The sequence below is a fragment of the Schistocerca americana genome, chromosome 2 (assembly GCF_021461395.2).
Source record: "Schistocerca americana isolate TAMUIC-IGC-003095 chromosome 2, iqSchAmer2.1, whole genome shotgun sequence".
NCBI lineage: Eukaryota > Metazoa > Arthropoda > Insecta > Orthoptera > Acrididae > Schistocerca > Schistocerca americana.
This window is the reverse complement of record NC_060120.1, coordinates 603,109,816-603,181,904: the sequence shown is the minus strand read 5'-3', so window position 1 is coordinate 603,181,904 and position 72,089 is coordinate 603,109,816. Positions and strand designations below refer to the sequence as shown.

Here is a 72,089-nt window from a genome sequence, read left to right as displayed (position 1 = left end):
TTATTTCGAAAATGTTGATTTCAAATAGCAGGACTTCAACTAGTTCAATTTGTTGCTGGAATAATAGTCTCACATAAAATTATGAACGCCAAATTACTTGTCTCCATGACTTGGCTACCAACTTTAATATGCCCACCCATTCATACGAAATTTAAAAAAGTAGTTAATTTACTTCTCGAAATGTAACAGAAGTAAAAAGTAACTTCCAATATTCGAATCATATCTTATACAAATGAAACTGATATGTAGACAATAAAAAAAAATGTTTAGAATTGGCAGACAGTTTCACATTACAGGCAAATCAAATCTTTTTTTTTTCTTTTGATGCTATTATTGCTCGGGAGAAAAGACAGCCTTCTCTATTTTTCTTTCGTTTACCATGCAAAAATTATGCAAAGTCTTGTTCATAATGAATTCTTTATCCCGTCAGCATTTTTAGATGAATTATTAAGTTGTTGTTACTCATGAATTCACGAGAACAGAAAGATAATGAACGATCGGCTGTAGCGGTTAAGACACTGGACTTGCATTCTACATTCGTCAGTCGATCGTGCCCTGGGCTTTATTGGATTCCCTCAATCAGTTCAGGTGAATACCAAAAGAGATACTTCAACATGTCCAAGGCGTATTGTATCCAACATTTGTAGCATTGGTATAAATCTCTAGTCGCTTCGACGTCAATGGGGTATTAAAACTATCGTTGTTTTTTGTTTTGTGCATAGTGAGGAATAAAAAATGAGATACAATATTATGCGTTAGCAATTCCATCTTCAGCCGCGCGGGGTAGCCGCGCAGTCGGAGGCGCCTTGCGGCTTCCCCCGTCGGAGGTTCGAGTCCTTCCTCAGGCATGGGTGTGTGTGTGTGTGTGTGTGTGTTGTCCTTAGCGTAAGTTAGTTTAAGTTAGATTAAGTAGTGTGTAGGCTTAGGGACCGATGGCCTAAATAGATTGGTCCCATAGGACATTACCAGAAAAAAAATCATCTTCATTCAAATTGTCATTCAGCACATTGTGCACAATTTATGTTGATACCTATGGCTTGTTCTGCTAAAGTATATGTTGTTTACCTCATTATGTAAATTAATTAATCTAATTACTTTCCCACAGTAAACACTTGTTATGATATTAAAAATTTGATTTTAGTAGACCGTCCATATAATTTAATATATTATGTGTCCCAGGTTATGTTTCTTAAGACAGTCACTGTGTTTATTCAGTATACAACAGACAATACAGCAGTTTTAACACATTGTTAGCTTGGATCATGGCATTGGGCAGGAAGATGTAACTGGACTAGGCGGAAATATGAAAAACATACTCTTAGCTATAAAAAACGACGTACCATGAAAGAATCATCCGAATAGGACCGAAATCGGTGGATGTAATGAACATGTACGAAGAAACAAATGATTAAAATTTCAGAAAAATTCGATAGCTTATACCACAGAAAGAGTTTCAAAAACTGACCAAGTCAATAATTCTTTAGTCCACCTCTGGCAATTATGCAAGCAGTTATTTGGCTTGGCATTGGTTTGTAGACTTTTTGGGTGTCCTCCTGAGGAATAAAGTGACAAATTCTATCCAACTGATGCGTTAGATCGCCAAAATCCCGAGCTGCTTGCAGGATCCTACCCATAACGCCCCGAACGTTCTCAGTTGGGGAGAGATTCGACGACCTTGCTGGCGAAGGCAGGGCTTAGCAAACACGAAGAAAAGCAGGAGAAACTCTCGTCGTGTGGGGGCGGGCATTATCTAGCTGAAATGTAGGTCCAGGATGGCTTAGGATGAAGGGCAACAAACCGGGACGTGGAATATCGTCGACGTCCGCGAAAGTCAGATTGGTATCCCACCACTATCTGGGGATTCTCCAGACACGTCTTTGCTGGTCATCGGAGTTCAGTAGGAAGCGGGACACATCACTGAAGATAATTCTACTGCAGTCAATGAGATTCCAGGCCGAAGACGTGTCTGAAGACCCCAGACAGACTGACTTGTGCCCGCCATACAGCCCGACAGCCAACAGTGACGGTCTGGAGTCCAACTTCATTCCATAGCAGGGCCTCTGTGGTCGTCATCCGAGCCACCCTCATAGCACAGCAGCAAGTCGACGTTAGTTCACGCCCCGTTTTGCTGCCCTTCATGCCAAATCATCCTGGACCTACGTTTAAATCATATAACGCTCTTCCGCACACGACGAGAGTTTTGCTGCTTGTCTTCGTGCATTCCAAACCCTACCATCACCAGAGAGGTTACTGGAACTCTTCCCAATTGAGAATGTTTGGAGCATTATGGGCAGGACCCTCCATCCAGCTCGGGATTTTGACGATCTGGAGCGCCAATTGGACAGAATTTGACACTTTATCCCTCAGGAGGACATCCAAATACTCCATCAGTCAATGCCAAGTCAAATAACTGCTTGCGTAAGGGTCAGAAGTGACCATACATTATTCACTTGTTCAATTTGTGACGATCTTTCTCTTGATTAAACCGTCAATTTTTTTTCTGACATTGTGATCATTTGTTTGTACATTTACATCACATGTGCCGATTTCCGAACAGTTCGGATAATTCCCTCGTGGTGCAGCGTTTCTATTTGTCTTAGAATGTACACGTATAACGCAAATCATGTGGCGCAGAATATGTCGGACAGATAGAGAGATCAATTGCTACGAGACAGATGAAACACTTATACGTTTTTAGACTTGGCGGATATGTCAAATGAGCATTAGTAAAGCAGATATGTCAGACAAACTACCCCCAAAAGGAACTGATTTAGAAATGCTGTACTTACAGAGAAGGAAATGAAACTTAATACTACTGAAGAAATCGAAATAGCAATTCACCAGAACACAAAAATTTTGTTTCAAATGGCTCTGAGCACTATGAGACTTAACTTCTGAGGTCATCAGTCCCCTATAACTTAGAACTACTTAAACCTAACTAACCTAAGGACATCACACACATCCATGCCCGAGGCAGGATACGAACCTGCGATCGTAGCGGTCGCGCGGTTCCAGACTGCAGCGCCTAGAACAGCTCGGCCACCTAGGCCGGCCCACCAGAACACATTTCAATATGTACTTATTGCGATTACATAGACCATTCCATATTCTCGAGATATTGTCGGATGGAACAGCTACTAGTAAATTTTGAAAGGGAAATACATAGTTTAAAGTTAGATATAATGGGCATCAGTGAAGTTCGGCGGTAGGAGGATAAAGGCTTCCGGTCAGGTAAATACGGAGTTATAAATACAAAATCAAAACGGAGTAACGCAGGAGCAGACTTAATAATGAATAAAATAAATAAATGGGAAAGCGGATAATCTACTATGAACAGCATAGTGAAGGCGTTATTATAGCCAAGATAGAGACGAGGCTCACAACCACCTCAATAGTACAAGTTTATATGCCATCTAGCTCCGCAGATGATGAAGGGATTGAAGAAATATATGAAGAGATAAAAGAAATTCTTCAGATAGTTAAGGAAGACGAAAATTTTGTAGCCATGACGGACTGAAATCCGATAGTAGGAAAAGGAAGAGAAGGAAAAATAGTAGGTGAATATAGATCGGGGGAAAGGAATGAAACAGGAAGCCGCCTAGTAGAATTTTGCACAGTGCATAAATTAATCGTAGCTAATAGCTCTTGGTTTAAGAGTCATGAAAGAAGGTTGTAGGCCCTATACGTGGAGGAGACTGGAGAAACCAGAAGGTTTCAGATTTATTATATAATGGTAAGACAGAGACGTCGGAACCAGATTGTAAATTATAAGATATTTTCAGGGGCATATATTGACTCTGCCCACAATTTATTGGTTATGAACTGAAGATTAAAACTGTAGAAATCGAAAAAGGTGGGAATGCGAGGTGATCAGGCCTGGAGAAGAACCAGAGGTTGCAGAGAGTTTCAGTGGGATGATAGGGAACGATTGACTAGAACAGGGGAAAGAAATACAGTAGAAGAAGTATGGGTAGCTTTGAGAGACGAAACAGTGAAGGCAACAGAGGATCAAGTAGGCAAAAAGACGAGGGCTAGTAGAAATCCTTGGGTAACATAAGAGATATTGAATTTATTTGATGAAGTGAGAAAATATAAAAATGTATTAAATGAACCAGGCGAAAGGGAATACAAACGTCTAAAAAATGAGACTGACAGGAAACGCAAAATGGCTAATCAGGAATGGTGAGAGGACAAATGTAAGGACTTCTAAGCATATATCACTAGGGAAAAAATAGATGCTGCCTACAGGAAAATTAAAGAGATCATTCGGGAAAAGAGAAACACCTGTATTAATATCAAGAGCTCAGATGGAAAATCAGTGCTATACAAAGGAAGGAAAGCAGGTGGAAGAAGTATATAGAGGGTCTGTACAAGGGAGATGTACTTGAGAGCAATATTATGGAAATGGAAGAGGACATAGATGAAGATGAGATGGGAGATATGATACTGCGTGAAGAATTTGAAAAATCACTTAAAGGCCTAAGTCGAAACAAAGCCCCAGGAGTAGACAACTTTCCTTTAAAACTACTGATAGCCTTGGGAGAACCAGCCACGACAAAACACTTCCAACTGGTGAGCGGGAGGTATGAGACAGGCGAAATACCATCATACTTCAGGAAGAATATAATAATTCCAATTACAAAGGAAATAGGTGCTGACAGGTGTGAAAATTACCTAATTATCAATTTGTTGCGTCACACTTGAAAAATACTAACACGAATTCTTTATAGAACCACGGAAAAACAGGTGGAAGCCGACCTCGGGTAACATCAGTTTGGATTCCAGAGAAATGAAGGGACACACGAGGCAATACTGACCCTGTTATTTCTCATAGAAGATAGGTTAAGGAAAAGCAAACCTACGTGTACAGCATTTGTAGTCTTAGAGAATTTGACAACGCCGACTGGAATACTCTCTTTCAATTCTGGGAGCGAAAGCTATTTACAATTTGTCCAGAAACCAGATAGCAGTTATAAGAGACGAGGGGCACGAAAGGCAAGCAGCGGTTTGAAAGGGAGTGAGACAGGGTTGTGGCCTATCCCCGATGTTATTAATCTGTACATTGACCGAGCAATAAAGGTAACAAAAGAAAAATTTAGAATAGGAATTAAAGTCCAAGGAGAAGAAATAAATACTATGAGGTTTGCCGATGACACTGTAACCCACCAGAGACAGAGAAGGACCTAGAAGAGCAGTCGAACGGAATGGACAGTGTCTTGAAAGGAGGATATAAGACGTACATCAACAAAAGCAAAACGAGAGTAATGGAATGCAGTCGAATTAACCACACTGTGATCTTCCGCTGTGACACAGTTTTGGAGAAAGACGTTTATTATTTCGCCCTTTTTGTGTCACTCTCTGTTTCAACGCCATTATTGCCACAGAGTGTTTGGACAGATGGCTCCGATCCGCTTACTGATTTAACGTATGACCAGAACTTATTAGGATTTTCTGTCAAGTTGGTAGATCGAATTTTACTTTCGCTTTTCATTGAACGCTTCACTATAGCCCTCCTTACGCTACTTTTGGCTTCGTTAAGCTTTTGTTTGTCTGTGAGGCTTTGGCTACGTTTAAATTTGCAGTGAAGCTCTGTTTGAATCCGTAGAAGGTTCATAACACGTTTGTCGAAACTCCATGCGTCTTTTCTATTCCTAACAATTTTGCTCGGGACGTACTTGTGAAAAGCGTATTGTACGATCCTCTTGAACTTTGTCCATTGGTGCACAACATTGTCAGTGCTGGACGTGAAATTTTCTTGATGACCTGTCAGTGATCCGAAATCTGTCTCTTGTCACTCTTGCTAAACAGAAAGATATTCCTGTCTTTCTTTGTGCTCCTGTTTACAGCCGTATTCAGTGATGCTGCAACGGTCTTCTGATCACTGGTTCCCTATTCTATGCTGAGTCGAAAAGTTTGTGTCTGTCGCCAGCATGCCTAGGATGTTATCTTCACGAGTCGGTTCTCCGATTAACTGATCAAGGCAATTTTCAGGTAAGGCACTTAGAACAATTTCACCCACACTAATCACTTAAAACTATAACGCGAACAGGAAATATATGTGAAATATACTCTGAGTTTCCTCTCAACTATTCCATCACTACTGCTACTGAGGTAGCGGGTGTATAAAAATATCTGATGGCCAGGTTTGATCTACTTTCAACACTTATCTTCACTCGAATTATTTCATATTATGACTCTATACTAATCTTACTCGGTATTATCGTACTTTTTATTGCTAGAACACGTATCCACCTGTCTTTGCGATAAACCTTCCAGTCTGAGTTTATAATTTCATTGCTATTAACCTCTTGTTTTAGCCAGCTTTCGGTCCCTAGTACTGTTCATAAGTGATATTAGTTGTGGTACATTAGCATAAATACAACTACATTTAACTAATACTGCATTAACACTTTCTTTCTCCGATCTCTTACGATGAATGCTACTCTGTCTGAACTCAGAGGGCATCTTATTGAGATCTTGAAGTGGTTTCTCTATCCTGAAGATTCACATATGCACGTCATTTTTTTTGTCATCAGTCTACTGACTGGTTTGATGCGGCCCGCCACGAATTCCTTCCCTGTGCTAAGCTCTTCATCTCAGAGTAGTACTTGCAACCTACGTCCTCAATTATTTGCTTGACGTATTCCAATCTCTGTCTTCCTCTACAGTTTTTGCACTCTACAGCTGCCTCTAGTACCATGGAAGTCATTCCCTCATGTCTTAGCAGATGTCTTATCATTCTGACCCTTCTCCTTATCAGTGTTTTCCACATATTCCTTTCCTCTCCAATTCTGCGTAGAACCTCCTCATTCCTTACCTTATCAGTCCACCTAACTTTCAACATTCGTCTATAGCACCACATCTCAAATGCTTCGATTCTCTTCTGTTCCGGTTTTCCCACAGTCCATGTCTCACTACCATACAATGCTGTACTCCAGACGTACATCCTCAGTAATTTCTTCCTCAAATTAAGGCCGGTATTTGATATTAGTAGACTTCTCTTGGCCAGAAATGCCTTTTTTGCCATAGCGAGTCTGCTTTTGATGTCCTCCTTGCTCCGTCCGTCATTGGTAATTTTACTGCCTAGGTAGCAGAATTCCTTAACTTCATTGACTTCGTGACCATCAATCCTGATGTTAAGTTTCTCGCTGTTCTCATTTCTACTACTTCTCATTACCTTCGTCTTTCTCCAATTTACTCTCAAACCATACTGTGTACTCATTAGACTGTTCATTCCGTTTAGCAGATCATTTAATTCTTCTTCACTTTCACTCAGGATAGCAATGTCATCAGCGAATCGTATCACTGATATCCTTTCACCTTGTATTTTAATTCCACTCCTGAACCTTTCTTTTATTTCCATCATTGCTTCCTCGATGTACAGATTGAAGAATAGAGGCGAAAGGCTACAGCCTTGTCTTACACCCTTCTTAATACGAGTACTTCGCTCTTGATCGTCCACTCTTATTATTCCCTCTTGGTTGTTGTACATATTGTATATGACCCGTCTCTCCCTATAGCTTACCCCTACTTTTTTCAGAATCTCGAACAGCTTGCACCATTTTATATTGTGGAACGCTTTTTCCAGGTCGACAAATCCTATGAAAGTGTCTTGATTTTTCTTTAGCCTTGCTTCCATTATTAGCCGTAACGTCAGAATTGCCTCTCTCGTCCCTTTAGTTTTCCTAAAGCCAAACTGATCGTCACCTAGCGCATTCTCAATATTCGTTTCCATTCTTCTCTATATTATTCTTGTAAGCAGCTTCGATGCATGAGCTGTTAAGCTGATTGTGCGATAATTCTCGCACTTGTCAGCTCTTGCCGTCTTCGGAATTGTGTGGATGATGCTTTTCCGAAAGTCAGATGGTATATCGCCAGACTCATATATTCTACACACCAACGTGAATAGTCGTTTTGTTGCCACTTCCCCCAGTGATTTTAGAAATTCTGATGGAATGTTATCTATCCCTTCTGCCTTATTTGACCGTAAGTCCTGCAAAGCTCTTTTAAATTCCGATTCTAATACTGGATCCCCTATCTCTTCTAAATCGACTCCTGTTTCTTCTTCTATCACATCAGACAAATTTTCACCCTCATAGAGGCTTTCAATGTATTCTTTCCACCTATCTGCTCTCTCCTCTGCATTTAACAGTGGAATTCCCGTTGCACTCTTAATGTTACCACCGTTGCTTTTAATGTCACCAAAGGTTGTTTTGACTTTCCTGTATGCTGAGTCTGTCCTTCCGACAATCATATCTTTTTCGATGTCTTCACATTTTTCCTGCAGCCATTTCGTCTTAGCTTCCCTGCACTTCCTATTTATTTCATTCCTCAGCGACTTGTACTTCTGTATTCCTGATTTTCCCGGAACATGTTTGTACTTTCTACTTTCATCAATCAACTGAAGTATTCCTTCTGTTACCCATGGTTTCTTCGCAGCTACCTTCTTTGTACCTATGTTTTCCTTCCCAACTTCTGTGATGGCCCTTTTTATAGATGTCCATTCCTCTTCAACTGTACTGCCTACTGCGCTATTCCTTATTGCTGTATCTATAGCGTTAGAGAACTTCAAACGTATCTCGTCATTCCTTAGTACTTCCGTATCCCACTTCTTTGCGTATTGATTCTTCCTGACTAATGTCTTCTAATACTCTTCATCACTACTATACTGCTCCTGGGTACGCCTTACAATCCATTATCTGATTTCGGAATCTCTGTCTGACCATGATGTAATCTAATTGAAATCTTCCCGTATCTCCCGGCCTTTTCCAAGTATACCTCCTCCTCTTGTGATTCTTGAACAGGGTATTCGCTATTACTAGCTGAAACTTGTTACAGAACTCAATTAGTCTTTTTCATTCCTTGTCCCAAGCCCATATTCTCCTGTAACCTTTTCTTCTACACCTTCCTCTACAACTGCTTTCCAGTCGCCCATGACTATCAGATTTTCGTCCCCCTTTACATTCTGCATCACCCTTTCAATATCCTCATACACTTTCTCTATCTGTTCATCTTCAGCTTGCGACGTCGGCATGTATACCTGAACTATCGTTGTCGGTGTTGGTCTGCTGTCGATTCTGATTAGAACAACCCGATCACTGAACTGTTCACAGTAACACACCCTCTGCCCTACCTTCCTATTCATAACGAATCCTACACCTATTATACCATTTTCTGCTGCTGTTGATATTACCCGATACTCATCTGACCAGAATTCCTTGTCTTCCTTCAACTTCAATTCATTGACCCCTACTATATCTAGATTGAGCCTTTGCATTTCCCTTTTCAGATTTTCTAGTTTCCCTATCACGTTCAAGCTTCTGACATTCCACGCCCCGACTCGTAGAACGTTATCCTTTCGTTGATTATTCAATCTTTTTCTCATGGTAACCTCCCCCTTGGCAGTCGCCTCCCGGAGATCCGAATGGGGGACTATTCCGGAATCTTTTGCCAATGGAGAGATCATCATGACACTTCTTCAATTACAGGCCACATGTCCTGTGGATACACGTTACGTGTCTTTAATGCAGTGGTTTCCATTGCCTTCTGCATTCTCATGTCGTTGATCATTGCTGATTCTTCCGCCTTTAGGGGCAATTTCCCACCCCTAGGACAAGAGAGTGCCCTGAACCTCTATCCGCTCCTCCGCCCTCTTTGACAAGGCCGTTGGCAGAATGAGGCTGACTCCTTATGCCGGAAGTCTTCGGCCGCCAATGCTGATTATTTATCAAAATTTGGGCAGTGGCGGGGATCGAACCCGGGACCGAAGACGTTTTGATTATGAATCAAAGACGCTACCCCTAGACCACGGGTACTCCCTTTGCATGAACCGAGAATGACCTCTGAGCCCACGCAGCAGGCATCGTTGGTTCCCACAGGCTTTAATTTGCAGCCTGTTGTTACCACTACGCCCAGTCACAGTGAGCAAGACCACCACCACATCTCGGACGAAACCCCAAGCAGGCAACCTGTGTGGACACTGACTGGCCTTCCCGATCAGCCCGCTATTTCCCTGACGGGCTCCACCACCCACCTAACACTGGAGCTCCCAACTACAAGCGAGCCCACCCCCTGTGCTCGTGCGGATCTTACGGGTAGGTCGGCCAAAGTCCCAACAGGTAAGGCAATCCACGCTAGCCTTGATATACTTTCAGTAGCGGGAAATGTCTCAATCCTGTTTTTGATGCCTAAGGGGCAATATTGTGACCGGTACCCACTTTCTCCTTCCGCCCAGAGACTGGCGGTCCTCCTACTGTTCGCCAATCACTGTCAGGTTACTGTCGACTGGTCTAAACATGCGGATGGGGAGGCGCAGCGGCACCAGAAATCCTGGACGACGTGACACTTACAGGCACCAGAGGTGAAGTGCCCCAACGCTACCGCAGCCCACGGCAGCAACTTTAAGCCTGTCGACCGCGGCCAATACAGCTTCCAGCCGTTTACGGTTACTGGCCAATTCCTCCTGTATCGGTACACAACAGGCACATTCCCTTCACCAGGTTACCTTCCCTTAGGAACGTGGGTGCACTCAGCGACTGTGATATGATTTACACTACTGGCCATTAAAATTACTACACCAAGAAGAAATGCAGATGATAAACACCCGTTCATTCATTGGACAAATATATTATACTAGAGCTGACATATGATTACATTTTCGCGCAATTTGGGTGCATAGATCCTGAGAAATCAGTACCCAGAACAACCACCTCTGGCCGTAATAACGGCTTGATACGCCTGGGCATTGAGGCAAACACAGCTTGGATTGCGTGTACAGGTACAACTGCCCATGCAGCTTCAACACGATACCACAGTTCATCAAGAGTTGTGACAGGCGTATTGTGACGAGCCATGTGCTCGGCCACCATTGACCAGACGTTTTCAGTTGGTGAGAGATCTGGAGAATGTGCTGGCCAGGGTAGCAGTCGAACGTTTTCTGTATCCAGAAAGGCCCTGCAACATGCGGTCGTGCGTTATCCTGCTGAAATGTAGGGTTTCGCAGGGATCGAATGAAGGGTAGACCCACGGGTCGTAACACATATGAAATGTAACGTCCACTGTTCAAAGTGACGTCAATGTGAACAAGAGGTGGCCGAGACTTGTAACTATTGGCACTCCATACCATCACGCCGGGTGATACGCCAGTATGGCGATGACGAATACACGCTTCCAATGTGCGTTCACCACGATGTCGCCAAACACGGATGCGACCATAATGATGCTGTAAACAGAACCTGTATTCATCCGAAAAAATGACGTGTTGCTATTCGTGCACCCAGGTTCGTCGTTGAGTACACCATCGCAGGCACTCCTGTCTGTGATGCAGCGTCAAGGGTAACCGCAGCCATGGTCTCCGAGCTGTTACTCCATGCTGCTGAAAACGTTGTCGAACTGTTCGTGCAGATGGTTTTTGTCTTGCAAACGTCCCCATCTGTGGACTCAGAGGTCGAGACGTGACTGCACGATTCTTTACAGCCATGCGGATAAGATGCCTGTCTTCTCGATTGCTAGTGACACGAGGCCGTTGGGATCCAGCACGGCGTTCCGTATTACCTTCCTGAACCCACCGATTCCATATTCTGATAACAGTCATTGGATCTCGACCAACGCGAGTAGAAATGTCGCGATACGATAAACCGCAATCGCGATAGGCTACAATCCGACCTTTGCCAAAGTCGGAAACGTGATGGTATGCTTTTCTCCTCCTTACACGAGACATCACAACAACGTTTCACCAGGCAACGTTGGTCAACTGCTGTTTGTGTGTGAGAAATCGGTTGGAAACTTTCATCACGTCAGCACGTTGTATGTGTCGCCACCGGCGCCAGCCTTGTGTGAATGCTCTGAAAAGCTAATCATTTGCATATCACAGCATCTTTTTCTTGTTGGTTAATTTTCGCGTCTGTAGCACGTCATCTTCGTGGTGTAGCAATTTTCATGGCCAGTAGTGTACAAATGATAGAGCACAGCAATCGGTCGTCCTTTAAGGCAGGTTTTATTTGGAAAAATCTATATTACGGCTAGTGCCTAGCCATTATCAATGCACTGTAGCGCTGCAGGCGGGGTAAATCTACAGTAGTAAAATCACAATGCACACAAAAACGTAAACGAGAAAAGTAAAACTAGGTCTGATGTCTTTTAGATGGCGCTGAAGACCCTAATAATAATCCGTGTCACCAAATTATACATTATATCACTGAATACACTACATCACTGATTACAACTGCGCAGCATACAGGCAGACAATGAGTGTGTAAACGACACGTTGACGCAGTGAGAAGTAGGAAGTTCTTCCTGTTCTAAAGGAGAAAAATTAATTTCATCTTCGTTAAGCTGTGCTCTGATGAAGAAGAAATTAAACAAAGGTTCCAGGAATTATAGTAGTTGTACGCAAATAGACTTTGGGTTTCCAGTGCGCCCTGATGTTTTATTTCAGTAAATCTTATTGGATAAGCTAGGAGTGTGATCAGGCACATCTTAATAATTAATAGTCAATGTCATATAGCTGCACATTACGACAGTAAAGCATTTATTAGATTTATAACATTACAACAAATATAGTACTAAAATGTAAACTTTCACGGCCGAAAATATCATGTCCATTATAATTATCCGGGCTGTTATGCCGTGGTCGGTTGATGAATTCTGTGGTGATTCCCAACGTTTCGTCTCCGACTGCGGGAGACATCTTCAAGGGGGTCCGTAGCTTGATGGAAGGTCCAACACACACACGGGCTCGCTACTGACTGCCGCTAAATTCCGTGTCCGCGCGCCCCCGCGCCGCGGCGTGACGTCACGTGTTTTGAAAACGTCAGTGCAATTGGCAGCTGTCCGTCGCCGTCGATCGCCGTTGCCATCACCCAGTAGTGGACGAGTGGTACACATCTTCTTTAACACCGGCATCCATATACCGTTTAATTTGACGCCCTCCTCCTTTCGGTTGAAATTATTTGGGTGTTTAGCGATTTCGATTGCCTCCCTGTAGAGCCTTCCGTAGTATCCGCTCGTGGCCGCTAGTACTTGCGTCTCCTCGAAACGAATATTGTGGTTCCCTGGCTGGAAAGCATGCTCCGCAACAGCTGATCGTTCCGTTTCTCCTCTTCTACAGTTTCCCTTGTGCTCTTCCAAACGTCTAGAAACAGTTCTTTTGGTGGTACCCACATAAACATCACCACAGCTGCATGGGATCCTATACACTCCAGATTTTTCCAATGGTTTGCGAGCGTCCTTGGCAGGCCTAAGGTATTCCTGTATCTTCCTGGTGGGCTTGTAAATTACGGTAATATTCCGCTTCGTCAAGATCCTCCCTGTTCTTTCCGTTACATTTTTAACAAACGGCAGGAAAACCTTAGATTTTGCAGTAGCCTGTACGTCAGTATGATTTCTGCGTGGCTGCCTCAACGCACGTTTTATTTCGGCGGACGAATATCCGTTCTTCGTTAGTGCATTGTGGAGATGCTCCATCTCAGCGTCGAGCAACTCAGGTTCACAAATTTTTCTAGCTCTGTCCGCTAACGTCTTGATAACACCCCGCTTCTGTTGTGGGTGGTGGTTCGAATCCCGGTGCAAATAACGGTCCGTGTGCGTGGGTTTGCGGTACACTGAGTGGCCCAAACTACCATTTTCGTTTCTAAACACAAGCACATCGAGGAAATGTAGTTTGCCGTCTACCTCCTCCTCCATTGTAAACTGAATTCTTGAGTTTATACTGTTCAGATGTTCGTGGAACCGGCTTAGTTCCTCCCTACCATGTCTCCACAACATAAACGTGTCGTCCACGTATCGGAACCATACATTTGGTTTCTTGCTGGCAGTACCTAAGGCCTGTTCTTCGAATTTCTCCATAAAGAAGTTTGCAATCACGGGACTTAGGGGGCTTCCCATAGCCACGCCATCCGTTTGCTCATAAAACTGTTCATTCCACTTGAAGTATGTGGTCGTCAAACAACACTTAAACAGCTCTAAAATATCGGCAGGAAAAATTCGATCCAGCTGTTCCAATACATCATGAAGTGGAACCATGGTAAACAGCGATACCACATCGAAGCTGACCAATATGTCCTCCGGCTGGACCACTATGCCATTCAATCTGCTGATGAAATATGTCGAATTCTTTATATAAGAGTCCGAACGGCCCACATGTGGTTTTAACAGCGTAGTTAAAAACTTGGCTAACGAGTAGGTGGGCGAACCAATGGCACTTAGTATCGGTCTTAACGGAACATTTTCTTTATGAATTTTGGGCAATCCATAAAGCATCGGTGGTAGCGCAACCGAACTGCAGAGACCTTTCTGTACACTCTCTTCAATGGAGAACTTCTTTATTAACCGCGACACAGTTCTGAGAACGTTGTTAGTGGGGTTCTTATTCAGCCTCCTATATGCTTGCGGATCCAGTAGATCCGTAATTTTTCTCTGATAGTCGGCCACATCCATTATCAAACTTCTTCTTCTGTCTACTAGACGTCGTCAACATACGCTTCCCCATGGTATCATGCAGTAGTCTATCAATTTTATCCCAGTCACCGCTGCACAGTTTATTACTGATCGTAATATGGAGAGACATTAACTTACAGTTTGTGCTTGCCAAGTCCCGTTGGGTCTGCTGAATGCGCTCTCGTAGTAAGGCCTCCTCAGTCCGTTTGAAAATGCGCTGTGCCTTTCCCGAATAGAACAGTCGCTTTATCTTCAGAAACTTCGGTATAACGCCGACAGCACTGCAACGAGACAGGAATGTGAAGGAACACAAAAGCTGCACTCTCTTCTTCTGGAGTCCTTCCAGGCGTCGCATTTCTATTGACATCTCCTCCCCGTAGAGGCGTCTGATACTAAAATTTAATGGTCGTGAAAGGCACAGCGCATTTTCAAACGGACTGAGGAGGCCTTACTACGAGAGCGCATTCAGCAGACCCGACGGGACTTGGCAAGCACAAACTGTAAGTTAATGTCTCTCCATATTACGATCAGTAGTAAACTGTGCAGGGGTGACTGGGATAAAATTGATAGACTACTGCATGATACCATGGGGAAGCGTATGTTGACGACGTCTAGTAGACAGAAGAAGAAGTTTGATAATTTGCTACCTAATAAGACTGTTCGGCATTTAGACGTTTCCCGGAAGCAGGAATTCGCAGTGTAGATTCTGTAACCGCTGAAGAAATCCGTATAGCAACAGTGAGAATATTAGCCAATGCAAAAGCGCCGAAAAGTAATATAACTGTGGGTGAGAGAAGAGCTTTAAAACTCCTGAATGACGACGATAGTATTTTGGTTCTCCCAGCTGACAAAGGAAGCGCAACGGTGGTTATGGATGTGGTCGACTATCAGAGAAAAATTACGGATCTACTGGATCCGCAAGCATATAGGAGGCTGAATAAGAACCCCACTAACAACGTTCTCAGAACTGTGTCGCGGTTAATAAAGAAGTTCTCCATTGAAGAGAGTGTACAGAAAGGTCTCTGCAGTTCGGTTGCGCTACCACCGATGCTTTATGGATTGCCCAAAATTCATAAAGAAAATGTTCCGTTAAGACCGATACTAAGTGCCATTGGTTCGCCCACCTACTCATTAGCCAAGTTTTTAACTACGCTGTTAAAACCACATGTGGGCCGTTCGGACTCTTATATAAAGAATTCGACACATTTCATCAGCAGATTGAATGGCATAGTGGTCCAGCCGGAGGACGTATTGGTCAGCTTCGATGTGGTATCGCTGTTTACCATGGTTCCACTTAATGATGCATTGGAACAGCTGGATCGAATTTTTCCTGCCGATATTTTAGAGCTGTTTAAGTGTTGTTTGACGACCACATACTTCAAGTGGAATGAACAGTTTTATGAGCAAACGGATGGCGTGGCTATGGGAAGCCCCCTAAGTCCCGTGATTGCAAACTTCTTTATGGAGAAATTCGAAGAACAGGCCTTAGGTACTGCCAGCAAGAAACCAAATGTATGGTTCCGATACGTGGATGACACGTTTGTGTTGTGGAGACATGGTAGGGAGGAACTAAGCCGGTTCCACGAACATCTGAACAGTATAAACTCAAGAATTCAGTTTACAATGGAGGAGGAGGTAGACGGCAAACTACATTTCCTCGATGTGCTTGTGTTTAGAAACGAAAATGGTAGTTTGGGCCACTCAGTGTACCGCAAACCCACGCACACGGACCGTTATTTGCACCGGGATTCGAACCACCACCCACAACAGAAGCGGGGTGTTATCAAGACGCTAGCGGACAGAGCTAGAAAAATTTGTGAACCTGAGTTGCTCGACGCTGAGATGGAGCATCTCCACAATGCACTAACGAAGAACGGATATTCGTCCGCCGAAATAAAACGTGCGTTGAGGCAGCCACGCAGAAATCATACTGACGTACAGGCTACTGCAAAATCTAAGGTTTTCCTGCCGTTTGTTAAAAATGTAACGGAAAGAATAGGGAGGATCTTGACGAAGCGGAATATTACCGTAATTTACAAGCCCACCAGGAAGATACAGGAATACCTTAGGCCTGCCAAGGACGCTCGCAAACCATTGGAAAAATCTGGAGTGTATAGGATCCCATGCAGCTGTGGTGATGTTTATGTAGGTACCACCAAAAGAACTGTTTCTAGACGTTTGGAAGAGCACAAGGGAAACTGTAGAAGAGGAGAAACGGAACGATCAGCTGTTGCGGAGCATGCTTTCCAGCCAGGGAACCACAATATTCGTTTCGAGGAGACGCAAGTACTAGCGGCCAAGAGCGGATACTACGAAAGGCTCTACAGGGAGGCAATCGAAATCGCTAAACACCCAAATAATTTCAACCGAAAGGAGGAGGGCGTCAAATTAAACGGTATATGGATGCCGGTGTTAAAGAAGGTGTGTACCACTCGTCCACTACTGGGTGATGGCAACGGCGATCGACGGCGACGGACAGCTGCCAATTGCACTGACGTTTTCAAAACACGTGACGTCACGCCGCGGCGCGGGGGCGCGCGGACACGGAATTTAGCGGCAGTCAGTAGCGAGCCCGTGTGTGTGTTGGACCTTCCATCAAGCTACGGACCCCCTTGAAGATGTCTCCCGCAGTCGGAGACGAAACGTTGGGAATCACCACAGAATTCATCAACCGACCACGGCATAACAGCCCGGATAATTATAATGGACATAACAAATATAGTGTAATATCGTAAAGCACAAGATCCGAAGATGGCAACATAGTCTTGCCGAAACCATTTATCTAAATGTAATAAGGGGTTCACTACCGATCTTTGCTCTTGGAAGTTTCTTTAGAGTTCTTGCTATTAGTCTTCTGATTTCTCCTATTTTATCACGATGGTCATGTTTCCCTTTGTAGGACACCAACCAGCGCCAACAAAATGTTGCGACTTCGGGAGGAGGAAGCTACTGATTAAAATCTCAAGGAAACATCTAGCGGCAATAAAAAATACGCTTTAATGACTGCCATCCTCCCTCGCTTGTTATTTCAGTGACACTCTCTCCCATCCTTCGTGATTGTAAAAAGTTGTGTGCCTTTCTTTGAATTTTTCCGATGTCCTCTGACAACCCTGTCTAGGAATGATCCCATACCGAGCAGCAGAGGACGAACAAGGCTAGTGTGGGCAGTCTCTTTAGTAGATTTGTTGCGTCTTCTGTGTGTTCTGACACTGCAACGCAGCCTTTGTTTCGCCTTTTCCACAACATTTTCTGCGCTACGGTTCCAGTTTAAGAAGCTGGTAATTGTCCTTAGATTTTTATTTGAACAGACAACCCCCGAAGTTTATATAATTTATCGTATAATCGAGATTTAGTGGAATTTTCTACGTTGGCTGAGTCTTCTTTACCCATGAGTCTTAAAAGTGATTCCTGTGTTAGTATTTTGTAATGGAATTAAGAGTCTAACGCATCAGTGAACAAACAGTTTACTGTAGAAAAAACGTCGTCTACGGGATCCGACATGAAAAGAACAACAGATATGTTGCAAATTGGGGTACTTAGGAAATGCGCTTAATTAACGGCGCTAAGCTTCAGAAGAACTTTCTGTCCATTCACGTCTTCGCTTCTTCCTCTGTTCTAAACAGTTCTGCATGTCGTTTTCCGTGAGGTTGCTTTGGTGCTCCGTTATGTCTGCTTCCCAGTCGAACGCAACACCACACCTGCAGTATCTGCTCGTCCACTACAACTGAGTCGGTGGTTCTCGATGGAACTTGTCACAGGGAAAGGACAGACTCCGAGGTAGGAAAACAGTCGAATACAAATATCCCGCTACAAATATTGGATCATTGGTGACTGAAGCACTCGACTGTACTCCTAAGCTCTCGAAAGGAACTCAAAATGCGTGTATTCAACAAAATATTATCACTGGGGTCTAGCGCGGTCGCTAAACAGTTTTTCGCTTGCATTCTGCAGAGAGATTGCATTCTGTTTTCAAATATTACAAAAAAGAACATTACAGGCTAATTAAACATAAATAAACAACAATTCATGAATATCAATTAAGGAGTTCAGAACTTGTAGTTTAGTGACATTTTCTCCCCGTTCTCTCTTTTACTGCATACAACTTTTAGTTACAATTATAATTTAATTTGTGTAGTAATTCCATCAAAGAAAACAGAGTTGCTGGTTCTCATCTGTATCCACATATGCTTTTATGCAATGTAAACGAACTTCCGTAGATCACTATACAGCAACTCCGTCAGGGAAGAAGATCATATTTCCCAACTAATGACGTAGACTGTGACACCAATACCTACAGTTGCGTCACTGAGACCTTGAGACCACAACAGCTATTTGGTCCTTTGCGTCAACTTGCGTACAATCCACCTGTATAAACACACCCACACTCGTTTGAACGTATAGCAGCCGTGTGCACCAGTTGGTACTAACCTTGGAAGGACAACATGTAAATGTCGGCTCGCAGAGAATTCGCCCGGAATGGCTTCTAACTGCTCATCGTTTTGACAGTGGGCGTAACGGTGCAAGTAAATGATGCCTCATTTACTTTAGCTCAGTCACTGAACATTAGATTAAATTTAGTAGTAGCTGAGTTACTAGAACTCCATTATACATTCTCGACTCTTCGGGTTTGTTTTCTATTGATTTTGTGCTAACCACTATGTATTTAGTGAATAGTTTTAGATTGTAAACAGACTTCACAATTCCTTTCTCATTGTTCACTACCGTTCTATTCAGCCATCTAGAGTTTGAAGATGGTCAACCAAGGTTTCAGAACTTTGTCATCTGCTGCTACGTTGTCCTTCGAAAGATCTTGTTACACGATTTTCACTCTCCCAAAAGTATCCAACCTCCAGTTCGTTAGTACAGCAGTATTATCGTCTTTGGAACTTAGATTTTTTTCCTTGAGGACCTCCGTTTCATGAACAACATAGCCTCCGTATGGCCCAGTACACAGTGTATTATTCGAGATTTAGTATTGTTATCCACCTGGGAGTCCACACTATTGCAGATCGCCCCCCACGCTGGTATAATTTCAGGAATATATCGCATGGAAATATTTATGTCTTCAATTTTCCCTCGTGTTAATCAAGCCTGGAATGGTAGAAAAATGATCTGCACCAAATGTCAAGTACTTAAGTGTGAATTCCAGAGTCACCATGTTGATGCAGATGTCAGCTATGATGAAACACTGAGCGAGAAGACACAATGTTTACCATAGTGAACTTGCTTCAGGGTCAGTGGAGTTCACATTCACGAGTGGGCATTCATATTTATATTTTCTATTGCTTCCCTAAATCGAGAATGGCGAAATTCATGATGGTTCCTCTGACACCGTTGTTCCTCCCCCATCCTTGTTTAGTCAGAACTTGTGCTGCTTCTTTGATCACGTTGACGAGACTCAACAGCCCTCCTGAAATTAATTTCTCGAAAAGCAAAGAGGTTAGAGTGCGAAAAAAGAATCATTATTTAGCAGTGTACAAATATTAACTTATTAAATCTAAAAGTCTGTAAACATAACCAACCCAGTGCATTCCTCGGGTTTTAAGTTCACTGTCTAATAACATTATCTTTGGTTATGACTAACCCACAGATCCAAGTTCCGAAATACTGCTTTGTCAAATGTGTTGTGTTTTTGGGGTTATTATATTTTTGTCGACTACCTATAGATATTAAGAACTTACAGGAGTACTGTCTGAATGTGGAAACAGTATTAAATGAATAAGAACTGGAATTGTAAAAGCCACTTTCTCTTCTTCTTGTACACATTCCGTATTAGTCAATGTGGCTTCTTACCGTTCCCATCTTTTTCTCGGTCTGCCACTATCTCTTTTCCCATTTAGTTTAAAGTTCTTTATCTGACGTGGTAGTGTCTCTGGGGCCATTCATTCTACATATTCATTCCATTCTTTTTTGTTTTCATCCAGCTTTTGATCCACATTCCAAATTTCTTATCTCTTGTCGAATTACTTCATTTCGTAATCTATTCATTCCTTCACATCCGCTCGCCACTCTTAAAAATTTTATTTCCATTAATTTTATTTGTTTTTACTATCTTTTACTCGACACTCGCGATTCACTTCCATATAATATGGTTGGAAAAGTGATTTTCTTATAAAATTTCAGTCGTGTTTCTTTCAACTTTTTTGCTTTGAAGTTCTGTTAATCGTGCCACAAATTGAAATTTTATTTGTTTATATTATCTTTTATTCAATACTCGCGATTCACTTCCATACAACATGGTTGGAAAAGTGATTTTCTTACAACATTTCAGTCGTCTTTCATTCAACTTTTTATGCTTTGAAGTTCTGTTGATTTTGCCAGAAATTGAAAATTTATTCAGTTTAATCTGCATACCTTCTCCCCATTCAGGCGACATCTAAGATAGTTAAAATATTCGACATGTGAAATTGGGTTTTCATCAACTGGTGTCTTAGTTCTTACTGAATTTCATTGACTTAGATTTACTAACAGGTATTTTTATATTATACTCCGTACATATTTTATTTAGTTCAAAATTCCTTTTTTGTAAATTATCTTCAAAAAATTAATGTAAGATCGTCAACATATAGGAGTGATTTTAGCTTTACCTAATTGTTTAGTTGTTCCACAGTGTTTATCCTGGAATTCCGTCTGTAAACTTCATTGTCAATGTCAATATTGAACAGTGTAGTGGATAAACTACAGTCTTGTCCACCACCATTATTTGTACCTGACACACACAGCGGTTACGGTTACTACAAGCCACACCACAAGTTGGGAAATAGGGCCCAATTTCTAGTAGTTTACTGTCGAGTTGAGATTTTCACAAATGTTTTATATGTATCTTACAGAAACTAGCAGCACGGCAATAGACAACCTTTTAAACACGCCGCTAACGCCAATCAAAGTAATTTATAGCAATACAACAATTTAAAAACATTTAAGAACATTAGTAAACAGGTTACTAAAGTAAATACAGAACTTTGTTAATAAGGTACGGTGAGGTAGTGAAGCTATTAACACTGCCATTAAAAAAGAAAATTAAACAGGTCGCAGCAAACACACGATTAATGACAATTTTAGGAATTTACAAACTTGGAGGAATTTTAAAAAAATTTTAACAAAAGTGTCCTGGAATATCATTAGAACATAACAGATATGCCCGCATCTCGTGGTCGTGTGGTAGCGTTCTCGCTTCCCACGCCCGGGTTCCCGGGTTCGATTCCCGGCGGGGTCAGGGATTTTCTCTGCCTCGTGATGGCTGGGTGTTGTGTGCTGTCCTTAGGTTAGCTAGGTTTAAGTAGTTCTAAGTTCTAGGGGACTGATGACCATAGATGTTAAGTCCCATAGTGCTCAGAGCCATTTGCCATACCAGATATGACGGACCCGTGTAAGGTCGCCACAAATCACCCACTCAGGGATGCTCAGGCTAGACAAAATACTGACAAATTTAAATACGCCCGTAAACACAATTGCCACTCTCAGGCTGGTCAATGCACCGACTTTTAGCCAGCGAAAACTTGTTATAAGATGGCTTAACTTGCTGACAGAATTAGAGCTAACCTCGTGCAAGGAAACATTACACCACACAGTCCTGAATGAGCGACCACATGATCAACCAACAAGAAGCATGAATTTACTCATAACACACGACAAAATAGCGAAACAATGAAACTGCCAAAACTACACCTCCCATCGGACAGTAACGAGAGGAGGAGGAAAGATCACTGTCTTGAATTACACCGGTACCAGGGACAGGGAACCCGGTCGCCGGAGGCCACAAGGCAGAAGAGACGCTGGTTACACAAAATTATTACTTAATGATTAAACCTTCCCACGACCTCCGATGGCAAGGATCCACACATCCGACCGCGCACGCGTCGCCAGCGTACCCAACACGCCACGGTCGCGCGACAACACGCTCTGACAGCGGAGTTCACGTCTTCTCTGCAACGTTGACGGGTAATGATCGCTCCTTCATGTTAGGTGTCTCCTTTTAAACTCTAGTGTTGAAACGGATGATTTGAAGAAGCTTGTTAACGTCCCACCAAGGCGAAATGAACGGCAACTACTCGTGGGGCGATTCTGTATACAACCAACACGTGGGGAGCTCTTCTGCCAACTCGACCCGCTCGTTACACACAACCGACGTACGTCACGTGGCGACTGCGTACAACCGACCACGTCTGCTTCGCGCTGGAGAGTCACACTGCCCTCCCGTGTCCACCACACTCTCTCTGCGCGCCACGCCCCTACTTCCGCGCCACCACACGAGTTTACAACCGGTCAAAGATCTCACTTCCTCCATAGCTGTTTTCCGGAAGCAAAAACGCAGATATCGATAGCAGAGGGAAAAGACAACCAAGCAGCCACTTAATGACAGACAACATATCAAACAAACATGTCAGGGGAAGAAAAGGAAAACCAATGCAATCCAAACGCAAGGTGTAGCACGAGTCGATACACGGCTCAGTACCGGCTCTGTGTGTATGCCTTCTATATCTAAGATTACCGTTGTTTCTTCATGCAGACTTTTCACAGCTGCTGATACAGCCTGTTCTATTTTCCTCTATAATTTTTCTCGAACCACGTTGTCGAAAGCCTTCTTAAAATCTATAAAAAGCAGTATGTTCCAGTTTGCTAAACTCTCACTGCTTTTCAGTAAGTTATCGTAAAATTTATATTGTTTAATCCACTATTCTCTCGTAACATTATTCAAAGGAATTGTAGATTATTTTGTTTTGTTTCATATTTTCAAAGCCTTGTAGGCTATCTGCTAATGGCTATGAGCACCATGTTCTGTATTACTAGTGTATCTGTCCCAGGTTCTATGGTGGGGTCGTTTTGTGTGATTCTTTTTCCTTTTATAGACTATTTTATTTTCCAGGTTAGGCTTTGAAAGATATTGTTGCATCCCAGAGAACTGTGGTCGCTTTGTGTGCAGTGGGCCGAGTATGGAGTGTGGGAGACTCGTCCGGAGAAGCGCCTGGAGGGATTAGAAACACAACCGTATCTGTAACGACATTTATTTACTAGAATGAGTATACACTCAAATAAAGCTGCCCCAGTACAGCGGCTGGGCCACAGCACATGTTGTGAAGAAGTACTGACGCACCTAGTCAGTGAGTCATGACGTCAGTGCCGCAGGTCGGGGTCCCGGTGTGTTGTTATGCAGGCGGCAGCGTTTCCCGCTCCAGTTGTTCTACGGTATAGTGCGGCCCTACACCTCAGCGCTCTCATAGAAAGCCTGTTGCGCGCTTACGTGAGGATAGTCGACTATATGGTCCAATATGTCGGTTAACGTGAAGGTTAGGCCTTGATCACCCACAGTGGATCAATCAAGACTGCAGCTGACGTTCACGAGTACACAAGGTGCTGCGCGAATGCACCGCGCTTAGATAGAGATGACAGCTAGCAGATCATCCATGAATAATAATGGTGGATCGCTGGCAGTACACTGGTCTACTCCTCACCAGCGACGTCCCAACGGCAGACCATATCTGTGGTTTAAATCACGTTGGCTCTGATCCACCGCTGTAGTTAGCAAGCGAGTAACAGTCAGACTGTCATCTATAAGTTTCCCATAGTTTAACTGAAACTCAGTAGACCATCATTGTCTCTTGTCCTGGAGACACAGACAGAATGGCAGCGTGACTGAACGTGTACATGGACTCCGAAAGTTCCGTTATTTAAAGAGCCGAGCCTGCGCCTAGGACATAATGGTCCTGGGTCCTTTTCGCAGTGTTTCACTGTTGCAGTGGTGCTCTGGTGCTTGAAGTTACTGTTACTGCATGTCAACCTGTGATGATATATTACATTCTTTGCTCTTTTGCTTCTCTCATTCCACGGTTATGTGGCAATACTCGTGTTGTGCTTCGCTTTCTGCTACATCAACGATATGCCGTGTTTACATTCTGATTAGCACACGGGTCCTGATCTGGCCTCCTCGGCTCTAAGCTCACAGGGTAAAACTTTCAAAATTTTGAGCTTTCATACCAAACTCATTCTGGGGCACAACAGTATTTTTTATATGGTGTTTGTTTTCCTTTTATTGCTTCTGCAACGTCTGAGTGTCAAAATCTCATAAAGTGATATGATTAAATATCACTTCACCTCAATTACATAATGATTTCATCAGTGATATACATGGTATTTCAAGCAGTAAATATTTTTGGAGGTCGCAGTATAGAGTAATTCGAATAATGCGTTACATATCACATTTCTACAATTTTTATTGGTGACAGGCATATAACTGGTTCAGAGATTAAGTTTTCATTTTGCGTGTTGGTACTCAATTTGCTATGAACTTCTTTATCGATTGTCATTTTCGTTTTGAAGTTCAATTTGTGAAGTTGTTGTTGGTTGGTTTTGCCGTTTTGCCGTTAATCATGCCACATGTATTTACAAATGCTGAGTATATTGATATGGTATTTGCATTCGGATTTTGAAATGGAAACGGTTTTGAAATTGAAACGCTGTTGTTGCTTATAGAGAACTACTATACTGCTCTGTAGTCATACACATTGAAGAGCCAAAACATTATCATCAACTGCTCAACAAACTTGTTGGTCCATCTTTGGATGGCAACATATCACTGATACTGCATATCATGGATCCGACAGTTCGTTGGTAAGTTGTGGAGGTATGTGGCATCAGATATCTTCTCGTAAACTTTGTAATTTCCGTAAATAACGAGCCACTGATTTGTGTATGCGGTAGTGACGCCTGACAGCGACTCAGTTGGGTTCTATAGAATTCGCATGTGGCTCATTTGGTGGCCAACTCATCAGCGTGAGTTCACTACCACGTACCTCAAACGCTGTAGCGCGGTTGTGGCTTTGACACACGAACAATTATCCTTCTGAAAGATGACATCTCCGTCTGGGATGACAGCAAGCTTGAAGGGATGCAGGTGGTCTGCAGCTGTCAGCGTGTCTTTGATTACTATCACAGGTCCCATGCAAGCACTGGACAATATCTCCCGTAGCATAATATTGCTCCAATCAGCCTGTGACCATGGAGCGGGTCATGTTTGGAGCCGCCGTTTGGCTCGATGACTGCATTTGTGGAGACGACCATCGACCTGGTAAACCAAGAATCATGATTCATCCGAAGAGTCGACGCGTTTCCAATAATTCACGGTCGAATTCTGCTGGTCCCGTGCCCACAACAGTCGTAATTGTCTACGTCGTTGGGTCAACATGGGAACACAAAGGGGTCTTCTGCTTCGGAGTTCCATGTTCAACAATATACCATGAACAGTGAGCTCCGAAACACTTGTGCATGCCCAAGTATTGTGCTCTTTCGGCAGAGATACCGCAAATCACCATCCATCCTACTTTACAGAACGGGCAAGCTTCCGAAACCCACGTTCTGTAATGAGTTCTGCACGTCGTAGTTTCACTGTCCTACCACTTTCCGTAGATGCTCAAGACAGTAGCACAACAGTCGAGCAGCTTCGCTCTTTTCGAAATACTCGTTCACAGGATCTGGGTAATAATAATCTGCCTTGAGTCAAAGTCACTTGCCTCAATGGATTTTCCCGTTAGTAGCCCATAGCTACGGTGATCCCCCATCCGTCTCTGCTTCGCTCACATGCTTTCCTTACCGCGTCTCGTGCCCGCAGCGACACCAGGCGTCATCGATCGTCGGGGTGAGCAGTGGTCATAATTATTCAGTTAGTTCAATATGGTCCTTCAACAAGCGTACACAGCATTTCTACAGGTATTGGTGTATCACATTCAGGAATAGGAAAGATATTACGATGTTAGGCCTCTTCCCTGATTATTTACTGCGATTTCAACACTTCGACAAGCTGATGCGGGTAGACGATATGATACTGTCGTTGTCTGATTGCAAATCGCCGAGTAATCCCACTAATGCTGAAATCACTTTCACTCATAACGCTATCAAGAACACTCTCAACTCTCATTGGTGGTCCGACGAATACCTACATATATTTGTGGAGACATATTTTTAAGACTGGGGCTCTGTAAATGTGGGGTGGTCTAATAGGAAATCTGTTGATTGGACGTAGTGCGTTAATGCCTCATCTTACAGGTCTTCATTATCTTGAAAATGATCTTATAGAATTGATAGAAATGGTAACACTGGCAACAAGGATGTCTATATTGTTCTGACATGGCTAGGCCCCTGCACGTTCTACTCGTCAGGTGACACAGAAAATGTTACTTTTATTGGCCAACAAGATCCCCAGATATTACCCCTTTAGATCATTCCCTGTGGTAATGGTTGAAAACAAAATCTACAAAGAAAAACTAAACACAAGAGACGACACGACCGCATTGTGAACAGTGCTACCTTCGTTGTTGTTGTTGTGGTCTTCAGAAATGAGACTGGTTTGATGCAGCTATCCATGCTACTCTATCCTGTGCAAGCTTCTTCATCTCCCAGTACTTACTGCAACCTACGTCCTTCTGAATCTGCTTAGTGTACTCATCTCTTGGTCTCCCTCTATGATTTTTACCCTCCACACCGCCCTCTAATGCTAAATTTGTGACCCCTTGATGCCTCAGAACATGTCCTACCAACCGGTCCCTTCTTCTAGTCAAGTTGTGACACAAACTCCTCTTCTCCGCAATTCTGTTCAATACCTCCTCATTAGTTAGGTGATCTACCCATCTAATCTTCAGCATTCTTCTGTAGCACCACATTTCGAGAGCTTCTATTCTCTTCTTGTCTAAACTATTTATCGTCCATGTTTCACTTCCATACATGGCTACACTCCATACAAATACTTCCAGAAACGACTTCCTGACACCTAAATCTATACTCGATGTTAACAAATTTCTCTTCTTCAGAAACGCTTTCCTTGCCATTGCCAGTCTACATTTTATATCCTCTCTGCTTCGACCATCATCAGTTATTTTGCTCCCCAAATAGCGAAACTCCTTTACTAGTTTAAGTGTCTCATTTCCTAATCTAATTCCCTCAGCATCACCCGAATTAATTTGACTACATTCCATTATCCTCGTTTTGCTTTTGTTGATGTTCATCTTATATCCTCCTTTCAAGACACTGTCCATTCCATTCAACTGCTCTTCCAAGTCCTTAGCTGCCTCTGACAGAATTACAATGTCATCGGCGAACCTCAAAGTTTTTAATTTCTTCTCCATGGACTTTAATACCTACTCCGAATATTTCTTTTGTTTCCTTTACTGCTTGCTCAATATACAGATTGAATAACATCGGGGAGAGGCTACAACCCTGTCTCACTCCCTTCCCAACCACTTCTTCCCTTTCATGTCCCTCCACTCTAATAACTGCCATCTGGTTTCTGTACAAATTGTAAATTGCCTTGCGCTCCCTGTATTTTACCCCTGCCACCTTGAGAATTTGAAAGAGAGTATTCCAGTCAACATTGTCAAAAGCTTTCCCTAAGTCTACAAACGCTAGAAACGTAGGTTTGCCTTTCCTTAATCTTTCTTCTAAGATACGTCGTAAGCTCAGTATTGCCTCACGTGTTCCAATATTTCTACGGAATCCAAACTGATCTTCCCCAAGGTTGGCTTCTACTAGTTTTTCCATTGGTCTGTAAAGAATTCGCGTTAGTTTTTGCAGCTGTGGCTAATTAAACTGACTGTTCGGTAATCTTCACATATGTCAACACCTGCTTTCTTTGGGATTAGAATTATTATATTCTTCTTAAAGTCTGAGGGTATTTCGCCTGTCTCATACATCTTGCTCACCAGATGGTAGAGTTTTGTCAGGACTGGCTCTCCCGAGGTCGTCAGTAGTTCTAATGGAATGTTATCTACTCCCGGGGCCTTGTTTCGACTCAGGTCTTTCAGTGCTCTGTCAAACTCTTCACGAAGTATTGTATCTCCCATTTCGTCTTCATCTACATTCTCTTCCATTTCCAGAATATTGTCCTCAAGTACGACGTCCTTGTATAGACTCTCTATATACTCCTTCCACCCTTCTGCTTTCCCTTCTTTGCTTAGAACTGGGTTTCCATCTGAGCTCTTGATATTCATACAAGTGGTTCTCGTTTCTCCAAAGGTCTCTTTAATTTTCCTGTAGGCAGTATCTATCTTACCCCTAGTGAGATAAGCCTCTACATCCTTACATTTGTCCTCTAGCCATCCCTGCTTAGCCATTTTGCACTTCCTGTCGATCTCATTTTTGAGACGTTTGTATTCCTTTTTGCCTGCTTCATTTACTGCATTTTTATATTTTCTCCTTTCATCAATTAAATTCAATATTTCTTCTGTTACCCAAGGATTTCTACTAGCCCTCGTCTTTTTACCTACTTAATCCTCTGCTGCCCTCACTACTTCATCCCTCAGAGCTACCCATTCTTCTTCTACTGTATTTCTTTCCCCCATTTGTGACAATTGTTCCCTTATGCTTTCGCTGGAACTCTGTACAAACCCTGGTTTAATCAGTTTGTCCAGATCCCATATACTCAAATTCCCACCTTTTTGCAGTTTGTTCAGTTTTAATCTACAGCTCATAACCAATAGATTGTGGTCGGAGATCACATCTGCCCCTGGAAATGTCATACAATTTAATACCTGGTTCCTAAATCTCTGTCTTACCATTATATAATCTGATACCTTCTAGTATTTCCAGGATTCTTCCATGTGTACAACCTTCTTTTATGATTCTTGAACCAAGTGTTAACTATGATTAAGTTATGCTCTGTGCAAAATTATACCAGACGGCTTCCTCTTTCATTTCTTTCCCCCAATCCATATTCACCTACTATGTTTCCTTCTCTCCCTTTTCCTACTCTCGAATTCCAGTCACCCATTACTATTAAATTGTCGTCTCCCTTCACTACCTGAATAATTTCTTTTATCTCATCATACATTTCATCAATTTCTTCATCATCTGCAGAGATAATTGGCATATAAACTTGTACTATTGTGGTAGGTGTGGGTTTCGTGTCTATCTTGGCCACAATAATGCGTTCACTATGCTGTTTATAGTAGCTTACCCGCACTCCTATTTTTTATTCATTATTAAACCTACTCCTTCATTACCCCTATTTGATTTTGTATTTATAACCCTGTATTCACCTGACCAAAAGTCTTGTTCCTCCTGCCACCGAACTTCACTAATTCCCACTATATCTAACTTTAACCTATCCATTTCCATTTTTAAGTTTTCTAACCTACCTGCCCGATTAAGGGACCTGCCATTCCACGCTCCGATCCGCAGAACGCCAGTTTTCTGTCTCCTGATAACGAGGTCCTCTTGAGTAGTCCCCGCCCGGAGATCCGAATGGGGGACTATTTTACCTCCGGAATAGTTTACCCAAGAGGACGCCAACATCATTTAACCATACAGTAAAGCTGCATGCCCTCGAGAAAAATTACGGCTGTAGTTTCCCCTTGCTTTCAGCCATTCGCAGTACCAGAACAGCAAGGCCATTTTGGTTAGTGTTACAAGGCCAGATCAGTCAATCATCCAGACTGTTGCCCCTGCAACTACTGAAAAGGCTGCTGCCCCTCTTCAGGAACCACACGTTTGTCTGGCCTCTCAACAGATACCCCTCTGTTGTGGTTGCGCCTATGGTACGGGCATCTGTATCGCTGAGGCACGCAAGCCTCCCCACCAACGGCAAGGTCCATGGTTCGTGGGGGCGGGAGGGGGGGGGGGCTACTTTCGTAAAGAATGCCAAAGACGCAAAGACGACCTCTAAGAAGCCGAACTTGTCGCTGCCGAGAAAATTCGAAAGTGCATTGACGACAGAGATGGAATTTACGACGTTAATCATTTGCCTTCGCTTAATATCTTATGTGAGCAGCCTACATTCTAATCGGTGTATACCTGTAACCAAAAACTGTGATATGGAATGCTTTATTCCAGTTGCTCTATATTATGACCTCCTAATAAAAATAATAAAAATACCATTGCCTAGTGAACTGTCATGTTCCATCAGAAGATCCTGATGAGGAAACAAAGAATGATTCATACCTTGAACTAAACAATGTAGCAGATAGACTACCAAGACATTCAATTCACTTGATAATGGGAGACTTCAACGCCCAAGTAAGAAGAGAAGTACAGTATCGTCCAACGATTGGTGCTGACAGTATCCACGAAACAAGCAACGAGAACGGTATCAAACTAATAAACCTCGCCGAGACAAGGAGAATGGCCATTAGAAGCACATACTTTCCCCGTAAAGTAGTACATAAAGTTACCTGGATACCCGCAGATGGAAGTGCGATGAATGAGATCGACCATGTTCTTGTTGACCGAGGACACCATTCTAGTGTCGTACATGTGCGATTCTTCCGCAGGGCAGATATGAATTCCGATCATTTCTTGGTGGTAGTCAAACTAAGTCTGAAACTTTCTACCAAGTGGCGAAGAAATCCTGAAAAGTTGGCCCGCTTTGACAAGGATAAGTTCGAAGATGTAGAAGTTAGACGACGCTATCGAGATAAAATTGCAGAAAACCTCAAAATATTGGAGAACCCTACCAACGTGGAACACACATGGTTGATGTTAAGGAATGCAGTGTTACAGAGTTCAAGAGAACTTGCTTGCTATCCAAAACGCAGCAGTAAATCTAGCTTCGATGGAGAAAACTCGAGAATCTATTGGGATGAGATCAGCGAAAAGGATACAATGGTTAGAAAAACTCACAGAAGAAGCAAGGGAAGCCTACTGTAAAGCGAGGCGTAACACGGACAAACTCATGAGAAAGAAGAAAAGAGAACACCAAAACAGACTGTTGAAAGCAGTAGAAGAAGCAAAGTCATCACGCTCGTTTTTCCAGGCCTCAAGATTTGCCAGAGGTGGCTTACGGCAAGGTACATTGGTTCTAACGAATGAGACGGGTGAAATGGTACAGCCAGAAGAGCAGGCAAACCTATTCAAAAAAATATTTTCAGAACCTATTGAATCGGGACGTCCCACTGACGGTGACAATTCAGACAGGAGCCCATTTTGATAGAGTAGAACTTCCTGAACCCTCAGAGGAAAGAATCAGTGATGCTCTAAAACTACTCAAGAACAACAAGGCCCCAGGATGTAGAAGTATCACAGCTGAGATGCTTCGCTTGGGAGGACAAACATTGATGGACACATTGAAACGATTAATATCAGCCATTTGGGCAGCAGAAATAATTCCTGAAGAGTGGAAGGGAGCAATTATGTGTCCCATCTTCAAGAAGGGTGATGCTACCCAAGAATCCAACTACCGAGGAATTTCACTTCTTGAAATTGGATACAAAGTCTTTACAACTCTGCTGCTAAGCAGAATGGAACCACTGGCTGAAGGAATTGTAGGCACATATCAATGTTGGTTGGTCCCCGGACGGTCTACCATTGACCACATATTTACTTTGAGGCTGCTGATAAAAAAAATTCTGTGAGTTCAGTCGGGAACTTCTCCTCATCTTCATAAATTTTCGGCAAGTTTATGACAGCATATTATGGGAAACGTTAGAGGAACTTGGCATCCCATCGAAATACATCAGTCTAATTGCAGCTTGCTACTCCCAGTCATCTTCTAAAGCACGGCAGAGCAACCAACTACCACCACCTTTCACTATCCAAAGTGGACTGAGACAAGGAGATCCATTCTCGCCAATATTATTCAACTTGACCTTGGAAAAAGTGAGACGTGACACTTGCCGAACCAAAGAAATGTATATGGTGGGAGCAGACACAGTTCTGGAATTTGCTAACGATGTTGTGATCCTTGGCGACACTCTAGAGCAAATGTTGTGCTGATACTTCCCGATTCCTCCAAAATGCAACGGAAATTGGGCTGGAGGTGAACGAAGACAAAACTAAATATTTAGGAGTATCACATCGTCGAGTTCTCCCTCCTTCTATTGTTGTAGATGGGCATACTTTCGAACGAGTTGAAGAGTTCAAGTACCTGGGCTCAATATTAACCAACAATATTGAACTGGCGAAAGAAGTACATCAACACATAGCAAGTGCTAATCGCGTGTTATTTAGTCTGAGCAATCCTTTTAAATCTCGTCTGATATCTCAGAAGAACAAAGTCTATCTGTACACGGCACTGGTGAGGCCAGTACTTTTATACGGTGAAACTTGGGAGATATCAGCAACGGCAGAAGTTTCAATATATGCATTTGAAAGAAAGGTACTTCGAAAGATCTGTGGACCCGTCTACAATAACATGGAAGATAAATGGGAAAGAAGAAAGAAAGAAGACCTTAACAGAGGTTTGGAAAGTCACACATTGGACGAATATTGGGGCAGAGGCGACTACAAGATTTTGGCCACATCTTAAGAGCGCACAGATCCCTTTCTGAGAGAGTCCTCCATTCTCAACCCATGGGAAAACGCCCGAGAGGACGCCAAAGAACGCGATGGAAGGATCGAGTGACGACGATCCTTCAAGAAGTGGAACCGGCGCCCGTGGAGAATGATGTAGAGACCGTAAAAGGTGGAGTGCCATTTGCAGCAAATTCCTCCGCTCTTGTGATTGACAGACATTCCCTTTATTGGTGCTTTTGTGTTTGTAATGCGTTTTTCCATTGTTCTTCTGCTGTAGGCCTCAAAGGCCCGTTAATGCAGTAAATGATGATGATGATGATGATGATGATGATGATTCCTCCTTGAATGCCCAAACACAGTGCGTGTTTGTGTGTATGTGGGTATAGAGGGTGTTGGAGGCAGTCGTAACTCTCATATTACAAACCAAATGACGTTTGCCCAATAGAAAATAATCACATACAATGAACTGAGAGAAATGGCGCATTGTGTGAGAAACTGAGGGCCCATTCGGGATGATCACTACACAAATTGGAATACGGTCACCTGGATATAGTACTTCCATAGTTCCCCTAAACCTATTAAGGCCAATTCCAGGACACTTCGAAATCATTTCACTGAATGCGAATAACATGGTTCAAATGGTTCAAATCCTCTGAGCACTATGGGACTCAACATCTGAGGTCATCTGTCCCCTAGAACTTAGAACTACTTAAACGTAACTAACCTAAGGACATCACACACATCCATACCCGAGGCAGAATTCGAACCTGTGGCCGTAGCGGTTGCGCGGTTCCAGACTGAAGCCCCTAGAACCGCTCGGCCACAGCGGCTGGCGAATAACTTGTCTTCGACTGTTTGAGGTATAGATGTACTATCTAATGGTGACATGAACCGGGACTTGAACCCGGATTTCTCGCTCATCGTGAGCGGTCGCCTTGATCGTGAGGCTATCCGTGCGCGCCTTCCGAACCGACCAAAAATCGTGGTTTGAATCCTGGTCCGACACAAATTTTCGTGTGTCACCAATAGGTATTACATTTACACCTAACACAGCTGAAGCCATGATGTTCGCATTCCGCGAATTTATTTCGAAGTAATTTCAGCCGGCTGTCTATTGTCAACGGTGTCTTTTCATTGAGACATGCAAGTAAAAATCCAGGGTAGTTCCTTTGTCATGGCTATTTTGCTTCCTAATCTTTGTTCAATCTGAAAATGTACATTCTCTATAACGACGCTGTGTGTTTCTAAACCTATGCAAAATGAATAAAAGGGAGATTGGGGTGGAACTTATGCTCAACGACGGAGATAAATGACTATGTAGCTTGCATGAACCTTACGTATTGCAACAAGTGGCAGTGATCGACTTCCTCATTAGTCTTAGATGGTAAAAATTTGAATTTCACAGACTAATGCAACGCTTCAGTGCATCACAGACTGTGGCAGCAGCCAAAATCATAGGTGCTAAATGTCATCGTGGGGATTACATGAATGTAGACGAAGTAAGAGAAATACAAATTACAGATACATTATTGAGTCCAGTTACGTCACATTGTTTGGATATATAAACCATGCTTAAGGCAATGGACCCGTTTGACGGTAGGTAGGCCGCCACGGTACACAATGCAGTGTGGCGCGATGTTCTGGGTTCCATCGACACGAACTTACAAGCGCCCTGAAGCCCAAGCGTGTAGAGATTTGTTTAGGTTCACCTCAGCCCAAAGGCTGATTTGAGCAGCACACCGCGTTACCAGGTGTGGTTGTAATGGAGGTGGTTTGCTTCCTTCCTGCCGGCCTTTAAAAAGGTCCCAATCACGTAAGGAATAGGGGATAGAATAGTTTAACGTGGAAACAGAAATACGATACATTCTGAAATTTTTTCACACCAACAAATCGTTGCCAGAGGTGAATGAAGCAAAAAGTGACAGGAAACTTTTGGGAAACTGGATAAAAAACTGAACCTTTCGATACGTAGATAATGTCAGACACAACGTTTTGAACGCATTATTATCACAGATGGGTCGAGGTAGGATCATACGGCAAGGCCTTAATACATAAGCCATGAGCAGAGGATGGCATTAGGCAATCAATCCACCAGGCGCACGTGCAGCATGAGACGACTGTGTATCATAGTGCTTACTCTTCATTGTCTTTGATTTTTAACGGTTGGTTTCTCCTCTCTGTATTCTGAAGCCAGGTCCGTGACCCTGTGCCATTACAGCAGGTATAATTTTCAAAATAAGTAGATGCTCGACAACGGACAGAAATGGATACTAAGCGACACTGGTGATGTGTTGAAGTTAATTCATGGATGTCTAAACCAAACATGCAGTTACGAAGTAATATTAACTGTAGGCTTGCCATCTTCGGAGACGACGTCCGATTCTGTACCATTGAATTTAAGGTCATTAAAATTAGTCTCTTTCTTCTCTATTGCAGTTATCAGCGCCATGATTCTTCATGAGTTGGAGTTAACTGTTGTATGAACTGGACATCATTTATCATATTGAAGATATCAGTCAGATCGCTCCAGACTCAAAACATCCAAAAGTAGGCCGTAACAGTTAATTCTGTGGTTTATGGTTGTCGCTTTGTTTCAGTCACATACAAAAACTTTCGATGGTCTTCCAATCAGGGTCACTCCCGACGTATGATGGTCGTATAAAGTAGTAACAGGTTTAGCCTAGCATACACAAGAATTTTCATTTTCGGAAACAAAACCAGTTAAGTTGTTTTCCGCGTTAAGCTGTCGCACAAACTAAAATCTGGTGTAGGTCGCTTCTTACTTCAGCCAAAGAACCCACTTCCACATTACTGAAATTCTTTGTAAACTCTGCAGAACGATATTATTATCTTACTCGCAGTTGTCTCAGAAGCGATATTACACTAATCTGACGCAAGTGCCATTGTCAAAGATGAAAAATCACGTGAGAACTGGTTATCAGTTGCCCAAAGTCAACTGCCGGTGTCATTTCGCTCACTGTTGGTAGGCAACATTTGGGACGCGAGTGAACAAAGGTGTCTCGCACGCGTCTCTCTTGTAGATGCAAAGCTTTCCAGACTGTTCGGATGGAGGTCAGACCCCTGTACGGCTAACCAGTACAGGTATTCCGTGGCGTCTCTAATACGCTAAAGGCAAGGCTCTTTTGAAAAGGTCACGACTTAATCTTCCTTCCTTTTCAGGGAATTTGTTGAGATGCGGTTGGATAGAACAAGTGTTCACATTCTGCAAAAATTCTTACCTCATAATGAAGTGATTTTCTGTCTAATCTTATATACAAATTGGCAATACCGGTCAAGATCATATTTTCAAAATCTCTTTAGTATTATCTCTCTCTCTCTCTCTCTCTTCTCTCTCTCTCTCTCTCTCTCTCTCTCTCCCCTCTCGGCACACGAATTTGCGTTTTGATTCGGGTAGAAGGCAGAAAGGTAGTCCGTACTACACTCATGCATTTCATGTGAGTTAATTTCTCAGCCAGTAATTCCAGTAACGAAGCCTGGGTGGTTACAGTGGATAAGTGTCTCATTTTGCTAGTTCTTGTTATGGCATCAAATGTCTGTTTGTCAGCGCTTTTGGTGTAGTTTACAACAAAAGATACTTCATTAGATGCATCTTTTCGTGGAGCAACGAGGAACTGGCAAATATACAACTCAAGTACGAGGAAGTGCGCATGTTTGGTAGGTAGGCCACATTTTGATCTTATGCTGCAAACATGGAAGCGAATTAGCTCGTTTTACAATACCATAATTTAAAACGAAATTAATTACCTGTAGGGTAACTGGCACATACATATCAATGGGATGTGAGTGTGGGTGGAAAATAAGTGTAGCTCATGACGCGCGTTTTCCCAGGCTTTATTCATCCAGTATCTGAGAATGGGACCACTTAATGACTTGCAACAAACTTAACACGTAGTTTCAAATTGTTACAAAAATTTTTCTCGCTGACAACCCACATGAAATGATGAAAGGAGAAACGTTTATCGCGTACTATATTTTCACTGTTTATGAAGCATCAGGAATGACGTTTTAATTTATTACTTCTCTGCTACTAATTGTACTTACGACATATTTTGCAGACAACATTCATGTATAATAGTGAATATGCCTGCCAAATCATCATTCTACGACTCATAGTTCAAGAGAAATGACGTCATAAATACTGAGATGCGTGAAAAATGCCACACCCTGAATAATATTTAATTTTATTTCTTCTTTGCTACCAACTCTATTCACAACACATTACGGGTACAGTAACCACAAACGCCACTGAGTGTACCTACAGAATTATGTCTTTTATCACATATAGTTCAGGAGATATAGTGTCAAAGCACCGAAATGTGTGAAACTCTCGCCGGCCGTTGTGGCCGAGTGGTTCTAGGCGCTTGAGGCCGGAACCGCGCTGCTGCTACGGTCGCAGGTTCGAATCCTACCTCGGGCATGGATGTGTGTGATGTCCTTAGGTTAGTTAGGTTTACATAGTTCTAAGTCTAGGGGAGTGATGACCTCAGATATTATGTCCCATAGTGCTTAGAGCCATTTGAACCATTTTGTGTGAAACACTCCAGCATCACGCATGACGTTTAAATTTATTACTTTACTGCTATTAACTCTATTCGTAACACATTTCGCAGTCAGTATCCATACACCGCTGACTGTGTCTACTAAACCATATCGTTGTACGACAAATTGTTCAGGAGACGTGACGTCATAAAAACCTAGCTGCGTGAAAACAAACTACAAAAATGGTTCAAATGGCTCTGAGCACTATGGGACTTAACTTCTGAGGTCATTAGTCCCCTAGAACTTAGAACTACTTAAACCTAAATAACCTAAGGACATCACACACATCCATGCCAGAGGCAGGATTCGAACCTGAGACCGTAGCGGTCGCTCAGTTCCAGACTGTAGCGCCTAGAACCGCATGGCTACTCCGGCCGGCGAAATTCTCTACAGAAAAAGGTGATATACATGCGAAAACGTGTGTGAAATACGCTAAATAAATGTGAAATATGCGTCAATGTGCGTACTGTGTCAAAGCAGCAGATAAAGAGCTTCTTCTAAACATGTCTAGATTTCAGTCAAAATTGGTACACATATATGGAAAAAAATACTGTGGGGTTAAGAACCACCAGGCTGTTACTGGATTAGGGTGATAGCTCGGTGCTGGCGAGAGAAAGTGGGGAGGAGGATATGAACACAGAGAGGGAAGGAGGAGATGGAAATAGACAGGGGTAGGAGGAGGATGAGAATATAGCGAGGGGAAGTAAGAAAAAAGGACGAATGGACGGCGAGGGGAGGGGGGAAGAGGGGTGAAGAGACTGACAGAGAGAGGCCGGGAGGAGGAGACTGACGTAGAGAGGAGTGAGGAGATGAACTTAGTGAGGAAGAGGAGACGAACTTAGAGGCAGGACGGAGATAAAAGGGGACGAGCAGATGGACTGGGAGAGGAGATGAACACTTCTTTTTTTTTCCCCCTTGCTGCTTATGTTTACCGACCCACCACTTGACTGCTTACGGTGAGCCGTTTATAGCTCTTGGCCGCTATGATCGGTGTACGGGACTCGAGTGGCTCTGGGTAGCAGTTCCATCCGCGCCCACATCCGAACATACCGTTGCCCGTGTCCCTGCACGTGGAGGACAGCTTTATATTCATTTCCGTCTTTTTTTCTTGCAGCGTTATACTTTATCAAAATGTAGTACACGAATTGGAAATAGAAATTTAAATATTTACAGTAGTTGAAATTAAGAAGAACCAAAAAGAAGATAGGAAAGGGTTAGGGATGTTAGTCCCGTCACCTAGATGTCTAAGGGTGAATACCTCGATATGCGCTTCAAGGCACTGATTCCCAGGCATCTTTCATGTTAGTAGGGTGGTCTTCATACTATATTCCATTATCGTAACTGTTGTATCTACATGTATATAGTGCCCGTTGCCTTTGCAAATTTGCAACAATGCGCCGGCATTTGGAGCAGCATGGACTATCAGCTGGGAGACCATGGCTGCGGTTACCCTTGACGCTGCATCACAGACAGGAGTACGTGCGATGGTGTACTCAACGACGAACCTGGGTGCACGAATGGCAAAACGTCATTTTTTCGGATGAATCTGGGTTCTGTTTACAGCATCATGATGGTCGCGTACGTGTTTGGCGCCATCGCGGTGAACGCACATTGGAAGCGTGTATTCGTCATCGCCATACTGGCGTATCACTCGGCGTGATGGTATGAGGTGCCATTGGTTACACGTCTCGGTCACCTCTTGTTCGCATTGACGGCACTTTGAACAGTGGACGTTACATTTCAGATGTGTTACGACCCGTAGCTCTACCCTTCATTCGATCCCTGCGAAACCCTACATTTCAGTTGGATAATGCACGACCGCATGTTGCACGTCCTGTACGGGCCTTTCTGGATACAAAAAAGGTTCGACTGCTGCCCTGGCCAGCCCATTCTCCAGATCTCTCACCAATTGAAAACGTCTGGTCAATGATTGCCAAGCAACTGGCTCGTCACAATACGCCAGTCACTACTCTTGATGAACGGTGGTATCGTGTTGAAGCTGTACACGCCGACCAAGCTCTGTTTGACTCAATTCCCAGGTGTATCAAGGCCGTTATTACCGCCAGAGGTGGTTGTTCTGGGTTCTGATTTCTCAGGATCTATGCACCAAAGTTGCGTGAAAATGTAATCACATGTCAGGTCTAGTATAATATATTTGTCCAATGATTACCCGTTTATCATCTGCATTTCTTCTCGGTGTAGCAACTGTAATGACCAGTAGTGTAAGAAGTGGGACGTTTCGCCCTATAGAAATTTCTAGAACATTCCAGAAAACTTAAGTATTTTCAACATTTCGCGGCCCTGTCAACAGCTGTATAAATATTATTTTTAATTTTAATAACCAACAGCCTCTGTTGCACCGTTTACCTAGAATTTACTTATGTTTCAGTCGGGATAACTCAACCTTCTTCAGAATAAAAGTAACTACCGTTAGTCCATAGTGGACATCGTCAAGCTAAAAATACAAATCCATAAATTATCGTCAGACTGTAAAAACTTATCTAAACTGCCTCGGCCCTACTTCGCGACAGCGATGCGGCAGCTACGAGTTCTGTACTGGAACTGCAGTACTGCTCACCAAAACTGTGTAACAGAATAAGGATGATCGTCAAAAAGCTATAAAATAAAAGTATTGAGGCTGGACTTATGACTGTAAATTACAAAGGACACACGCTATTTATCCCCAGACTATCACTGATCTCTACTGAACTGCCATTCCAATTTAAGAGACTGTAATTTCCAATGGAATTAGCCTACAGTTTTACAATTAGCAAAGCGCAAGGATAAACTTTAAAACACTGCAGCATCAGTCTCAATGACTCGTGCTTCTCTCACTGTCAGCTACATGTAGCGTGCTCTCGAGAAGGACGTTCGAAAAAGTTATGCTTATGTAACCCGGATAACAAAATGATAAATGTTGTTTATAAACAAGTACTGCAGATATTATATGTTTTCAATAAAAAAATTTTACCTCTCATGATTTAACAAGTATTATAAGTACTTAGAATATGTTTTCAAAAAATGGCTCTGAGCACTATGCGACTGAATTTCTGAGGTCATCAGTCGCCTAGAACTTAGAACTAATTAAACCTAACTAACCTAAGGACATCACACACATCCATGCCCGAGGCAGGATTCGAACCTGAGCCGTAGCGGTCGCTCGTTTCCAGACTGTAGCGCCTAGAACCGCATGGCTACTCCGGCCGGCAATATGTTTTCTATAAAAAAAATACCTCTTTAACGTTTATCCTTTTATTCCAACCATCACACAGTCTTATATCAACTCCCTGAGCGAAGCCTGGTACTCTAGCTAGTATATATGTAATTGAAACGGTACACTACTGCAGTTGCGTTGCAAGGGTTTCGAAAAGATGAACAGGATGATCCACTGTCCAGTCACATTAATGTGACCACCTGTCGAAAGTTTGAATAAGTAGCTTTGCAGCCTGAACCGTGCGAGACATGCAGGAAGAGAGTCAATGGAGATCTGGAAAGACCCAAGGAAAAAAGACTGTTTGTAGGGGTGCACATGGTCGACAAGGATAGAAGCATACTTGTGTTGATCCACTGTGCTTTAGAGTATATCGAGGTCATCCAGGAAATGTCACGAAAACAGTTCCCCGGCCAAAACACTCTCTCGTCCGACCCGGACCCCTCCATAAATTGTCACAGGGCCATACACGCCAAAGGCCGTCTCTTCCGTGGAGCATGGACGTCCAGTTGCGTTACTGGCGTGACAGTTCCAGCCTTCGTTCCCGATAAACATCAGTCATCATGGGTACATGAACCAGGCGCCTAGTGTGGATGCCATACGCAGTAACGTTCGGTGAAACGTCATTGAACAGACACTGTTGGTAGCCCCTGGGTTCATATGCATCATAGTTGCCTCGGCGCCAGTTTTGAATAGCGCCGTTTTGCCAGGCACGAAGTACTTTAACCAAGGTCGCATGCAAACAGTTTACAGACTTACCTGTTTCGAAAATGCTTCCACCCCTGGCCCGAAAACCAATGAGCATGCTCTTATGAACGGCAAATACATTGCTCAGTTTCCGCATTTCGAGAACGACTGCACTCCTTCCCGCGTCCCGCCCCCTCCCTGCCCCCGCCCAAAACATGCTTTACAACCCTCCATTGCTAGTAATGCCACCTGCCATCTGTGAGTGGCTGTTGCACGTTGCGCAGTCATGGGCTGTGCGGCTGGTCCCGGCAGAGATTCGATTCCTCCCTCAGCCATGGGTGAGTGTTGCACATTTTTTGGACCCTGCACAAGCCGTGTAAGTGTCTAAAGTGGTAAAGACCTCTTTTTGAGCGGTTCTTTCACCATACACTGTTAGCTGTGTCTAAAGTTAAGTCGCTTTGTGACTCGATTGGATTCTGGTGCGAATCAACGATACTTAATATCATTGCTGCACATATGTTTTCCCCGGTCGCCTTATGGGCACCGCGGGCATGACAGTGTGTACTTAACGCCGGGCACGCCGGGCACGCCAGGGAGTGTCGACCGCTTCTCGTTTAATACAGGACAACAACGCGCTGCTAGCAGCGCCACCTCCTTGTGTGGGACGAGTTGTTGCTTGACGATATAATGGAAGTTTCCTTCCCAAGTTACTCCAGAGTGCACTGTACGTTTTGTGACTGCCCATCCATGGTCGCTGCCGAGAGAGTGCTTTGGACTAGTTGGATTTGTGCCACAGTAATTGAAACTGGTGGACACCTTTATATGGGACAATTTTTTGACTGTGTTGAGACCCGCGTGTTCTTGTAATTTCCCTGACCGTGCTTTAATATTTATATCCTCCATGCTAGTCTGCTTCCGCAATGAAATACTGTATACATTTGATGGCTGGCAAGTAATTAGGCGTTACTTTTATTTGATTGTTTTACGGCACTACCTCCAGCAGGCAGTCCGTTTCTGAATTCGGTTCCTGCTTCAGCTATCTTTTACTGTCCGTTGTACAGAACACCACTAAAATTTTGGTTGTCCGTTTTTCTTCCTCAGTTCCGTAGTGTCTATCGTGTGCTGTGGTTGCCGTCCTTGTATTTTTTAATTTTTTTTTAATGCCAAGCCGATTGTTGCTTGATTCCTTGTCTGTATTAATGTGGCTCCTATTAAAAATTGAACAGGCGTGTAAGGTGCAGGCATTATGGTGGCAATTCACTCCTTCGTACGGAAGACAGTTCGGTCACGAGTTTGGCTCATGTGTCTGTTATTATTAAACTTGTGTGTGTGTGTGTGTGTTTTTTTTAATCAGTTGGAACTAATACTTTCATAGCCTCAAATTTTATCCACTTAATTAGGTTTTAGGTAAATTCTTACCGATTATTGTTAGATTCATTAAAGATCTTTTGCATTATAACAAGTTAGATTTTCTTAATTCTTTCTTTTATTTTAGCTGAAACCTCTCATTTCAAACTAAGATAAAGACAATAATAACTGAGCTCACTGCACTCTCGTGATTTAATTATTGTTAATGAATAGTTGATTTCATATAAGGGTTACCATCGTACCATATTTCTTTAAAAATAGGAGAGAAGAAGCAAAACGACTCTGGAAAATAAAAAGTTTTACAGTGTTATAGTTTAATAAAAATATTTCTTTTCTGGATATTACCACTTGGTGCTTCCCTGCCCATATCTTTGCTAACCAGTTCCATTTCCAAGAGCCAAACAAAATAATGTAAGAAAAGTTATGAGGACCTTTCTAAAATATGCTAGTTCGACATGGGATGAGTATTATAAGTTTTGGTGAAACATTTTTGTGTCTGATGTTTACATTTGAAGATACTGTGAGTACAGGCGACCTACATGAGGACTGTGAAATGAAGTACAACCTTAAAATCAACAGTACTTCTGTACAAAATGAGACTGAATTTGGAATTGAGTATTGGTAATATACTCCTCTGGAAATAATAAGTATTATGATATTGTTGGGTGTCTAAGCAAAGGAGCCAAGGAAGATTTATGAGTGTTACAAATCAACTCAGAATTTGAAAAGAGAAATGTATGGTGGAATGAGAACATTGACAATTAGAAGAGCTTTTTTTCAGAAGTCGATAAACTCAAAAAAATAAATTTTGGAAATTCAGTTTTTAAGTATCATACCGAAATACTAATAATGTAAAAGAGTTAATTTAACATTTTCACTGTTTTCTAGGCACTATTCCTATAATGTGTTTGACTTTTCTAAAATGCTCACCTTTTACATCAGAGAAGATGGACAAAGTTTACAGGTTTTTTTTCCAAAGCTGATAAATGCAAAGGTAGAAGTTAAAATTGTTCTAAATACACGCATTCAAAGCGATTTTCTTCTGATTCGTTTTTATCTTTTATTACAAAGAAAGCTACTTAATTCTTCATTTTGCATAGATCTACACCAATGTACTACAACGTAACACATTAGTATGATACCTTTCCGTAAGTGTTTAATGCGCAGAAGTGCAAAACAGCAACAAACGCTACTGAAATACGATACAAAATACTGGCATAAGTTTCAAGACATCCTTCTTCTTTTGTTGGTGACTATGTTCTTTTTTCCCAAGGTAGTTGCTTTCCTCACTTCCTGGCTGCAGTTTCAACCTCTATGATGCTTTCTTTATAAGTTACTTTGAAAGGTGTCGTAGGGCTTTTAGTGCACTAGACTTCAGATCTTTTGCTTCCCAAACTTTATTTGATATCTTGAGTATGCCATGTTGTTCCAGCATTTTATAATATTAGGTCTGTGCACGAATATCTTCCTTTTTTCGGTAGACTTTTCCACCCTACTAAGCACTCTGTCAAGAGATATATAGCTGCGACCGCGAATAGGGGAATAATGTACCAGTTTTTAAATTTTCTGCTCTCTTCCATAAAGGCCTTTATTGTAAACGTCACTGCTGTATTTTTATTTTGACTGGTACATAAGTCAGAAAATAAATGAATTTCATTTGGCCCATTCTCTGCCTGGGACACCTCATAGTTTATGAGAGAACCCAACAGAGTAAAGGCTACGTGGTTGCACTCTTTCCGTCCTTGTATTTCAACCAAAGTACAAAAAGCAGTCCTTTTCCTTTTCTGTGCTTGGGAATTAATCATAATGCACAAATTGCATAGCCAAACCTGTCGTCACCTATGACGAGCTTACGTATTGGCTAATTCTGTTGTACATCGAAATATACTTTAACAACATTTGGATTTTTATCCTTCATTTTTGCATAAAACTTTTTTGGTCGAAGTTTGTATAACATGTGGTTTGTTTCCAGAATGAGTTTCATGTGGTTTGTTAATTGATTCTGTCCCTCCAGGTTTTGTTCCTTTTTTATTTTCAGAAGACCAATTTTGCATGTGGTGCATGTATCTGTATGGGGTATTTTAAATGACTAATTAAAGCAGTGATAGAAAATATGTTTGTACTACGATAAAGAACAGGTAGAAAGGCCTGACAATTCCCTTTGTTTACCGAAATGTTTCCACACTTTGACTGTATTCAGCTAGGATGGTGAATATCCTCTTTTGGACTTTTTCAGGGAATAGCGGCTTTCTATACATGTACATGTTTTGGTATGATTCGTTATAGCTTGTGAAACTTTCTTACTCTCGGTAGTGCTGCGGTCTCGCCCTTGGTTTTCAGTCCGTAACTTCCCTGTTACATGAAATTTATTGGCCAAATTTCAGAGTCTCTCTGTGGACATTCCTGATGTCGCGGCACATACAGGTACTGTCTAGTCATCTTTCTTCCTTCTGCGGAACTTTAATGAAACCGTATTCTTCCTTTTTCCTCTTTTCTTAATGATCCTGCATTTTGGTGACGTGATTAGCATGTATTTAGTAACGTTTTATCCTGGTTCGTTTTCTTTAAACTATTCACATGACGATGAATAGTTGTAATATCATCATAAGTGAGATCACCTGCTCTGCATTCTTTTCTTACTAATGCTTCTGGTTTCAGTGATAGCCCCTGCGAGCAGGCAATAGCTGGCATTTTCTTACTCTTGATGGACTTCGTGCATGATATCGCCCTCTAACTTTCCACAACCAGATCACTCAGTTCCATGTATCCCCTTTTCTGAGTCGCTTGCATTACCCCAGTTTTGTAGTTTAACAGTCTACTCTTTTACGGAAAACTTATATCTGACAAAGCTAGCTCGAACTTAATGTCGTTGTGTGAACTACTAATTTATTTCTACTGTAGCTTCTAGTGGCAAGTGCTTTCCTACAGTTAATGATCATCCTTTTTTCCAAACAACTTTCTCATATTATCGACAGTCACTTCCTATATTGTTATTTACATCCTAAATTGTTACTCTCCCTTCAAGCCTCTCAGAAGCAAAGCACAGTTTGCGTTTATCGGCTTTTCTTTAAATGAGTGAGAGCAAATATCCAGTTTTGAAAAACTCGTAGCGTTCAACATCCTATAACAACAACTAGTTTCAATAGTTCATGCGTGGCAACAAGCTTGATTTAAAACTATAAAAATTTGGATTTTGAAAAATGGAGCATTCATCGAATTTTAAAAGAATTGTTTATTGGTACAATCACGGTTTATCTGAAAGAACAAAGAAAATGTGGATGAACATGTAAAATATAGGTGAAGAAAGCAGTCGGAAATGAAAGAATGAATTGTGGGATAATAAATGCAGACACGTACACCAAGCAATAAAGCATGGAGAACTTTGAAAGCTCTGTGATATAGCTAAACAGCAAGGATGTCAATTACCTTAACTTCAGAAAAATCGAGAGAGCATTATGGGAATCAATTTACTGAAAAACATCTCGGATTCTTTTTAAAAAATTATGGTGAGTTATATATCTGGGATGCATTTAGTGAAGAACCCGAAATAATTATCTCTGTAGAAATCAAAAAAGGGCTCATGTCTACGAAAAATAGACGAGCTTCAAGTCCAAATAAACGCCCATTGAACTGTTCAAAACTGGACCAGATAAACTTCTGGTCATAAAGGGGGAACAATTACTAGATGAAAGAAAAATATCATAGATATCCAACATAAATAAAAGCGGTGACAGAGAAAAATGCTCAAACTATAGAGGACTGAGTGAAACAAATACAGCCTATATTATATGGAAATTATGAATTATATGGAAAAATGATAAAGACGAGAAACTAATCATAGATTGTGTACCTAGAACAGAATGGGTTCCGTGCCAGAAGATCCCGCACAGACAATATTTTTAGCATAAACTAATCCGTGGAGAAAAACAGGACACGAATTTAGAGACACAAATAGATTTCATTCTTCTTAGGAAAGCCTACGATAGCATTTCCCTGGTGTACATTGTTGACTACAAAGTTAGAAAATGGAGTTTATCGTTTATATTTTTTATATTTTGAAGCCGTTAGAGCGTTATATAGTGGAACAACTTGTAGAATTTAAGTCAGTGCAAAAATACCTGGAGGAATTCCCTTGCTTTTGCACCTATTTTTTTAAAATATACTAGAGTTCACCTTAAGTTTATGGAAATGTTTCTGTTGTAAACCGGGTATTTCTATAAATGAACAGCTATTCAGTTTTCATTTTGCTGAAAACCAAGTCATTTTTACATAGGATGAGGATGGCATGAACAAAATGGTTAGAAAGTCACACAGAGAATATCAGAAATGGGGTTTAACCACTAATATTGAGAATACAGAGTATTTGGATAGTGGTGGAGTGGGTAAAGAGCTAACAATAGATTTTGGGATATTAAGGTATCTGGACTCTTATAAATACTTGGGGGGGGGGGGGGCGGGTCATTATTAAAAAAGATGGATCCAATAAAAGTGAAATTAAGAACCGTACTGTCCAAGGTAAATAAGCAACCAGGCAATTAAACGAAGCTTTACTGAGAATGCAGATTAGTTCAGAAACTAAGATTAGATAATTTAAAACAATTGTAGAAAGTATAGCAACGTCTGGAGCATAAATATGGAAATAACAAAGAATTAAGAGGAACTTATTGTCAATGGAGATAGGACTTTGGAGATGTTGCTGTAGGTTCTCACACTAGGAACGACATTAAAAACGAATACATACGTAAGAGAATAAACCTGCACATCACAATAATGAATATAATCTAAGCAAAACAGTTGATATGGTATGGGCAAATCAGCTGTTTGGTAAGGATAGATGGTCTAAGAAGACAATGGAATGCATGAAAACTTCATTGGGAGATAGAGTCAGAAGTGCTATTGTCAGAGAAGAATTTCCAGTCCGGAGATTATAAATATAAGAGACTTTGGAAGTCAGGATGCGAGAAACAACAACTTTGTTGCATCAAATCGTAAAAATAATAATATTAAAACTTGAGACATGGCGCTTAAAATTGCAGCGGTTCATTTTTTGAACCTTATTTGGCTAGCTAAGTATCTTGATATACTACTTACAATTCATCTTCATATCTTATACTCAACATTTCTGTTAATTCATCATCTAACATAGACACCAAAATATTAGTTAAGAAGGGAGATAATAATCACACTTGTAAATGAAAGAATCTCTGTATACTATTTGAACTCAACTTTTATTCTACCGCCAAGATAAGAAAATTTATAGCATTCTTAATAGAAACTCCAATGTTATTGTTGGGAGCTTTAGCTTATCAGTCATCGACTGGATGCTGGCCTAGTTGCTGTTCTTGTTGACCTCCGCTGAAGCCTTGTCGAGCAGAGACTGGACGTTTTGCAGACTCTGTAACACAGTAAAACGGGTAATCAGTAAGGTGTTCAAAAGTGAAAGCTGAAGTGAAATCTTGTGGATATCACTTCAAAGGAATATTTGATAAGAGGAAATGAACTGTGGGAAAGCATTCTAGAGCAGAGTTACAGGACACATTTGCACTGTCGAACTGCAGTGGACTCAAGAGTGCTTGCAACCATTGCTGCAGGTAACAATCGTTCGACCGTCCGATTAAGCACAATAATAGGAAGAAAATTTACGTCCATATGAGTGTTCGGGGTGAATGTATTGTGACTGGTCCGTAAGTCGTTCAGCATGTTACTGGCGTGTTTACCTAAGTGGCACATTGACGAGTACTTTTTAGTCACTTGCTTTCTGGACACGTTTACCGTATCTGATCTTTCGCTCCTTACAGAACGTAGGATTTTAGAAGAATTATTTACTCTTCACTTCCGTAAGCTATCAGTGTCGCTACATGTAAAAGATACACACCTGTCTGATATTCTGTATTAAACTATACATACACTTAAATCGAAAAAATAAAGCAGTTATGTTCCTTTCATTGTTCAATAAATTAATGCTGGGGTTTCTAGTTTTGCGAATGTGTAATTTCTCTTCAGTCACTATATCAGTTCGTGAATTTAAAAGTAGGGGAGTCATAATTTGAATACATCACGATTCCTAATTACATTTATTACGCAAGTTGTATTTCGATCCCTGCCCACAATCCAGAACATAATCTGCACATCTCTGAATATATTGCTGAATCTTGATAGGGACAAGCTATATGGCGTACTAATCTATCAAGAAGCATGCAAAAGTTCGTTAATACGACGTCTTTTAAACAGAATCTCCACATGCATTTTTCAGCTAACTAACGTGTTTATTCATGGAATTAACAACTGACCTATGTAGAGGAATGTATTCGCTAGAGTTGAGATAATGTTGCTTTCTTCTACATTTTCTATGAACAATTACATCTACTTAGGTTGGGATTTGGTAGCATCTTTATTAAATCTTATATACATTTTGATAGTAAAAATTAAAGAATGTGTCCAAAAGAATATTAATTCCTTTGAATGGAGTTGAAAGCATATTGTATTCTATTTAAATTTTAACTTCTCGTCACTGTTTCATTAAATTTTTACAACAATATTTTTTCCATATCGGCCCTTCTTTCGAGCAAAGCAATGACGCCTTAGAAACCAGATAGGAAATGGTAATGCTGTATTTCATGTGACTGTATCGTCTTTTACGCTGAAAAATGTTACTTGAAGACATAGACTGGGTCAGTATACATTAATAGAGCCGAAAGTTTTGGTGCTTTATTTTTCTCTTGTAGATCTCCGAAAATACACTGCTGCTATTTCGAAATCACGCACGAAATGGCCTCTGAAACGCCAACCGATGATTTTGCAGTACTTTACAATAATTACAGATATGTGTCATTTGGAGGTTATAACTTTGGAACCCTGTTTGAAAAGGAATAGTTTTGATACCTCATCACTCAGCAAGCCATGTGCATATATCAGACACGTAGACTGATGTGCAAAGAACGCGATAGCATGCGCGCTGTTCTCCGTCAACTCTTTTACAATCACCTTATGATACAATGTATTTTCTTTACAACTAGGCAGACTTCAACACTTTTGAAAAGTCAAGACAGAAGGTAATTAAAGACATTAGCTGCCAGTGGGCACTAATTTAGAAAAATGGTTGGTTCAAATGGCTCTGAGCACTATGGGACTCAACTGCTGTGGTCATCAGTCCCCTAGAACTTAGAACTACTTAAACCTAACTAACCTAAGGACATCACACACATCCATGCCCGAGGCAGGATTCGAACCTGCGACCGTAGCAGTCGCACGGTTCCTGACTGCGCGCCTAGAACCGCGAGACCACCGCGGCCGGCCACTAATTTACATTGAAGAGCTAAAGAAACTGGTACAACTGCCTGATATCGTGAAGGGCCCTCGCGAGCACGCACAACGACGTGGCATGGACTCGACTACTGTCTGTAGTAGTGCTGGAGCGAATTGATACCATGAATCCTGCAAGGCTGTCTATAAATCCGTCGGCGTACAAGATCTCTTCTCAATAGTACGTTAAAAGGGATACCAGATATGCTCAATAATGTTCATGTCTGGGGAGTTTGATGCCCAGCGGAAGTGTTTAAACTGACGAGAGTGTTCCTGGAGCCACTCTGTAGCAATTCTGGGCGTGTGGGAAGTCGCATTTTGCTGCTGGAATTGCCGAAGTCCGTCGGAATGCACAGTGGACATGAATGGATGCAGATGATCGGACAGGATTCTTACGTACGTGTCACCTGTCAGAGTCGTATCTAGACGTATCAGGGGACCATATCAATCCACCTGCACACGCCCCACACCATTACAGAGCCTCCAACAGCTGGAGCAGCTGCATGGACATACAGGGTCCATGAATTCATGAGAATGTCTTTATACCCCTACACATCCATCCGCTAGATACAATTCGAAACGAGACCGTCCGACGAGGAAACATGTTTCCACACTTCAACAGTCCAATGTCGGTGTTGACGGGTCGGGTACACGAGATAGGCCTTCAGCTCCTAAACCCCATTTGGATGATGTTTCGTTGAATGGTTCGCACACTGCCACTTGATGGTGGCCCAGCACTGAAATGTGCAGCAATTTGCGGAAGGGTTGAACTTCCATCACGTTGAACGATTCTCTTCAGTCGTCTTTCGTCACGTTCTTACAGGATCTTTTCCCGGCCGCAGCTATGTCGGAGATCTGATATTTTACGGGATTCCTGATATTCACGATATACTCGTGAAATGGTCGACCGAGAAAATCCCCACATCATCGCTACCTCGGAGATGCTGTGTCCCATTGCTCTTGCGCCGACTATAACACCACGTTCAAACTCAAATCTTGATAACCTGCCATTGCAGCAGCAGTAACCGATATAAAAACTGTGCCAGATAGGCGCTGCCGAGCGCGGCGCCGAATTGTGCCTGTTTAAATATCTGTGTATTTGAATACACATGCCTATACCAGCTTCTTTGGCGCTTCTGTTTATATCAACTGGGAATGTTGAAAATCGGGCTGGGATTAGAGACCGGATCTCCTGTTTATTTGGCAGATGCGCTGATCACAACGTCATCCGGACACACTAGCTCCTACACAGAACACGCTGGCATGCCTCTCGTCAGATCCAAGTTCTCAGCTTCTCCATACGCTGCTGATGTAGTGCCCCATGCCCATTATCCTCATTACTCGTGGCATTTCGCCGATGCCCGAAGAGTTCGAGCATGGTGTGTGTCTGCACTGAAGTGATCACTGGCCGTCCTCACCTTAATTCTATATATGTGGCACCTGCTCTTTCGGACATGTCCGAAATTTCACAGTTGATGTAAATCAATTCTCACTGGCAGCTAATATCTTTAATTCCTTTGTGTGTTGATTCGTAGCGACTGTAGGATCAAAACGGTATCTGTTCTTTCGGACTTGTTCGAAAGGACAGACACCACACATACATAATTCGAAAAGTTTTAACAGTGTCGTTCGATATAGAGTACTCACCTGCTGGATGGAACTCGTGATGCCCTGGATGACTTGGCTGGTGGCGTCGGTCTGTGCCTTCTGAAGTTGTTCCAGCGCCGCCTCTCCACGCTGCACAAACTCCATAGCCTCCTCAAAGTTCTCGTGGGTCTTGGTCGAGATTGCGTTCACTGCATTCTGCAGATTAGTGGAGGCTTCCTGCACCCACTCGGCCGCCTCTTGCGAGATTTGCTGTCCGGCTGAGACAATCGCTTGCTGTAAAGCACAATATAATATTAACGAGTCACTGTGCATTTAGGATACAGCTCCCCCCCCCCCCCCCCCCTCCTTTGTGTTTGTGTCCCAATGAGATCGCAATAGATTTTAAGCAAATGTACTAGCACCTCCTCCTTATAATCTTAAAATTCCATACAAACCAGTTCATAACAATTTTTTGCGAAAAATTACTTTACCAAGATTACTTTGTCCATCTCCTGTAATTTCTCACTGAGTACAAAAGATCTATGAAATGTTTTTATATCATTTAGGTTTTACCTACATGCATTCGCATTACTTTTTGTGAAATGACGTTATCCCTGAACACCAGAAAAGGCGATATGTTTGCTTATAAACTGACGCTAGTTCGAGTAATTAGTTTTTAATGATGCCCGCAGTAAATGAATACCATAAACATTGTCATTTGGTGTTATACTATTCAAAAGTATATAGCTTAAGTCAGTTAATGCGAAGAGTACTAAAGAAGATAAATACGATGAAAATTACAGGGCCAAGAAAGTTGATATCATTGTCAACCGTGTGGAAAGAGTATATTAAAACTGAGAAGAAGAAAAAACACCTAGTGCCGATACCATTAAAATCGAATTAAGCTCTGAATTGCTTATAATGTAACTCCATCTGTAAAATTCCAAATATTTTGCACGTTTGCTGTATATACACTTCATTTCTATAACCTCTACTAGGCGAAATTAAGACATTAATGTTATAAATGTCACTAACTGCAATATTATTCTTTATTTTGAATTACATGATTTGTTGCTAACATTCAAGTTAATTTTGAAATCTGCTTCATGCCCTACAGCTCACTTGAAACTCATATTCAAAGTTCTTATGGATGAATGTAGCTTCGACATCCACATTTGAAAGGAACCATTGAGTCTTCCAATTTTGACACTCTTCTTAATCGTAGACTTTTTGTCACTTTCTCTCAAAAGTGCATGAGTTTCACAAGTCACTGTCACTTCATTTCATCTTCTGTATCCGTGAAAAACTCCGACATCTGCAATGCCACTTCAAAAGTACAAGGCTGTGTATTACTAAGAAAATTATTCTTAACATGCAAGTTACAGTTACGGACTGTCCCTAAGGAAATATCTGTTAATAAGGAGTTCATATTACAGTTTCAAACTGTTTTTGAATATTTGCACATTTGTGAGCTTTTCGTATGGTAAGCGAGCGCCCCCTCTCCTTCACCAAACTTCGTTTCTTGTGCATCGACAGCCCGGTCGTTAGAGTGATGGAGCGACAGCAGAACATGAACAAAACCTGCACTCCATAATGCTCCGAAACTCGTCAAACAGCCACAAACAAACAAAAGATTTGCGCATCCTTTAGAAAATTGTTCCTGGGGAACAGCGATTCAAAAATTAGGATTAAAGTTAAGAAAAACAATGTAGGATCGTATGAAAGTTGTTAAAATTTAAAACTTATTAATCAGGTGATCCGTTTAGATCGTGGTACGGTCATCATCAGACAATTAAATCTTTATGATGACCGCTGGAGAGAACAGGGAGAAGCAGCATACTAAGTAGCGACGATAAACACTGATGGAGCCAATCTCTCCAGCCATTGTTATGCAGTTTTAATGGTCTGATGTGATCGTACCACAACTGAAACCGTTCACCTGGTCAGTAAATTCTAATTTTAATAAGCTACATGCGATCCTGGATTGTTTTTACAGATGCACATTTTATAAAAAATTTAATGTGCAAACCCATGTTCTTTCAGTTGAAATGCAAAGTTAAATATGTTGACCTTTTCCCCTTAAAAAAAAAGTAACGAGTCCTCACCTGTGCGGAAACTATGGCCTTCTGTGCGGATGCCTGAAGTTTCTCCTGCAAACAGAGAAGGAAAAATTTACAAAATAGCATGTGGAGACTCTAGTAGCGGCTGAAATCAATAACTCTAGAAGCCAAACTCACCTGAATGCTGTTCCAGGCGGCAGTGGTTTCGTTGTAGGCGTTCTGTATCCAAGAACCGACTTCCTTCGCGTCTTCCTCAGCACTTTCCACTATGTCCTGCCAGATCTTCTCGGCGTTCTCCGCGGCATGCTGGGTTAAGTTCTTCTGGACGTTGAAGATGTTCTCGAAGAAGTTGCCCACTTCAGTAAACCAGTCACTGATGCCAGGCGCTGGTGCAGCCGCAGTGCTCTGCACAACACAAGAGAAAGGAACATTTACGACCGGGACAGCTGCAAGGTCCTGCATGGAACACTCACTGTTTCTGTGTCCCTAAAGCAATCGAGTATTCTGGATGAAGTATGATAACGTGATTGCGAGCAACCTACATGCGTCTTTTTACATTTACCGTTTGCTACTCAAGAAAACTAAGCTCTATTCTTTCGTTGGCTATCTTGTTTTAAGGCAGTCTGAAATGATTTATGATATCCATTGTCGTTACTAGACTATGTAGTATTTTGCAAAAATACGAAAACAACACATCATCGAGAACTGTGTAACAGCATCATCGAACGCCATTCGACGCCTACATGCTTTTACCTATCTAGTAATGCCACATAAAACACTCAAATATTAAATATTCGTTGTTGGATCTCCGAAAAAATAAAACTAATACATGGTTGCAAAAAAATCCAGTTTGGTAAACGGCAACCATCACTTGGTTTAATACAAGCACCTGTTTCGAAGCGGAGTAGCCATATACAAATGTTGATATCAGGTTCCAGATCGCCGATTATTTTATTCTCAAACATCCTTCTTTCGGTTTAGACATGCATTATCTTACTTCCAGAACTTAATGACATATTAGTCACAGCTTACGTCTCTTTAAAGTTGTACTCAGTTTTAGATGCAGGAAGTCTAAGTATTTAGACATAAGCACTTCCTAGGATTTGGTTCAAATGGGTCTGAGCACTATGCGACTTAACTTAGAACTAATTAAACCTAACTAACCTAAGGACATCACACACATCCATGCCCGAGGCAGGATTCGAACCTGCGACCGTAGCGGTCGCGCGGTTCCAAACTGTAGCGCCTAGAACCGCTCGGCCACTCCGGCCGGCTCCTAGGATTTCCTTCCAGTTTTAGATGAGCCAGCTCCACTCAAATCTAAAAATTACGTGCATACAGTAACGATGCAAGAAAAGAAGGAATGGAGTTTTGAAATCAACAGGGGGGTAGCTTTGTTGGAATAGGGTGGTGGATGAAACCATTTAAGCATTCGTACGAAAAATGGTTCAAATGGCTCTGAGTACTATGGGGCTCAACTGCTGAGGTCATTAGTCCCCTTGAACTTAGAACTAGTTAAACCTAACTAACCTAAGGACATCACAAACATCCATGCCCGAGGCAGGATTCGAACCTTCGACCGTAGCGGTCTTGCGGTTCCAGACTGCAGCGCCTTTAACCGCACGGCCACTTCGGCCGGCATTCGTACGAAACCACTGAAGGAGATCATGGAAAAGCTGGATCAGAGTCTGTGGAGAGAAGTGTAGAAACAACACGTCCTGAAAGAGAAAGCGCTGTCTTAACAAACGCGCCACCTTGTGGGAGTTGAATGTAGAAGAATCCACGTAATCACTGTGAAACTACACAAAGTAGCACTAGTTCAGGTGTGTTGAGAATATTTTCTTTTCACTACAATTATAAACACGGAGAACCGTTAGCAATATACAAAAAAATCAGTAAGAGTAAACATTCAAAGCTATTTCACCTGCGAGCAAAGACATAGAAGGTCCAGTCACAAATATGTGACCACCGTCAATGTTCGACATCAACCACTTACAGACGGTAGCTGGCAGCAAGAGCAGTGGAGGATATATAAAGCATGAGGAGCACTCCGTCTTCAGGCCACGAATGGCCTAGCGGGACAATCCGACCGCCGTGTCATCCTCGGTGGAGGATGCAGATAGGAGGGGTATGGCGTCAGCACACCGCTCTCCCGGTTGTAAGATGGCATTCTTGACCGAAGCCGCTACTATTCGGTCGAGTAGCTCCTCAATTGGCATCACGAGGCTGAGCGCACCCCGAAAAATGGCAACAGCGCATGGTGGCCTGGATGGTCACCCATCCAAGTGCCGACCCCGCCCGACAGCGCTTCGGTGATATCACGGGATATAAAGAGAGAGTTATGGCCTGCGGAATATTTTAGTGGCGTTCCCCGGGTGATCTCGCCAATCTGGAAGGCTCAATGGATCAAGAGAAGTATATATCTATCCTCGAGGACCACGTCCACCCTTAAAAAGGATTTTTTTTTCCTCGTCATGATGATATCTACTACCAGGACAATGCAGCGCGTCACACAGCTCGTAATGTACACGAGCGTTCACTGAGCACCAGGATGAGTTTATCGTATGCCCCTGGCCAACACATTCCGCTTGCCACTTGCCAATCGACAGTCTGTGCCGCCTCTCCTGTCGGACTGTTGGCGTCATGAATTCTCGACCGAGAAATCTAGCGCAGATGGCCAAGGTAGTGGAGTCGACGAGGCTCAACATGCCTTTTGTTACTTAACAGAAACTCGCTGACTCTCTCCCTCAACTTCTCGCAACGGTACGCACTGCAAAGGGGTTTTTTTCAGGCCCTGACAGATGGGCACATTAATGTGACTGGACAGTGTATAGCTTTAAAATGCAAAGTGCAACTTTTAGTAACTTGATCGAAACAATAGAGGTGAATGTTGTCTTCAGAGAGTGGGAGTCTAACACGAATAAATTAATGGAAAACCCATTTCTGTCAGGAAATATAATATATTGGTCATTCTAAGCAGGAAAAGTTGAAGGTGACTTTCCAGTAATATTAGTGTATGCTGCGCGTCTGGAGTGGACACAACCCTTAACTTCAGTGAATCCTAGCAAAGAACGACAGGTGAGTTTCGAGTTTCACGTAGTGGTTGACAGTTTTTTTTTTTTTTTTTTTTTTTTTTTTTTTTTTTTTTTTTAGAAAAAACTATTTGCAAACTCCCCATGTTGTCTGTAAAGCAGAGGTCAATGAGGAACGCATTGCCTCTCTAGACACAAAAAGGCGATGTTGTTGTGCTCATAAACATTTTGTGATGCGAATGTCAGCTACAAAAGTAATGCTTGTAGAAGTGTTTACATTGTACAGGCATAGCTGTCAGATACACGTGAAAACTGTAAAAAGATTGACTTTATCTTCTTCTTAACTCGACAGAAGATGCAACGAAGAGCTGCACGTTTCGTCGCAGGATCGTTTAGTCGGTGCGGGAGGGTCACAGAGATGCCCAGAACACTCTAAAAGAGAGGTGTGTTGCGTTACGGAGAGGTTTACTACCGAATTTCCGAGACTGTCTGAGCCGGAAGAGTCGGGCAACAAATTACTTCTTCCCACGTAAGTCTCGCGACATAACCACAATGAGAAAATTGGAGAAATTAGAGCTGATACGGAGATTTTGAGAAGTCTTTCTTCCCACGTGCAATTTACAAATAGAAGAGAAAACTGGGAAAATGTTGCGGTACCAGAGGTACCTCCGCCTCACACCGTAAGATGGTTTGTACAGTATAAATGTAGATGTAGAAACAGGCAGGGCACATAAAATACGCAATCGTCAAGATCACACAAAAAGAAATCGATTGAAGTGTATGTGGCTAAAATGTGTACCGTAACGGAATCCAATTTCCTTTTTCTAGTAAATTACCTGCTTCCAGTCCGCCCCCGGTAGCTGAGTTGTCAGCGTGACAGAATGTCAATTATAAGAGCCCAAGTTCGATTACCGGCTGGGTCGGAGATTTTCTCGACTCAGGGATTGGGTGTTGTGTTGTCCTAATCATCATCATTTCATCCCCACCGACGCGCAAGTGGCGTCAAAACGAAAGACTTGCACCCGGCGAACGGTCTATCAGACGGGAGGCCTTAGTCACACGATATTTATTTTACCTACTTCCAAATATAATGGAACATTTAGTGATTCTAAAGGCGCACAAACAAGTTCAGACTCTCTTACCTGTACTGCCAAGCCGAAAGCCAAGAAAATGAGCAGCTTAGAAGCCATTTCTGTCGATTTCTCTGCGAGGAGGCAATCTGACTGCCTGAAGAAGCCCTCGATATTTATAGGGTGCTCCTCCAAGGCTAGTGCCGAATGATAAACACGGCAGCCATACGCTCACATGGCTGTGAACGTGTTTGCGCAGGTGGAGTATAGGCGTGTTGATGTAAAGTGCCAACTAACTATTGCGATCCAAGGTTCGGAGTTACGCAGCTTCACTTACAGACAACGTCATTGGCAGAGAAATTGCATCAACTTCTCTCGCGCAAACGGAGGGTAATAACGTGCAGAAATTCAACTTTGATTGCATCGTAATTCGATAACAATAAAAAGCTACAAAGTCTGTTAATTTTTATATGAACATCATCTTAATGGCATATTAAAAAGAAAGCAAATCCTGGATTGTACATATCTAAAACAAAGGAAACACAAGATGAACTTGCAAAATTTTTTTGCCACATTGTGCGCGGAGTATGTTAATTCTAAAGAACGGGAACTATGCTGAAGTTGTTCTTCATCTTATAAAAGAAGAGAAGCGAGACATAAAACACACAGAAATTAGCCTCACCTCCTTGATGAACATTATGATAAATATAATTATCACTAACGACATAAAAATACACTGCGATTTAAACGAGCAAATGAACTAATTGCATTTGGAAATAAATGTAGCACAATGGATTGTTTACAAATAGCGAACGAAATCATAGAACTGAGCTACAACTATGATGTAGCACTTCGCCTGGGATTCATGATTCTGAGAAAACTATTAACGTAGTTTGTACTAAATATGTATTAACAATCTTTGAGGAACAATGCACTGACTTATCCTACGTTAGTAATTCAACAAAAATTGATGCGCACTAATAACTTCCATTGAACTTTATGACGATAGCGGAAAGCCAGGATTGAAAGTAGAGTCATGAATGGAGATTTTGTAAAATTACTGCCAGCAGCACTAGACGAAGTTTTCAAATCCGCAGATTGGGAAAAAGAACAAGCGATGCGTGAGGATCGAACATACCTAAATCACCTTCGGTTTGATGATGAGATTGTGCGGCTCGCCTCCAGTGCACCTAGACTTCAGCAAGAAATGTAAGAACTTAATAGAGTAAGTTTGAAAGAACTGTTTAAATCAAGTTTAGTAAGACTAAAATAACATTTAATACATACAAAACCGCATGCGCCAATAATGAACTCTTAGAACCAGCTGGTGAGTTTTCGTTTTTAGTGCAGTTGAAAACAATGACTGGATGGTCAGCAAGACAATTTAAAAACGAATAAAGATATTCTGATGTGCTTTCTATGAAGTAAATGAAGTCCTCATAATTAGTTTTCCACTTTGTCTGCTACACACGGTTAACAATCGTTGTGGATTCCTAATTTTAAGTAACAGAAATGGGATAAGGAATTTAAATGTGAAAACTATTCAAAAACAGAACGATATTCAGCCACCAGTGGAGAAATGTAAATTAGAAATTACCAGAAGAGACAGCAAAACAAACTGGAGCTGTGGCGGGGTTGCTGGCGTCGCCTTTCGAATTCCTGGCGCCACTAGCTCGATCTGTCGTGTGATATCCCTCTGGTTTGAGGTCACTAAGATTTTTGCTCGAGGTTGTTGATGGGGACGGGTTGTGTTGTGGCGCGGCGAGTTGGTGAGTGGTAACTGAGCCAGGAGGACGGTGTGAGAGGTCTACCTGGCGAGTAGGGCGAGACGAGTGGTTGCTGGGCACACTTGGCCGATTTGAATCCGCGGCTGACTTCGAGTGCCATTTTCGTGCGTAGCCAGGCCAGCCAGCTCTGGGATGCGACACACCGATGAGAGAGTTGAAGCCAGTTTTGCTATGCTGAATGCTGGGCCCCCTTTGGAAAGAAGGGCCGCCTGTTTTCTATTTGATATTATCTGAAGCTGCTATTACTCAAGGCCTTTCTGTTTTCTATTTGTAATTTTACTTAACCGAAGCTGTAATTATTGAAGGCCCGCCTGTTCCCTTTTAAATAAATTAAGAGCTGTTTCATAATTTAGGCCTACCTGTTCTTATTGTCCTGCTATTGAGATCTGACATCTTACTCAGTCTGTGTTGCAATTAACTGAAACTGCGATTGCCAAAGGCCTACCTGTTTCAGTAGTGTTTATGTCAACAAGGTAGTAAAAGGAAATGACACATGATGGTGCATGGGACCTAACTTTTCGCCTCACATTGCTTTCTCCATATTGTAGGTTTAAAAACTAATGCTACAAGAAACAGGCTAACGTGGAAGACATAATTAAAACTGTAATAAAAATAAAATGTAGCTGGGCGGAAAATCTAGTCACTGGATTGTGGATGTACCAACGAAGTACTTTTACGTTATCTGGAGATAGAAAGATCCATAAACGATGGCTTACTGTAAGATGAATATATAGAATCGAAAACTTCCTGGAGTCATGTGGGTGCACATAGGTGAAGGCCGTAATTCAAGGTAAAGTCAAGGGGAGTCGTTAATCTTGCAGTGACGATTGAAGAATAAAAGAAGAGAGTGACAGTAAATCATGGCACAAGTGCCATTTCAGTATTCATTAAGCATGGCTATCTAACAATATAAGTTTAGTCTCAAATTATACGTATCTCCGGGAGACATCAAAACTGCTTGTACACCTTACAAACCAAAAAGAGAGCTTTAACCTTTAGCAAGACCCTCGGGCTCACTGCGAACTTCAGATTACCTATAAGCGTTTCATATTCCGTCACTTTGTACACGGAAACGTGCAGAAGCTATATATACAGGATGGTCGGAAATAGTCTGAAGAGCTTGTGAGGGTGTTGCAGAGCAGGTTACGCGGAGGAATAATTGCTAAGAAAAAAATTCCATACGTTGCGCAGGTTCCTAATTAGTTGGAATTGAAGTTGGCCAATCAGGCCGAAACACGTGCCGATTCAAATGGCCCGCCACAGTCAGACAAACTAAGGTGTTTGATTGTGTAGATCACAAAATATTACTGCAGAAGTTGGACCAGTATGGAATAAGAGGAGTAGCTCACAATTGGTTCACCTCTTACTTTTTAAACAGACGGCAGGTCGTTCTCCACGGTACTGAGCATGGCCATGACGTGCAGTGCCAGTGGGACACATTTAATTGAGGGTGTCCGAGGGATCGGTGCTGGGGCCGCTACTGTTTCTTATTTATATAAATGATATGCCTTCTAGTATTACAGGTGATTCTAAAATATTTCTGTTTGATGACGACACCAGCTTGGTAATGGAGGATGTTGTGTACAGTACTGGCACAGTATCAAATGATGCACATCAGAACATAAGTTCATGACTTGTAGGAAATAAACTGATGTTAAATCACAGTAAGTCTCAGTTTTTATAATTTCTAACACATGATTCAACGAAAACTGATTCCTAGGGGCTCCGATAGATTATAAGCTGTCGTGGAAATCCCATGCTCAGGATCTTGTTCGAAAACTAAATGCTGTTTTATTTCAACATAGGAATTACACAGCCAGCCGGTTGCAAATTAGTGTGTGGTGTCTTGACCTAGGTTTCGACACCTATTAAAAGTGTCTTCATCAGAATGAAATTTTGATAAACTGTAGAATTAGGTTGCGAAAAAGCAAATGGTCCGATTTTAGAGCAGTTATACTCAAGTCAAAAATAAAATAAAACGTTCCATCCTTTGCCACGTGTGCCTAGCTGGGACCAACATCAATCTGCTGTTACATGAATGAGCGGTTACATTTCAAACTTAATGTTCAGAAAAAACTCAAATTTTATAGTTAATTATCTCAATTTTTACCAAAGGTTTCAATAGATTTGGAAAATAGAGTTTCATAGACCTGTAAGTATGGTCTGTATGCTATGCAAAATTTGTCGAAGAATCTTTCTTTAAAAAAAATGGTTCAAATGGCTCTGAGCACTATGGGATTTAACATCTGAGATCATCAGTCCCCTAGACTTAGAACTACTTAAACCTAACTACACATCCATGTCCGAGGCAGGATTCGAACCTGCGACCGTAGCAGCAGACTGAAGCACCTAGAACCGCTCGGCTACAACGCCCGGCAATCTCTCTTACTTATGAAGAAAAGTGTACCTATAGCAACAAATGTAGCCAATAGTAAGTGAAAAAATGATGAATTTTCACATGAAAAAAAAATTATTTTGTTACGTTTTTGAACTTCGACTGCTATTAGTGTGAATTCTGAATCCTTCCTGGTCATGCTAACAAAGTTTTATGAATTTATTTGTAAAAGCATAGACAGCAGAAATTAAAATGTCCTGTGGTGCCTCTCTTGCTCCAAGTCGGACTGTTTGACGTCTTACTGCCCTTAACATATTTCCCGTGTTCCGTTGTTTGGTTACGTTTATTTAAACTTATGGCTGGTCGTCTGCACAGAATTCGTATACGTTTCATTTTATGTACTATTACTCTTCTGTTATAATTTTATGTAGTGACACGTTCCATGGCCGTGGAGACTTGCTCCTCAATTTGGTCGTACGGAACGTAACATAGAAAACCGAATAAGAGAGCGATACAAACATTGGACATTGGAAGGTTGTAAGGATCGAAACTCAGCCAAAGGCAGAAAAGACTCGTGCGCTATCGTCTACGCCAAGACAACAACTAACACTAATTGTATCCGGCGGCCCGCTTGAATTTGCGCGCGCAAAGGCCTGACTGACTAAATTCAAGGCTAATTAACTCGATAACGGTGCAACGTAGCGAATTTTTTCTTAATTCTTATTTCTCAGCACAACCTACCCTGCAATACTCTTACAAGTTTTTCAGGTTGTTTCTGAGCACACTGCATGTACGGGTGCGCGCTGAATAGTAATGCCGCTAAATTTTTTATGTGAAAACTCTCAAATCTTTTAAAATAAAAGAAGCGTTATTAACGTTCTACACCTTTATTTTACATATCTACACACTTATTTCTCAACGTAGTCATCCTCGTGACGAACACATATCACACAACAATAGATCACTTTGTTGATTTCATCACTGTATAATGTTTGACCGCTTCGTCTCTAAATGATGTCCTCGAAGTTGTTCTTTAGATTCTGAGACAGAGGAAAATAGGATGGGGCCAACTCGGGGCTATACGGATACTGATGGATGACTATGAACCCATCGGATTGATGCACATGTCACAGCGCTTGTGTATGGTCTGGCATTGTCATGCTGAAGGAGACGGTGCTCCATGTGTGGACGAACTCTTCAAATTCGAAACTCTATTACAGTCCACTGTTCCTCACGCACCGACATAGTTACGTTACACACCGCCATGTTACACTCTACAATTCGAAGCCCTCTAGCAGCAGAGGACTGCAGATATGAAGAATAAAGATGCAGACTGTTAATAGCATTTGCTTTATTTTAAAAGCTTTAAGAGTTTCACACAGCAAATTCTGAGGCACTACTTTTCAGCACGCCCTTATATATTCTTGGTGCTCCTATTAAAGACGCTGCGTTATTCTCGCTTATAGATGCTCCACTTCCAGTCTTAAGCTCCGAACTTATGACTGATTTGCACGCCACAGAATGTTGACGACGACTCAGGCGACGAAAATAACGAGCCACCTCTGTACGCCGTGTAATGCTGTCGCCTGTGCTGCAGTTTAACACAGACTGGCAGCGCGTACGTGCGAACGCGCCTTATCAACTTCCGGCGCCAGCCTTATCAGTTTTGGCTCCAGCTTTTTTAGCGCACTCATCGTCTAGCAAAAGTAGAGAAACTGCGGGACCACGTCCAGTTGCGATATACAGCTCAGTGTTGCGCAGTTGTAATCGAGCTGTGACTCACAGAGGTGCCTATCTGTACCTCACAGAGACACAAAGCTGCATCTCACAGAGCACAGCAAAGTGAAATCATGACATACTTTATTACTGATAGTGAAAAGTACAATCAACAGTGAGTGTCATCTGTTCAATGACACCACGACCCTTACACTAGAGCGCAGTGGTTAGACACTGGACTCGCATTCGGGAGGACGACTGTTCAATCCCGCGTCCGGCCATCCTGATTTAGGTTTTCCGTGATTTCCCTAAATCGCTCCAGGCAAATGCCGGGATGGTTCCTTTCAAAGGGCACGGCCGACTTCCTTCCCCGTCCTTCCCTAATCCAATGAGACCGATGACCTCACTGTCTGGTCTCCTTCCCCAAAACAACCAACCAACCTTACACTAGATATCTTCACCAACCTTGCGACGACTACGAGCAAATACAGTCATTGGCCTATTACAGCAAAATAAGCATTACCAAAGTGTTCGTTTGTTACCTCACCAACCCGAGAGTTACGGTAAGTAACAACATCACAATCATTAAAAACAGACTCTACGAGTCCTAGAAGTTTGTGACGGGAATTGCCGAACACCCGAACACATTGTATATACAGAGTGTCCTAGAAAAGTTGCGACAAACTTTTAGCGGAGGTCGGGCACACCAGTATAGAGAAATGCGTAGCAACCCCTGGATGCAAATGTTAGGTGTAAGTGGTAGCGGAGGTCGAAGATAGGAAAGGAAACATGAGAGTGATTCTTTTGAAAGATATATTGGACATAAGAGTGCATATGATGCATGATACGGATACAGCTCTAATGTTACAACAGATGGCCGAAGTATGCACCTTCAGACACCATGCATCCCGGCCACCGACGGAGCATTGACTGTCGGACACAATCGAACGGATCGGGAATTTATTTGATTGTAGCATATGCACAGACGATTCTTGCGACGAGATCCATTTCAGACTCCACAGGATCGCAATGTATGAGAGATTTTATGGCACCCCACAGAAAGAAATCAAGGTTCAATAAATTCGATGAGCTTGGGAGTTAGGGAGGCGATCTTCAAATGGTTCAAATGGCTCTGAGCACTATGGGACTTAACATCTGAGGTCATCAGTCCCCTAGAACTTAGAACTACTTAAACCTAACTAACCTAAGGACATCACACACATCCATGCCCGAGGCAGGATTCGAATCTGCGACCGTAGCAGCAGCGCGATTCCGGACTGAAGCGCGTTGAACCGCTCGGCCACATCGGGCCGGCGGGAGCGATATTACTCGCCCAATCCGCCGATACGGGTATGAGCTGTTCAAATGCTTACGCACGGGCGGCGCAAGCCAAGACGGTGGCCCATCGTGTTGGAACCACATACAGCGCCTCCCTCGTGCTGGAACATCTTCAAGCAAGCCGGGAACAACCTGTTCCAGTACGCTCGTCTATAGCACGACTTAGCGGCTTACATTGACTTTTGCGGTCGTGGGTTGCTATTCAGTTGTCGCTAGAAGTTTGTCGCAATATTTCTTGAACATCCTGTGCAGTTATATACCAGCCAGTGCTGTTCTCACGCCAGTGTCCTACGCTTTTCGTCGCAAGACGAAGGAGCCTAATACATTGAAACGTCCCCTTAGAAAAATTATACAAGACTGCGCTTATACTGACACACAATATTTTTAGCGCAACGCAATCTGAATTTTAATAACCCCTACAAAAGAATGGCCCTGACTAACATTAAACTATACCTTTCACAAATCACTTACCTCACAAAAATCTTCGTTACTCAAGCTACTGCAATACAGCGAGCGCCACTACTGCCAGCTAAATAAAAGATTCAAACTGCTGAAGGCACTAACTACTGATAGGCATAGTTAGCAAATGAAAGATTTTAATAGAGAACAAACAATGTATTTACCTTAATAGTCATAATATATATAGCAGTTCATGACATCTAGTCTTACAAATTTCAAAACTCCGCCATTTCTCTCCCCACATCCACCACTGCTGGCGGCTCACCTCCAACTGCCCAACGCTACGCGCTGTTCACATCCAGCTGCCGCTGCCCAACACTACAATGGCAGACAACAACGCAAACTAGCCACAGACTGCACACAGCACAGCCAGTGATTTTCATACAGAGCGCTATGTAACGTTGCCAATAAGAAAACATAAACAGCCTACTTACAACATAATATATCAATCATGCTGCGCGAAAAGCCAGTTAGGTAATGTGGTATTAAACGTGCCGCCCAGTCGATGCCAAACCACCCCATTGTGCTCGCGGATCGCTCCTAACTGTGTTGACAGGTGCAAGTGCATAATGAAGAAAGTTATTAGGAATTATTGAAAACGTGTTCTCTTTCAAAAACGCCCATTGTACAAAGGAACGCAATAAATAGCAAACCGACACAATTAGATATGTGGTACTCTCCTTGTGTAATTTAAAATTACGCAGTCAACAGTGCCATGAAATGATTCCAAGAAGAAATAATGTTCTTTATAAAGTGGGTTCAAATGAGAAATATTATTTCTCAACTACAAAATATTGTTATTTCTTTATGTCTAACCGAAATGACCAGAGCTATTGAATATCTTTTCGTTCTCCGTCCGAGAAGAGCAGGTAATTCTTTATTTTCCTTAACGAAGAACTCTAGTGTATTTTGACATAACATTATCTTAGGAAGAAGAGAGAAATTAAGAAGACTGAGTTGCTGTCATACACGGTCTAGTCACGTTCATGTGACGACCGCCTATGTTCGATGTCAACGGGCAATAATGGTTCACAGACAGTAGGTGGCACCACTAGCAGTGGAGGGCATACTGGCTCAAATGGCTCTGAGCACTAGGGGACTTAACATGGAGCCCATACTAAGCGTGTCGGGGGCGGGGGGCGCGAAAACAGTGCAGTCGTTGTCGTAGTGCGGAAACAGCGATTTATCTGACTTATAAAAGGGCATCGTCATTGTCCTTCAGAACAAAGCTGGAAACATTTCCGAAACGGTTAAGTTTGTAAAATGTTCGCATGCCGCCGTGCTTATGGTATACCGTGCACGGCATAATGGAGCTATCCAAAGCTCGCACTGAGAAAACTGTAGTGCACCACGGACCGTGGATGACAGGTGCGAACGACGACATCTGAGTGCTTACGGGCGAATAGACGTGCAACTGTTGAGCAATTGACCGGCCAGATGAACTAAGAGGCTACCAACAGTGTCTCCCCAACAACCACTCGGCGAACGCTGCTGCTTAAGGGCCTCCGCAGCAGGTGCCTGGTAAATGCACCCATGCTGACTGCTGTTCGTAGGCTGGAATTTGCACGCAAAAGCCGCAACTGGGCATCCGCTGGATGGCGACGTGCGGCCTTTGCAGATGTATCTCGTTTTATACTCCATTGAACAAATGACCTTTGGTGTTTACGGAGTGATACGTCTGGAAGCAAAAGCCCTGCAACAATCGTGGAAGCGTCAAGGCCAGAGGGGGAGCGTTACGGTCTGGGGAACGTTTCCGCGACGTTCCCTGTGTGATCTCGTCAGTACGCAAGACACAATAGATCAACACATATACGCATTTATTCGCGTCCAGTCCAACCTGCATATTTATTTTTCTATGGCATCTACCAACAGGATGATGCAACACATCGCACAGCTCTTGGTATCGTGCGTGGTTCGAAGAGCAGCAGGGTGAGTTTACCGTACTCCTCCCGCCACTAAACTCCCTGGATTTAAACCTAATCGACAATCTTTAGGACCACCTCGATCGGGTTTCGCGCTCCATGGATCCTCTACAGGGAAACCAGCTACTGGCCACGGCACTGGAGTCGGCGTGCCTGCTCATCCCTGCCGGTATCATCCAGAATCTCTCCAACATTCTGCCTGCACGTCTCGCAGTGGTCCGTGTTATTCAGACTTTCGCCAGGTGGTCTCGTTAATGTGACTGGACAGTGTACTAGCAAAATTACAGGAGTGTTTACTGATTTTTTTTCACGTTGAGCTCTTTTACTGTTCATCTTGCAAAATCTCTGGCTATTTAATAACGCCGAGTCTGGCTTTTCTGTGTTTAGACCTGCCAACTCCAGTACAAATTGACTCCACGAATTGCTCCACAATAGTGCCCCACCTCATGTTGCACTGAACAATCTCAGATGCTGTTTCTTTCTGTGATCGAATTTTTCTTCAACCCCACTATTCTCTTGATACGGCACCCAGTGACTTCTTCCTCTTTCCTCGTTTGAAAAGATCATTGTGTGGCACTCCCACATTGACGATGATTCCTGAACGGCCAAAACGCAGACCGTCTCTATCAAGTCACCTATCGTTGGGAAAAATTTATCGCATTAAGGGGATAATACTGGGGAAGGACTAAAGTGATCTTACGCCACCTCCCTTAGTAGTGGTTTGGCTCTTTCTAAATGTTTTAAAATAAGAAAATAAAATCTTCACGAAGGTAGGTCGCATCGCATTAACAACAAGCATCAACGAACACACACAAAAATATAGGCTTTAGCATAGTTAATGGTTGAAACAATAGAAAATTCTCCTGCTGCATGTATCACATTTAGTTAATTAAATAACTGTTCTCTTTGTGAAACTAAAACATTAGACCCAGAAATCGATTGAAAGTGGGGAGCTTGGTGTAGTGTTAGTTTTTAATGTAAAGAAATTATCTGCATGGTAATAGTAATAATGATTAGACTTCGTTGAAAGGATTGATTGCTGGCTCGACATACAAATCTAGAAGCGTGAAAACGATTGCATGCTTCTGGCACGCAATCGTTGCGTCAACAAAGCGACCACTTCCAACATTCATTGTGTCACCAAAGCAACAACTTCCAACCAATTTATAAGGGTGAAAGATACGTAAAAGATATCATCGTTAAGAGGAGTACTTCCAAATGAAACATAATCAAGCTACAATTACTTATTATTGCAAAATATTATTAAAAGTGTGCACATTCCGTGAGCTCCTAGTGCAATGCCTCCAGAAAGAAAGGCAAAGAAGCCCGCTGCGCGTATTTCAAATTTAAAAAATGGAAACAAAAGTTGGAAAAACTATACGAATCTGTTACGTAGATATAAATTGAGCTTTAAGGAGGAGAATTCTGATTCTCACATACTAAAGTACAAAGGTATGTTTCAGTGGTTTCTATTATGTTTCGTAGTCGCTGCGAAACTTCAAACAAGCAACGGCGTCTCTGAAACCACACACAGGCACACTGAACTGAAGACAATACGAAAAGTCTAAGGCAGTAAGATATAAACTATCTTTTCACAAGACGTGTGTATGGAGCAGACACTTAACAGAGACACTAGGACTTCGACACTGAAACTTCAGTGAGTTATTAAGACAGCGTAAAATTTTTCAACGAGCTCCGTACTCTTACATCAAATGAAATGTATTTGCTGCTGCAAGCTTGTTGGGATGTATAATGCAGTCTGTTACAATGCAAAAAAATGACGAACTGCTGTGAGCCAACCAGGGTACAAAGCCACGTGTAGATAGAAGCGCCCAGTAGAAAGAATAGGCATGATCAGACTGATGTCTTTTAATTGAATGAATAACGTCTTAGCTAAGGTATTGCTTTCACTGACAGCAGGTAATTATCCAATTACGACGTTCAGTCGCCACCACAGGCTTTCAAACTGTGCAACGAGAATTTAGAACTACATTATATATACAGGATGGTTGTAATACAACTTTCGTTTCATGAGAGGGCTTCCATGAAAAATAAGAACAATTAAATTTCTGGGAAACATTTGTAAGGACACGCGGAAGAGAAATACCGAACAACCCATGGAAAGAAACACATTTTAATTTCCGCATGGGAGGGTAACGTTAGTTAATTGCCTTCCACGTTTACGTTCCAGTTTACAAACATTGCTCAGTGTGACGATCCACTACATCCAAGACAGCTGGGAATCGCACCAAACACTGTTCTACTATTGCCCGAAAGAACGGTGGACCATGGATGGTCAACTGCTGTGACACAGCTCGTGCACTGCTTGAATTTTATGCACTTTGCATCCAGCATTTTCAGCCATGGCAACAGTAATTTCTTTAATAATTTGTGGCGTAACTGGCCGTCAGTCTCACCCAGGGGTAATTCCTAAACGGCTAGTTAATTCGAACTTCGAATCGTATTACTCAGCCCCGGTGTGGAAACAGAAACTGTCCCTATTCCTTGAATGCGTCGACACTCGCCAAGAGCAGCATCTCTATTGCTGTTGTTTTGATAAACCAGCTGGACGTGTAAAGCCCCGCTCACCTAGTCCAACACTATGTCGACTGTCTGCAACTGTAATACACACTGTTTCAACCCTATGTAGCCGTACCATTACCGGTGTGTAACAGCAAATCATGACACTAACGCTTCTGATATTAAAATGTAGACTTTCATTATAATTATACGGGCTGTTATGCCGTGGTCGATTGGTGAATTCTTTGTCAAATCCCAACGTTTCGTCCCCGTCTGCGGGAGTCATCTTCAAGAGGGTCTGTAGCTCGATGGAAGGTCCAACACACCCTCTGGCTCGCTGCTGACTGCCGCTAAATTCCGTGTCCGCGCTCTCCCGCGCCGGGGCGTGACGTCACGTGTTTTGAAAACGTCAGCGCAATTGGCCACTGTCCGTTGCCGTCGATTGCCGTTGCCATCACCCAGTAGTGGACGGGTGGTACACATCTTCTTTAACACCGGCATCCATTTTTTTTTTTATCATCAGCCTACTGACTGGTTTGATGCGGCCCGCCACGAATTCCTTTCCTGTGCTAACCTCTTCATCTCAGAGTAGCACTTGCAACCTACGTCCTCAATTATTTGCTTGACGTATTCCAATCTCTGTCTTCCTCTACAGTTTTTGCCCTCTACAGCTCCCTCTAGCACCATGGAAGTCATTCCCTCATGTCTTAGCCGATGTCCTATCATCCTGTCCCTTCTCCTTATCAGTGTTTTCCACATATTCCTTTCCTCTCCGATTCTGCGTAGAACCTCCTCATTCCTTACCTTATCAGTCCACCTAATTTTCAACATTCGTCTATAGCACCACATCTCAAATGCTGCGATTCTCTTCTGTTCCGGTTTTCCCACAGTCCATGTTTCACTACCATACAATGCTGTACTCCAGACGTACATCCTCAGTAATTTCTTCCTCAAATTAAGGCCGGTATTTGATATTAGTAGACTTCTCTTGGCCAGAAATGCCTTTCTTGCCATAGTGAGTCTGCTTTTGATTTCCTCCTTGCTCCGTCCGTCATTGGTTATTTTACTGCCTAGGTAGCAGAATTCCTTAACTTCATTGACTTCGTGACCATCAATCCTGATGTTAAGTTTCTCGCTGTTCTCATTTCTACTACTTCTCTTTACCTTCGCCTTTCTCCGATTTACTCTCAAACCATACTGTGTACTCATTGGACTGTTCATTCCGTTCAGCAGATCATTTAATTCTTCTTCACTTTCACTCAGGATAGCAATGTCATCAGCGAATCGTATCATTGATATCCTTTCACCTTGTATTTTAATTCCACTCCTGAACCTTTCTTTTATTTCCATCATTGCTTCCTCGATGTACAGATTGAAGAGTAGGGGCGAAAGGCTACAGCCTTGTCTTACACCCTTCTTAATACGAGTACTTCGTTCTTGATCGACCGCTGTTATTATTTCCTCTTGGTTGTTGTACATATTGTATATGACCCGTCTCTCCCTATAGCTTACCCCTACTTTTTTCAGAATCTCGAACAGCTTGCACCATTTTATATTGTCGAACGCTTTTTCCAGATCGACAAATCCTATGAAAGTGTCTTGATTTTTCTTTAGCCTTGCTTCCATTGTTAGCCGTAACGTTAGAATTGCCTCTCTCGTCCCTTTACTTTTCCTAAAGCCAAACTGATCGTCACCTAGCGCATTCTCAATTATCTTTTCCATTCTTCTGTATATTATACTTGTAAGCAGCTTCGATGCATGGCCTGTTAAGCTGATTGTGCGATAATTCTCACACTTGTCAGCTCTTGCCGTCTTCGGAATTGTGTGGATGATGCTTTTCCGAAAGTCAGATGGTATATCGCCAGACTCATATATTCTACACACCAACGTGAATAGTCGTTTTGTTGCCACTTCCCCCAATGATTTTAGAAATTCTGATGGAATGTTATCTATCCCTTCTGCCTTATTTGACCGTAAGTCCTCCAAAGCTCTTTTAAATTCCGATTCTAATACTGGATCCCCTATCTCTTCTAAATCGACTCCTGTTTCTTCTTCTATCACATCAGACAAATCTTCCCCCTCATAGAGGCTTTCAATGTATTCTTTCCTCCTATCTGTTCTCCTCTGCATTTAACAGAGGAATTCCCGTTGCACTCTTAATGTTACCACCGTTGCTTTTAATGTCACCTAAGGTTGATTTGACTTTCCTGTATGCTGAGTCTGTCGTTCCGACCATCATATCTTTTTCGATGTCTTCACATTTTTCCTGCAGCCATTTCGTCTTAGCTTCCCTGCATTTCCTATTTATTTCACGGCATCCATACACCGTTTAATTTCACGCCATCCTCCTTACGGTTGAAATTATTAGGGTGTTTAGCGATTTCGATTGCCTCCCTGTAGAGCCTTTCGTAATATCCGCTTGTGGCAGCTAGTACTTGCGTCTCCTCGAAACGAATATGGTGATTACCTGGACACGGAATTTAGCG

At 42.3% G+C, this 72,089-nt stretch overlaps 1 protein-coding gene across 1 annotated transcript; it reads right to left on the bottom strand.

Moving 5' to 3' along the window:
- Positions 1 to 47,684: 47,684 nt before the first annotated feature.
- Positions 47,685 to 57,743, bottom strand: LOC124596261. The gene is made up of 5 exons (XM_047135335.1): positions 57,599 to 57,743; positions 53,602 to 53,829; positions 53,470 to 53,514; positions 51,425 to 51,658; positions 47,685 to 47,870 (listed from the first exon to the last, which is right to left on the bottom strand). Exons 1-5 carry the CDS (start codon positions 57,644 to 57,646, stop codon positions 47,805 to 47,807), a joined length of 621 nt encoding a protein of 206 aa, XP_046991291.1. The 5' UTR covers positions 57,647 to 57,743; the 3' UTR covers positions 47,685 to 47,804.
- Positions 57,744 to 72,089: the final 14,346 nt, after the last annotated feature.

Coding starts and splice junctions, on each gene's coding strand:
- LOC124596261 (XM_047135335.1), bottom strand. CDS start 57,646: ATGGCTTCTAAGCTGCTCATTTTCTTGGCTTTCGGCTTGGCAGTACAG. Junction 53,830..57,598: donor CTTTCGGCTTGGCAGTACAG/GTAAGAGAGTCT, acceptor TGTGTTGTGCAG/AGCACTGCGGCTGCACCAGC. Junction 47,871..51,424: donor TCACGAGTTCCATCCAGCAG/GTGAGTACTCTA, acceptor ACTGTGTTACAG/AGTCTGCAAAACGTCCAGTC.